Source organism: Abramis brama (assembly GCF_963993115.1).
Source record: "Abramis brama genome assembly, chromosome: 1".
NCBI lineage: Eukaryota > Metazoa > Chordata > Actinopteri > Cypriniformes > Leuciscidae > Abramis > Abramis brama.
In genome coordinates, this window is record NC_139963.1 from 12,816,924 (window position 1) to 12,889,012 (window position 72,089).

General features: G+C 38.6%; 3 protein-coding genes across 9 annotated transcripts in view; 2 read left to right on the plus strand and 1 right to left on the minus strand.

Moving 5' to 3' along the window:
* Positions 1 to 16,105: 16,105 nt before the first annotated feature.
* LOC311086025 (platelet endothelial cell adhesion molecule-like) lies at positions 16,106 to 46,635 on the plus strand. 4 transcript variants are annotated; one of them, XM_084118665.1, is made up of 15 exons: positions 16,106 to 16,230; positions 16,325 to 16,348; positions 21,918 to 22,211; positions 22,583 to 22,864; positions 27,315 to 27,575; positions 28,203 to 28,472; positions 28,890 to 29,174; positions 30,884 to 31,177; positions 31,549 to 31,830; positions 36,281 to 36,541; positions 37,136 to 37,405; positions 37,823 to 38,107; positions 39,809 to 40,102; positions 42,051 to 42,332; positions 46,097 to 46,635. In XM_084118665.1, exons 1-15 carry the CDS (start codon positions 16,191 to 16,193, stop codon positions 46,402 to 46,404), a joined length of 3,732 nt encoding a protein of 1,243 aa, XP_083974791.1. In that variant the 5' UTR covers positions 16,106 to 16,190; the 3' UTR covers positions 46,405 to 46,635. The 4 variants fall into 4 exon arrangements, with proteins under 4 accessions (XP_083974791.1, XP_083974794.1, XP_083974793.1 ...); XM_084118668.1 differs by lacking the exon at positions 46,097 to 46,635 and adding an exon at positions 40,613 to 40,691 and having other exon boundaries at positions 42,051 to 42,229; XM_084118667.1 differs by lacking the exon at positions 36,281 to 36,541.
* A 153-nt stretch (positions 46,636 to 46,788) lies between these two features.
* On the minus strand, positions 46,789 to 52,197 carry LOC311080931 (tripartite motif-containing protein 16-like; the record flags this gene model as incomplete). Its single annotated transcript, XM_084111178.1, has 4 exons — positions 46,789 to 50,026; positions 50,274 to 50,321; positions 50,771 to 50,930; positions 52,183 to 52,197. The coding sequence occupies 4 exons, from the start codon at positions 52,195 to 52,197 to the stop codon at positions 49,503 to 49,505; spliced, it is 747 nt and encodes a 248-aa protein (XP_083967304.1). The 3' UTR covers positions 46,789 to 49,502.
* Positions 52,198 to 67,896: 15,699 nt separating this feature from the next.
* LOC311086080 (platelet endothelial cell adhesion molecule-like) overlaps positions 67,897 to 72,089 on the plus strand; it is a 25,057-nt gene continuing 20,864 nt past the window's right edge. For all 4 annotated transcript variants that reach the window (XM_084118768.1, XM_084118769.1, XM_084118766.1 and 1 more), the window contains exons 1-2: positions 67,897 to 68,171; positions 68,258 to 68,281. In XM_084118768.1, coding sequence (XP_083974894.1) covers positions 67,952 to 68,171; positions 68,258 to 68,281 — 244 coding nt within the window. In that variant the 5' untranslated portion in view covers positions 67,897 to 67,951. The remainder of the gene's footprint in view (positions 68,172 to 68,257; positions 68,282 to 72,089) is intronic.

The window sequence follows — 72,089 nt, forward strand, 5'->3', positions numbered from 1 at the left end:
TTCTTTGATGAACAGAAAGTTCAAAAGAACAGCATTTATTTAAAATAGAATATTTTCTAACATTATAAATGTCTTTACTGTAACTTTTGTCAGTAAGAATTTTTATTTTATTTTTGGGGGAAATAAATAAAATAAATCAATACTTTTATTCATCAAGGATGAGTTACCTTGATGAATAAAAGTATTGATTTATTTTATTTATTTCCCCTAAAAATAAAATAAAAATTCTTACTGACCCCAAACTTTTGAACGATAGTGTTTAATGTTACAAAAGCTTTAGATTTCAGATAAATGCTGTTCTTTTCAACTTTCTATTCATCATAGCATCATGAAATAAAAATCTAAAAAACTGTTTTCAACATTGATAATAATCATAAATGTTTCTTGAGCATCAAATCATCATATTAGAGTGATTTCTGAAGGATCATGTGACACTGAACACTGGAGTAATGATGCTGAAAATTCAGCTTTGATCACAGGAATAAATTACACTTAACTATATATTCACATAGAAAACAGCTGTTTTAAATTGTAATAATATTTCACAATATGACTGTTTTTGTTTGTATTTTAATCAAATAAATGCAGCCTTGGTGAGCAGAAGAGACTTATTTTAAAAACATTAAAAATCTTACCGATCTAAAACTTTTGACCGGTAGTGTACATTGATCTCATAAATTGCCTCTGTGAAGTTTGAACACAGAAAACATTTTATCACTGGATAGGTTTTGTTTGTTTATTTAAAGTGTGGTGTATGTCAGCTGAATGTGCGGAAAACTTTTCAGAGAAGATAAGGCAACGTTATTTTAGTACAATTCACACCCAGCGGTAACTCAGGAAAAAAAATCTCTGAATGCTTCACGTGAAACTCTGGTCTTCCGACCTATTACCATCGTATCAATTCTCTACTTATTTTGATGGTAATATCAATTTTGATTAACGTTAATATTTGTGTGTCATCCCAGCTCAATAAAATAACAAGGCCTATCACTCGTATGCACTGTGAAACCTGTGTTAGGCTGGTTATGGTTCCAACCTATGGTTCCATGAACCTTTAACATCCATGGAATCTTTCCATTTTACAAAAGGTTTTTCAGATTATTAAAATGATCTTCTCACTAAAGGTGATGATACACAGGGCAACTTTTTGAGCAATGTTGCCAAGCGATGTTGATGTTGTAAATAAGACTTTGTCTGGTCGTTAATGTGCTTGGAACACCCAATTACAACATTTACGTCTCCATTTGAAGGGATTGAGACTTGTGCTGCCATCAGCCAATCCATCAGTGCTGTTCTTATGTAAAATGTGGTAGCATTTACAGCTCTCGTTTTGGCCCCAAAATGAATGAGCACCCATGAGCAAATATGGCAGAAATGTCATACTTTCAGGGGGTTCTGCACCCACTGATGAAGTGCTATGGAGTTCATGTGAATGCTAAGGGATAGCATCCAGGTATTATATAAACTTAGTTGGATGACTCAACCCATCCGAGGTGTCTGCCACTTGTGTACACACGTTTCCGTTGAGTTGGCTGTGCAAACACTGACTCAACATATTGTGTCAGTTCTCCCCAGCAACTGGCGGAGTAAAAGAAGCGACCATCTAAAAACTGTTCATGTCATGTATTATTGATGGACCACAGAAGGGAAGAGAGACAGAGAGAGAAAAAGAGGAAGATAAGATGCACATTCAGGCATTTCACTCTGCACTTAACTTTGGGTTTGTTTTATCAAGCCTGGGTAGTGGAACATTTCGCACTTGTAATTTAGAAGGAAGGTTAGCACCGCTTTTTATCTGCGGTTATAAAACCCTGCTCCAGAGTTTAGCAGTGTGATACGATGTAGTTTTAAAATGTTTTGGCTAGATGTCTAGCAACAGATATTCACTCAGATATTGAAAGCACGTGCCTCATATCGCAAGCTTTGTACAGTCACACAAGCCAAACAGCCAAGGAGGATTTACGCAGCACTAATGTGAAAGTGCAAGACAAGTCAGTTTAAACCGACAGCGCACTTTTGTTGCAAAGTGAAATCTATGCTTCCTTACTCTTTCATGAGAGTGTCTGAGAACAGCAGTTCACTCCAGCTCCCCCAAGCCAAGCACACAAACACACCATTTTGATTAAAACACGACACAATACATGAGTCCAAGAAAATTAGATATCACTTTCTTCTCTGAGCTGAACATCTCTATTGTGTTTCTGTTGTCGTAAACAACAACTGTGAGTTCTCTGGTTCACATCTGTGGCTCTGTCCCAAATGGATTCTTCTGAGTCCACACTTCCCTGGTGTAATGCCACTTTGACTGTTGGATAGAAGTCTGCTGCACCCTTCCCAGCCAGCACAGCCATGTGGGCTACATTCACCTGGGCTATCTAACTGGGACCCAGCCAGTTTTGTCCTCAGTTTCCATGTAGGTTTGCCCCACATGGGTTTGCCCAGATGAAATGAACACTGCTTAGTGTGCAAACTACAGGCTGTTTAATGTAACACTGAATCAGTGTAGGAGTTAATGAGATAATTAAGTGATTAAATAATTATTGTGCATTATTGATGAACACCTGTTGTTAACAAGCATAATCACTGAAGGAAAGAGAAACACAAGAACTACTTCCAGCCACAGCCTTGGGTGAAATCAACTGAAGATAAAATACATTAAATCTCTCAAGATCTGATTAAACAACTCCACAAACAGCATTACCAGCTTAACTTATTACTAACCAGACTGACATTATTTCTGTCAGACGTCTTCAGAAATTCTTATTAAGAATTACAGAGGTTAAGATGTTGATTATTTATTTGAAAGTAATAGTTTGGTTTTGATGGTACCATTATGGCGATCCGTGTGTGCTTTAGTCGGGCTCTTGAGTTTTTAACATTAGTTTTTCTCTGGCAGCTGTGTCTGTTTGTTATGGCGAGAACAGCAAGAGAAAATGTAGTCAGATGCTTTAAGCTGATTGATGATAAGAATATAATCATCATCATGTAGTGACTTAACTCACTGATATAATGTGTGAGGTTTATACAGGTAGTATGTTATTCACTTTGTTTTATTGTTGTGATTCTGCAGCAAGAGATCCAGCACAATTTAATCAGAACAGTTCAATCTGAACATCAAATGATTTTTAAAACACCATTTACTTATTTTGGGCTCCTCCAAATCTTACTCACACACAGACATCAAGAATCAGCATATGAATCTCAACAATGGTGACATGCTTCATGCTGCAATGCATTCTGGGAGCCATGGATAAGTTTCGTATGATGCACTCAGAATGCATTGCAGCATGAAGCATGTCACCATTGTTGAGATTCATATGCTGATTCTTGATGTCTGTGTGCAAGTAGAACTTGCTGGAGTCCAACATGTGTAAATGGTGTTTTAAAAAATTATTTGATGTTCTGATTAAACTGTGCTGGATCTCTTGCTGTAGAATCACACCAATAAAACAAAATGACTAACATATCACCTGTATAAACCTCACACATAATATCAGTGAGTTAAGCCACTACATGATGATGATTATATGCTTATCATCAATCAGCTTACAACATCTGATTACATTTTCTCTTGCTGTTCTCGCCATAACAAACAGATACAGCTGCCAGAGAAAAACTAATGTTAAAAAGTCAACTAAAGCACACACGGATCGCCATAATGGTACCATCAAATCAAACTATTACTTTCAAATAAATAATCAACATCTTAACCTCTGTTAAGATGTTGATTATTTATTTGAATAATTTGAATAAATAGAATTTCTGAAGACATCTGACAGAAATAAAGTCAGCCTGGTTACTAATAAGTGAAGCTGTTTGTGGAGTTGTTTAATCAGATCTTGAGAGATTTAATGTATTTTATCTTCAGTTGATTTCATCCAAGGCTATGTCTGGAAGTAGTTCTTATGTTTCTCTTTCCTTCAGTGATTATGCTTGTTAACAACAGGTGTTCATCAATAATGCACAATCATTATTCAATCACTTAATTATCTCATTACCTCCAACACTGATTAAGTGTTACATTAAACAGCCTGTAGTGTGCACACTAAGCAGTGTTCATTTCATCTGGGCAAATCCATGTGGGGCCAACATGGAAACTGAGGACAAAACTGGCTGGGCCCCAGTTAGATAGCCCAGGTGAAACCCATTGGGGCCCCACATGGCTGTGCTGGCTGGGTTCTGAAACCTAAAATGTCTAATGGGACACCCTACAGTCTTGACTTAATGGACACATGCACAATATTAAGGACATACACTCTACAAAACGACCAGAAAAATACAGCCCAATGTACCATGTTAATATGAAGGAATTTTCTGTATTGACTTTTCACAGGTGTTTTACATTTATTTTGCATTATGCATTGCATTGTGTTGTTTTAGGGTTGAAGGAATTGTCTGGAAACCCAGAACTTAACGGAAAACAACCTGGTACATTTCAAAATATCGGTCCAACAATGCTGTCCACTTAAATAAGATTGATATAATAATAAGAAAAAATAGTTTTTAGACAATATTTTAGAAATATTTTAACAGTTTGCTTTAACCCTTAAACGCATACCTCTGGTCTTACTACCCTCCTCCTCATTCATTTTTTAAAGTTAAACATCATCCTTCTCAGTATTCCTCAATCAAGTCATTATAAACAATATAACAAGAAGAAGAAGAAAGAAAAAAAAAATGCCTGTTTTCCCATTCATTTTTGTAAAAAGGACCCAATGCCTCAAGGTGTGTACAGTGTTTTTTTCTTTTTTTTTCTGCATAACAATAATTTAATCTGTGATGACTGAATAAGTGCAATTCACCTTTATTCATCAAGGTGGCAATGTCTGGTACACAATAATGAAGTGAAGTTTCAATCATAGTTATCGCAGGCAGAAAACAAAAGAATACACAAGTATCGTCTGCAAAACTTGAAATGACTCAGTGATTTACTGCAGAGCAAGTACTGAACACAATCAAATATTGGTGTCACTGCTACTTGATGGTGAGTCTGGTGAAGAAGCTGTCAACAATCAAAATATTGATTTTGAAGATGTTGAAAATGATATTTTTGAGAAGATGTTTGAGATGGTGAATATGAGCCAGATGATGAATGTACTGGGAAATGAGCTCTGACGAAGACAGTGATGATGGTATAAAACATCTGCTCAAACTGAACCCTTCCAAGCTCCAAAAGGTAACAAAATATGCTTTATTTGCTATGTGCTAATATCAGGAGAGTTTTATATTATTGCGACAGGTAGAGATCCAGGTCGCTAAAGATGAACGAATGCCACACGAAACACAGGCACCCGCCATTTTTAAAAAGCAGTGTTAACACACAGTTTGTATACTTAATCCACAAACTAACTCCACAAACAGCGATAGATGGACCGACGCCAAAGTTCAGGCACTTCTCAACCTTTTCCTTTATCACAAAACCCATGACACACAGCAAAAACACAGCTCCGATCATGCCGTCCTCCATCCTCCAGCTGTTGATGTTGTTAAATAACGCCGTTTTCAGCCGGTTTCAGTCGGGTTTTCAGCTGGGTTTTTGATAAACCATCTTTTGATATTTCATATTTGCATTTTTTCGCACTGATTGAAAAAAAAAAAAGATCAATCACAATACTATAGACTGTTACAAATCCAGTTTCTATCAACATCAGCAAAAGCCATCTTTACACTGCAAATGTGGAAGAGAAGTTGCATCTGACATGCCATTTATGCTTATTAATATTTACACAGACTATTAATGTTGTTCATGTACACAAAACTGCATAATACAAATAAAAACAACTAATTAGAGCTATGTTGTCACAAAATCATTATTGTTGATTATTGCTCCTGATATTGTAATAGTGATTATTACTGTCGATTAATAGATTGCATCTGTGGAATAAACTGCACGTCATATTCTGGCTACAGACGAAGCAATAAGCACCGTTTATGAATTTATTTGAAAATGAAGACTTCACATTGGTTAGTTCAGTAGCTGGTGTCCTGCAGAGTCTAGCTCCAACCAGCTCCAGAACACCTGCCTGGAAGTTTATAGTAATCCTGGAGACTTCGATTAGCTGATTCAGGTGTGTTTAATTAGGGTTGGAGCTGATTATTGCTTCATTATATATAAACATTACTTCAATATTATATGTGTAGAATGGTTAATTAAACCACGGTAGAAAGAAGTTCTTCTGGTCTTCTGGCAAGTAGCACAAAAAGCCCACCAGGTGTCGTCACTAGATATTGCAGCTAGCATCTAGAGAAACTCGAATAGCAGAAATAATGTTAAAGTTCCCTTAACCACTTTAAGCTTGTTTTCATTATATGAATTAATCATTAATTTACAAATTTAGTTAGTTACGAAAAAAAGATCAATGTGGGAAAACAAGGAAAAATATGAATAGGAATTCAAATAAAATAAAATAAAAAATATACTAATAAATAACATGACATTGACAGGGAAAATATATTATGTTTAAGTGTAAGGGTCACAGCTACATACAATTTACAACATTGTAAAAGAAGACCGACCCCCAACACTAAACCTAAACTGGCCGGGTCTGGCCATACACAAAATCAGACCAGCCTACAAAAATGCATCGTCACTGTAGTCCTCTGTTGATTTGCATAAAAAATACAGTTATAATCCATGGTGCTGAGTTGCAAATTAAGTTTTATAGTTCATGTGAGGTCACTCATAAAGTGCATTAAAACAGTTAAAATGATTTTAAATGACCTGATGAATGTACAGAAAATGAGAGCAGTCACTCCTGAATCAAATTAAACATCCTATAAGGGCTTGTATAAAATCCTATGGGTTTTGATGCAGAGTCAATATAAAGGATTCTCTCTAAATCGCTATAATTTTAATGTATCTGTCCCTTTCCCCGTGGGATGAATTTAGATTGGATTTATCACTTTAATATAAGGTGACTGATAATATTGTGAGATCAGCTAGTGTGCTAGATGAAATCATAGTTGTGTCTGACACAGATAGCTATAAAAGCATGTCTTTAATCGTTTTTACCTAGTCACATGCGAGGACATTTGCACAGCAACTGCAGAATGACCTAGATTTTACCGATTAAGAGAATGTAAGTGGCCGCCTTTAGTATAGACACGTGTCTGCGGGAAAAAGCAAAGACCTGTCACGTCTGGTGCATGTCGCTGTCTTCATTGTCTCTTTGTCAAAAACAAAATGCACCTGTCACCCTCATTCGATTTAGGCAAATATTACATCTCATGGCCGTCAGTGTCTTGGCAAAACATTGTCAATTCAATTTTCGCCTCATGCCTCCAAAGGGAAGTGGCAGCTGTGTCTTCCTAGCTGAATTGTAAACTTTGAATTCATAACAAATGTGCAATAACAAATCAAGGAATTAATAGCTGCTCATGCTATAAGTGAGAAAATAGCTGAAATAATAACGCATAGCATAATGGCAAATTCAAGTACCATGTGTGAGTTATCGGCTGCCATTTAATCTTATTTAACTTGCTCGGTAATGCTGGTGTTAAACATTTATCCTCACTCCAGTTTGTTTTCCCACATGCAGCTTGTTACCTTGGCACTCTTTGCCTTCATGACAGGCATTATTAAGACCCTGAGTGATTTTTATGACTCCGCTCTGTGCTCGAAAAGAGCCACTCTTTCTTATACGGTTCAGCCCAGCGCAGGCACTGCAGCTTCAGGTAGAACCATTAATCAGGACCCTCAATGCATGACCCCTCCATCAAGACAGCTCTGCCAGGACCTAAAATAAATCAAGCTTGCACTTTAATGCGGGTTGTTACAATACTAAATGTGTTGCACAGCTCCTTCAAAGCAGTCTGCAAAATCATTACTTCCCCATTGCTGATATAGCCAGATCATTATATGTGAGGAAGCCAAATGTAAAACAAAGGCTCTGTTCCAAAACCTAGTGGCAATATTTTAAGACATCGTAAGTGCGTCTCCGGTGGAAAGCCTGTTCCCAAAAAGAAGAAGAAGAAAAAAAAAAAGGTACAGATAACATTAAAATGCTGCCTTCTAAAATATTTTTAATCATTTTTATGGAAAAAAGCAATCCTACACTCTTGGAGGAACTGTAGAAAATATGTCACTAGGTTGGTACCCTTTCAAAAAGTAGGCTACTAAAATAATGTACATTTATATAAAAAATATATATATATATATATATAATGTAGGTACTAATTGCTACACTAATTGGTAACATTTCAGGTACTGATGTGAATAAATAAGGTGCAAAGAAGGGTACCACGGTATGGTTGATCTGTGTTCTGTTTATGATTGGGTGAGTTTTTGTTTTAATTACACTGCTGCGAAGATCAAGGTTTCATCAACTTTATTTGCAACCTGGTGGTGACAGAAGAAAAAATGGATCTAGCAGAGGATAGTATCCTCCTCTAGCAGGGGAACCAGTCACAGATGAAGCACACATAGGCGTGTTTGATTTTTACAGGCCAGCTTTATGTGGAGTGGGTACTCTTCCACAGTATTTCCCCTTCACCATCTGCGAGAGTGAGGAAACATCCCAGTGACCGACGAGCCTGAGCCCACCACGATACCAGTGCCAGCAAGGAGAGAGACAGAGACCGAGCCTGAAGAAATGTCAAGTGTGTGAGCCGGCCGGACAGGCGTCCGTCCCTGAGGGAATTCTGGTGGAGTTTGAGGGGATGAATTGATGTCCTAGTCCCTCAACTGCGGCGGAGGAAGTTTCGCTCATTGGTTAGGAGTGAGCTTGTTGTCACCCTGCACTGAACCTGTTAACTGAGTTACTGATGTCTGTGTTTCCTGAGAGATATGCTTTTCCTGTGTCAACCTAGAAATTTATCTGTGTAATCCCTGTATGCTCTGCCCTGTACTTCAGCCCTGTCTGCACTGTCTCAGACATTCAGCTACTCCCACACTGGCTCCATATTAGTGCTTCGACTCACCTCAAGCTTAGTATTTGTCAGTACATTCCTGGAGTTTCGACTCTCTAGCTCAGCCCAGAACTTTCTGTGCCTGTCACTTTACCTCGGCCTGTTGACTCCACTGTGGCTCCTCGCCCCCTTGACTCCACCTGGGACCATCATCCCTATGGCTTCACTATGCTTTCTCGTCCCCTTGGCTCTGCCTTGGTCAGTTGTCGCTCTGCCTGCACCATGGACTTCCGGCCTTCAGCTGTTCTTCGTCCCTCCAGACCTTCGGCTCTGTCAGGCTTCTCCTTCCGTCGAGCTTCACCTTGGTCCTCGGTTGCTCCGCCTTCGCCTCAGTCCTCCAGCACGCCGGATTCACCTCGGTTGCTCTTTGTTGTGGCTCCGCTCTGCCCTCCAGGATCTATGGTATCGCCCCGTTTCTTCAGTTATTCGTCTCCGCCTGGGTCTCCACCGTCTGCAGCTCCATCTTGGTCGGTTGTCCCCCTGTTTCAGCAGGTCAAGTCTCCACCATGGCTCCTCCCTCCCTCGACTCCACCATGGGCTTTCATCCTGGTTCTCGTGCTGGGGATTCCACTCAGGCTTCTCCCGCCATCTTCTCTGCCATGGTTCATGCCGCCTTCCGCTCATCCCTGGCCCCTATGTTTATCTATGGTTTCTGTCCTGTGTCGCCCTCATGAGCCCCCTCTTGCCCTGTTCTGTTTTCGCCCTCCTCATGAGCCCCCTCATGCCCTCCTCCTGAGCCCCCTCCTGCCCTCCTCTGTTTTAGCCCTCCTCCTGAGCCCCCTCATGCTCTCCTCTGTTTTCGCCCTCCTCCGTTTTCGCCCTCCTCCTGAGCCCCCTCATGCCCTCTTCTGTTTTCGCCATCCTCATGAGCCCCCCCATGCCCTCCTCCTGAGCCCCCTCCTGCCCTCCTCTGTTTTAGCCCTCCTCCTGAGCCCCCTCATGCCCTCTTCTGTTTTCGCCATCCTCATGAGCCCCCCATGCCCTCCTCCTGAGCCCCCCCCATGCCCCCCTCCTGAGCCCCCCCCATGCCCCCCTCCTGAGCCCCCTCCTGCCCTCTTCTGTTTTAGCCCTCCTCCTGAGCCCCCTCATGCCCTCCTCTGTTTTCGCCCTCCTCCTGAGCCCACTCCTGCCCTCCTCTGTTTTCGCCCTCCTCCTGAGCCCACTCCTGCCCGCCTTTGTTGTTTCATCTTGTATTTCAGTTCTGTGTCCCAGTTTTCTGTGTTCTAGTTAGTTTATATGATTTGATTAATTTGCACACCTGTTGTCTATTTGGTTAATTAGTTTGGTCTTTATATTTGTCTTTTTTCATTTGTTGGTATTCTGAGTATATTGAGTTCTGTTAAATAAATACACTGCTGTGAATAGATCAACTTTATTTTCAACCTGACAGTGACAACCGCCCCAGTGGCAGCTTTTGTAAAAAAAAAGAAAAAGAAAAAGAAATTCTGAATTTTTGGACCTTTTTCCATGTGTCTGATTACATGTTTACTGGTGCAAGGGTAGGACAACCTGTCACTCACATAAGATTGACTAATAGCAATCCACAACAATTCCCCATGCACAAAATAATATCCCACCCTATATTTTTCTATTCAAAGAATCTTGAAAAAAAATGTATACGGTTTCAAAAATATTAAGCAGCACAACTTTATTTCAGCATTAATAATATTAAGAAATGTTTCTTAAGCATCAAATCATCATATTATAATGATTTATAAAGAACAATGATGCTGAAAATGCAGCTTTGATCACAGGAATAAATTAATTGCATTTTAAAATATATTAAAATAGAAATTTAATATTTATAACATTTTGTTTATACTGTGTTTCTGAACAAATAAATGCAGCCTTGGTGAGCATAATGTTAATGTTTTTAAAATGAACACCCCTTACCAACCCCAAGCTTTTAGAGTGTGTGTGTGTGTGTGTGTGTGTGTGCATGCGTGCGAGTGTGTGTGTGTGTGTGTGTATTTTTATGTATTTACTGTGCTAAGGTTGCTAAGGTGTTGTGGTAGTTATTAGGTAGTGTGGTTGTATGCTAAGATGTTATGGATGGTGCTTGAGTGCTGTTAAAATAAAGCTATTGAGATATGCTGTTTTTTTGCTGAGCACTTTTGTTTTAGACAGACTATTAACAGTCTCTGCTGTGTTCATGAGGCAACACATAGTTCATGTGTGTTGTGGCCATGAGCCCCTTTTCCAAGCGATAAAAGGCATTACATTGTGTAACACGATAACAAAGTCATCTAAATCTAAATTTCCATGTGCTGCAGCTCTGATTTTGTGATCATGACATCTTTTTTCATGTGGGCAGCAGGACATCCTGTGTTTGGGATGGTGTGCTAAACCAGAGCTAATTCACTGAAAAAGACTAAACTGGTGTGCTGATGTGTGCTGGCGTGGCAAGGTAGACGCCCAATTATGCTCAAACATACAGCATGAATCATTTAGCACTGTTAATTCAGGAGTTCCCTCAGGCAAGTGAGGAAATAAACTGCCATGAACAGAGGCTTTCGCTCAAAAGCGTCACACAAATGTGGTGAATGTGACAGCTTCAATTAATTATCTCATCCAAGGCATCACAGCTTGTTTTGACAAGTAATTTAGAAGTGTAGAGAAAGAAATACATTTTTACTCAGTTCTTGTCTCTGATAATGTAGAGATGAAGCATTATACTAATTTAACATCAACACAAACCTCTGCCTCTTTATAGACTGTACACAGTCTCACTGCACCCAATATCCTCACTGCAAACTTAGAGCAACATCTAGTGGTCAAACTCACATACTGCAACCTAACAGCAGTGCTCAGTGGCCAGTGAGACAGATACTCTTATCTGATATTTAGAATCAGAACCTTGAAATCTAGAGGCACGTATTGATATTTGGTTTTAACTCATTCTCTTTGAACGAGTTTAATCTCAGACTTTCTGTCATGTGCCCAACATGGCTTGTGGTGTCAGGGTCACTGTTGCAGAGGCTATTCTTTCTATAGATCTGACAAAAGATGAGTAAGACTTTTTGCGATATTCTTGTCTTTCCTATTGTAACGTATATCCGGGTGAAACAGCTTCTCATAGATGAAAAAATATAGGGTGGGGCTTGATTTTGTCCATGGGGAATTAATTTGGATGGTTGTGGTTTGCTGGTGGATCTCATGTGAGTGACAGGTTGCCCGGCCCTCGTGCCAGTAAACATGGTACACCCAATAAAAAAATAAAAAAAGAAAAAGTTGTGCACGGATAATTCATTTATAATAAATAATGCAATATACCATAAAAAATAAGAATGGACCATTTTGATTTCATGCTGACTTTATCATTTTAAGTCTAATTCGCTTACAAAAGAGTACTGTAAAGTAAAGTGATTGTACCAGTCCTTATTATGATACATGACATACTTATAAAATACCATAGAACATGCCCACAAATACATGGTATTGTCATCGTACCATGTTCAAGAGACATAATACCATGATGGATGTCAAAACAAAAATACATGGTTTTTGGATAATTTCTACCATGGTACAACACAGTAATAGCATGTTACATGACTAGAAATACATAATTTTACTATGGTGCAATATCCAGAAAATAAATTTACATTTACATTTAGTCATTTAGCAGATGCTTTTGTCCAAAGCGACTTACAAATTAGGACTAAATTAAGCAAGTCATCGTGAAGAGGCAAGAAACAACGCAAGAAGTGCTCAAAATATGAAGTTTAGGCATTGTTCAGAGTAGCATAAGCCTGATAAGCGAGGATTTAAAGGAAGAAGGAAAAAGGATATATATATATTTTTTTTATATATTTATATATTTTTTTTAATTTTTTTTTTTATGAGGTTAAGTGTTCACGGAAGAGATGGGTTTTCAGCTGTCTTTTGAAAGTTGTCCGGGATTCTGCATTCCGGATGAGGGTGGGGAGATCATTCCACCTAGCCTCGTACTTCCGCTCAATTTCATTTCGCTTCTGTACTCAGTCTGAGACCGCGTCAGAGCTTTCCGTTTTTCTTCGGCCTGAAAACAGCCGGCCAATCAACGAACAGAGGGCGGGCTGAGAGCCGTGACGTAGACGCTGATTGTACCCTGGATGCGTAGATTTACTTCACATAATCTGCAAAAGTCGTTCACAGCCATGTTCACTCCGGTATTTCGCTCGATGGTTTTGTTTTCGCATCATACATGTGTTTACAGTGGAAGTTAGATGCGGCTGAGCATGCGCATAACACACGCCATAACCAAACGTTATGTGATTGGCTTACGGGTAACCAATGATTTTAAGCTTCAGACTAGCGCCCCCAGGCGGTAAAGAAAACGTTTTTCTATTACGGAACTCCAGACTCTCTCTACGAAGCAAAGCGAAGTAGCAGAGTCTGGTATTACCAGGCTACATTCCACCAGCATGGAACTGTGAATGAGAATGTTCTGGAAAATGATTTTGTGGCTTTGATAGGGAGCTGAGCCTGTGATAGATCTGTAAGCAAGCGTCAATGCCTTAAACTTGATGCGAGCATTGAGAGGTAGCCAGTGCAGAGAGATGAACAGAGGAGTGACGTGGGCCCTCTTGGGCTCTTTGAAGACAAGACGAGCTGCAGCATTCTGGATCATTTGTAGAGGTTTAGTTGCACATGATGGAAGCCCCGCCAGAAGAGCATTGCAGTAGTCAAGCCTAGAGATGACCAGGGCCAGGACGAGAAGTTGTGTTGCATGCTCAGTTAGGAAAGGCCTGGTCTTCCTGATGTTGTGCAGTGCAAACCTGCATGATCGAGCTGTCTTTGAAATGTGGTCTGTGAAGGTCAGCTGGTCATCCAATATTACTCCGAGATTTCTGACCGACCTTGATGGGGTGATTGATGATGAATCTAGCTGGATAGTGAAGTCGTGCTGTAGAGATGGATTGGCAGGAAGGACGAGAAGCTCAGTCTTTGCCAGGTTGAGCTGCAGGTGATGTTCCTTCATCCATGTCGAGATGTCCGCCAGACAGCTTGAGATCCGTGCAGCTACTGTGGGATCATCTGGTTGAAATGAGTGTAAGAGCTGTGTGTCATCAGCATAGCAGTGGTAGGAGAAACCATGTGCCTGTATGATGTGTCCCAGTGATGTGGTGTAGATGGAGAAGAGGAGGGGACCAAGAACTGAACCCTGAGGAACCCCTGTGGTCAGTTGATGTGCTTTGGATATCTCGCCTCTCCATGCGACCCTGAAGGACCTACCTGTGAGATAGGACTTGAACCAGTGGAGTGAAGTTCCTGTGATGTCCAGTGATGAAAGGGTGGATATAAGGATCTGATGATTCACAGTGTCAAAGGCAGCAGACAGATCCAGGAGAATGAGAACTGAAGATTTGGAAGCAGCTTTTGCTGGGCTGTAGGGCTTCTGTGACCGACAGTAATGCAGTCTCAGTTGAATGCCCTTTCTTAAAGCCAGATTGGTTGTCGTCCAACTGGTTGTTCAGAGACAAGAAGGATGTTACTTGGTTGAAAACAGCTCTTTCAAGTGTCTTCGCAATGAATGGTAGGTGAGAGATAGGTCTGTAATTCTTTGCAAAAGATGTGTTTAGTGTTGGTTTTTTAAGCAGTGGAGTTACCCGAGCCTGCTTGAATGCAGTAGGGAAAATGCCAGTATGTAGGGATGAGTTGATGATGTGTGTGAGTGCTGGAAGAAGTGTGGGAGAGATGGCTTGTAGAAGGTGTGAGGGGATGGGGTTATTTATAGTAATATTTATATATTTATAAAAATTACTATAAATATATGTCCAAAAATGCATAGTAATACATAGAACATGCATCAATGGTATTGTAATGGAAACATTTGTAGCACTTTATTTTACAGGCCTGTTTTGCATGTACATACTATTGTAATAATTACAATAACTGGGTAATAAGTAGGTACTAACCCTGAACCTACCCCTAAACTTAACCTTAACCCATGCAGTTACCTTCAGTACTTTCTTGATAAGTACACTGTAAGTACACTGAAAGTGCACATACTGTAAAATAAAGTGCAACAAAAAAATGCCTAAAAACATGGCAATATCATCGGCAGTGTTGTTATTGTAAACTAAAACTATTAACTGTTAATTGAAATAAAGCTAAAATTAAAATTAAAAACTAGATGGCAAAAACTTAAACTTATTAAAAAAAAGAAAAGTAGAACCATTGCCTTGGCGACTAACTGAAATAAAACAAGTTTTAAGCTTAAGTACTAAAACTAGCCAACTACAACTAAATAAATTCAAGCTAAATAGAATATGACGAAATTACATACATAAATACATAAACGAAATTACTAAAACTAAAATTAAAATGAAAACTGAAAGTTTCAGTACTATAAAGCAACACTAAATAACTTTTTTTTTTTTTTTTTTTACCTTAAAATAATGTTTCCAAAATCGTTTCAGTGGTTCATCAAGTCGTAACAGGGTGAACGACACTTCTGCATTGGCTTTGCGGCCCTATATCTACTATAACCACACTATGCAAGTTTGCCAGATGGGGTCGCGTTACTGTAGTTCGAATGAGACATAAGAAACTACAAATTTGACTTGCTTTACGGCAACAATCATTATTTAGTTTTTCTTCGTTTCTGATGTCGCAATACATCATACTTTAATAAAATGCAACATAATCTACCTTGTCTGTGGATATCGTTCATTCTAAAGCCGGGTAATTCCACTTACAACCTGTAGGGTGACAGAAGAGGAAAACCCTGTTGCTAAACATAACTCCACCCAATAGGTTCAGAGAGGTGGAGCTGGATTAGGTTAAGCTCCACCCATTATGTCCAGTGAGGGGGAGATAGACGTCATTTGGCTCTGCAGTGAGCAGCACAGTAAAAATTTGTGTGTTTTTCTATGGTAAAAACCATAGTAATATCTAAAAACGTCTAATGAATACACGGTTTAACCATAGTTACCATCTCAAGAAATGTGATATCATGTTACCATGGCCAAAAAAAACAAAAAACAAGGAGTGCTACCATGGTACTTTTGGTGTTTGTGCTAGACGGATGCCACACCGTTGATCATCTTCTTAATCTTATATATCACTGTGATGTCTTCAGCACAGCACTGAAACAGGAGGCCTTTGAAGCTGTAAACAGAATGGCAATGTTTTCAAGGGCCTGGACGAACCAAGCATTCAAATACACACATCCTGAGGAAGGAACACGTTTCCTGATCCACGTTAAACAAAGAAAGGCGGTTCCATGTGATAAGTGCGAGCATTCCACCCTTCTCTCCATCCTCAACATCCTTCACATTCATGAACACTCACCTGTGAAGATGAGCGTGTGTCTTCTCTGGCTCGGCCTGAGCGCTCTGTGTAAGGACACTCCGGACAGATTCAGACCATCATCATCTCATCCTCTTTTTATTCATTTGTCTCACCTCTTTCTCACTTTTGCTCTCATCCACAGGGCAAGCGGCCGACACACAGGCAGGTAAGTCCTCAGTTTACGTTTTATGTGCATGTGAGGGAAACGGTTTTGGTCACGACGACAGTTTTGGGGCTGTTGAGTTATTTTTACCTCTCTCAGATTCACCTGATCGCTTGATTTATATAGTTGGGCAAAGGGAGCAGTGAAATATCATGACAGTTCTGTGCTTTTCTGGGACTTCTTGGATGTATTTTTAGTCAGAGCAGATCTGTGATTCGCTTGGATGCTTTGATCCTTCAGAGATATTTTGTCACGGACTGTTTAGCCGCTCACAGGAAGTTTGTGCTTCGTATAATAGCAAGATGTTTAGTCTGCGTTTAATTAGAGGCTCAAACTAGATCAGAGATGCAGAATCCAACCCACAAACACTATCGCTTTCTAATCAACCCAACCACCATTAACTTTGGGTTCGGATTATCCTTGTTTAATCAGATTTTAGTGGTGTTTACTGGGCTTGACGTGTAGCGGAGAACTCTGGTTGTGTTTGTTGGCAAGGCTGAGATTTGTGCGCCAGAAATGCAGGCTCTGTGCTCCTCAGGGAATAATGTTTTGTGTTTGTTTATGTGCTTTCCTTCCTTCCTCTTCTTTCTGTTGGGAACGCCACTGCTCTCCACACTGTCAGTGTGGCCTTCTTTAAGACTTCAGGAAAAGAGCTGAGTGTGTTCTGCTCAAAGTAAACATACCGAGAGGATGACTCGTTAGAAGTTTTCATCGCTTTACCCTTCACTGAGAAGACAATCACAGAATTCACCCCTTGTGTTAAATAAGTGCACTTAATAGATTGTAGTGTACTTCAAATCTTAAATCTGTACTTGCATATAATATAATATTACTGAAATAAAACGCCACTTAAGTGTACTTTAAGAGAGACACTTTCATTACTGTTTCTTAACACACTTAAATAGGCCTTTAAAACATGCACTTTGTAATAATGTCAAATTAAAAGTTTTACTTTAAAGTACATTTTAAATCATTATGTTTCAATAATATTTTGTTGTGCTTTAAAGAAGTATACTTATTTTGATGTGTTGACTAACATACTAAAGCACATGTAAAGTACTTGATTATGATTTTAACTTTAGTGTGTTATTCAATTTTACATTTAAAGTTAATATATTTTAAATACTTCACCATGTAACAATGTGTGATTACAAATGTATTTAAATATATTACATACAAGTTTCAATATAAATTACAAAACATTATATTTTACTGATTAAATATATTTTATATGATTACCTTAAAGACACTTTATACGTGTGACAGGAAATTTGCAGAATTCACAGCAGATTTAACAAAAATTAGCTAAAATTATCTCAGACCCAACACTGTTTTTGAGAGTGCGATAAATTTGCATAATCTCTTCAAACAGAAAGGTTTAAAAGCTTTTATGATTACTTTTAAATAGCCATCTATTGTGTAACACTGCAGACGGCGGTTTTTCTACAGTTTTATGCCGTAATTTAATTTACAGTTGATTACTGTTAAAATACACTTTACTTTTAATTTATACTTAATTGAAATTTAAGGATGGCAATTTATCTTCACATTTAACCCTTTTAACCCCACTGCAAAATATTTTAAATTAACACTTGTGTGTTCACACTACAGAGTGTTGGAGTAACACTGAAGCAGTGATGAAGTTAATGATATAATTCAGTGATTAATTAACCGATGATTGAGCATTGGTGATGAACACCTGGGGCCCTATTTTAACGATCTGAAACGCAAGTGTCAAAGCGCAAAGCGCAAGTAACTTTGTGGGCGGGTCTCGGCGCTGTTGCTATTTTCCCGGCGGGATAAATGGCTCTTGCGCCTGGCGCAAATCTAAAAGGGGTTGGTCTGAAGTAGCTTCATTATTCATAGGTGTGGTTTGGGCGTAACGTGAAATAAACCAATCAGAGCATCATCTCACATTCCCTTTAAGAGCAGACGCGCTATTTCCTTGGCGTATATTGCTATTATAACGGCGGATTTGCCAGGCGCGCGCCAGGAGCGGTTCACAGCCGAGGAGAGCAACGCTCTCGTCACGGCCGTAAAAGAGAGAGAAGTGACATTGGGGATGGAGAAACACACCCAAATTAGCTTCGGTTAAACAGGTATATAATAATGTGGGTAAATGTGTAAGATAAGATGTAGATGTATGTGATAGATGTATGCTTTTATAATAAATTATCTATCTATCTATCTATCTATCTATCTATCTATCTATCTATCTATCTATCTATCTATCTATCATTTGTAATAATATGATTTGCAAAAATGAAAATGCTGCTTCTGTGTAGATGAGAGAATCAAAGTGTATGCGCGTTGTGCACGCAATACATTATGATCAAGCATGCTCCCTTAAAATAGCATAATGAACAACGCGCAACGCGCCACTGACTTTAAACTAGGTTTTTTTTCTGGCCAGTGGCGCAATTGTTTTATGGAACAGTAAAATAGCACCAGGGATTGTTTGCGCCGGAACACGCCTCCTTTTTTGCGCTGAACCGCCCAGGGAGCGCAAGTTCATTCCCTAGTTTAGCGACGTGCTTCTGTGGAGGGAAAAGCGCGCTTTGCGCGGGTGCAAAATAGGAATGAAACATGCGTCGGTGTACAAAGTCAATTGCGCTGGGTGCAAGATAGGGCCCATGATGTTAATAAGCAGAATCACTGAAGGACAGAGAAACAACAAGAAGATAAAAAAGCGAAACACAAGAACTACAACTGACTTCAGCCACAGAAGACATTACATCTCTCAAGATCTCAGCAGAGGAGGATTAAACAACTCCCAAAAACAGCATTACCAACTTCACTATTTACTGACCAGACTGGCTTTATAAATTTTTTCATACGTCTACAGAAACATTAACAGAGGTTTATATGTTGTTTTGTTTCATTTGATGATCACCGTTATGGTGATCAGTGTTTGCTTTAGTTAGGCTCTTGACCCTTGACTTTAACATTAGCTTTTCTTTGGTTGCTGTAACTGTGTGTTTTTAAGACACATTTGTTGTGGAAAAAACAAAGCCAGCCAAAATGGGATCAGGTGTTGCTGATTATGATGTCATTACATAATGTTTGGATCACTGATCTAAGCCTGTGTCCAATCCCTTATCAAAAATGTGTAGATCATATTACTATACTGTGAAACTACAACAAAAGATCAAGCAGTGCTGCAAAATCAGTTATGAAGGATTTTTAAACTCATCATTCACTAAAAATGTTGAACTATGGCTTCAGTCAGACACACACAGACATCAAGAATCAGCCAATGAATCTCAACAATGGTGACAATCAACAAAAAAGATCTGAACATCACAAAATACGCTACTAAAAGTCAACACAAAACCAACAGCAAAAGTACAAATTAAAGAAAATAACCAGACAATTCAGCTGCATAATTTATTCTTTTTTTTTTTGTACTATGCTGGTACCCAACATGCATTGCAGCATAAAACGTATGATTGTCATACGTTGTTCAAAATGTTCTGAGTATAAACTTTTTTAAATCCTTCATATTTTCTGAATGTCATATCACTGATAGATCTCGGTCTGTAAAATCACAATGACACCAACATCAAAAATACAAAACATCACCCATATAAAAGCATTAGACAATAAATGAGATCAGTGAATTTGACCACTAGATGATGATTGTGACCATTAACAAACAGCCAATGTCATCTGATTATTTTTTTCTCCATAGCAAATCTATTTTAAAGACACAGCTACAGCAGCCAAATAAAAAAAAAACTAATGTTCAAATGTCAAGTGTCAAGAGCCCAAACTAAAGCAAACACTAAAGCAAACACTGATCACCGTCATGGTAACATCAAATGAAAATAAAATGACATCTTAATCTCTGCCACCTTTTAATAATAACTTCTGTAGACGTCTGACAGAAATAAAGTCAAACTGGTTAGTAATAAGTGAAGATGGTAATGCTGTTTGTGGAGTTGTTTAATCCTCCTCTGCTGAGATCTTTTGCTAAGATTTAATGTATTTTATCTTGATTTCATCTTTTTTTCCTGTTCTTCTAGTTCCTCTTTCCTTCAGTGATTTGGATTGTTAACAGCAGGTGTTCATCAGTGTCTCAATTAACTTAATTAAATTCAATTAAATTAACTGAATTAACTATGATTTGCTCAATCGCGTGGATTATATTAGTGAACTAATGTATAGAGAATAGTGAATGAGGGTATCTTCTTATCAACTCTTAAGGAAGATTATTCTTCTTATCAACTCTTAAGGAAGATTATTCTTCTGATCATGAATTACTATAAAGTACTCAACAATATAAAAGCTTGAAGCTTAAGATCACACATTTAAGAGACTTTGTTAGGTGAGCATCAGACAGAGACAATCAAGCGTATAATTGGTTTTAATATGAATACATACGACTATACTTAAACAAATAATACATTTAAACAGAATAAACAAAAAGTAAAGAAAGAGAGAGAGAGTAGACCACAGAATGGCAAATATCACAAACAGTTAACTTTTGAGAGCCAGCAAAGAATCAAATCACCTTAAGGCAGGGGCAAACAATCTTAAACTCATCTAAATCTCGATAGAAATAATACTTGGATGGATCTTTGGTGCTGAGCAAGAATTAGTGTGTGTGTGTGTAGTTCCTCGGTTAATTCGTGAGTTTGAAGCGTTCTTCTGGTTCTTCCAGAGAGCGCGTCGTTAGCGGGAAGTTTAAAAGGTTTACTTGAAAGCAAAGTTGCCAGAAGATCAGGGTAAGTCTGTTTCACCCAGAGATAAAAATGAATGAGCACAAGATTAAAACAAGGCAAGAAGCCGGAGATATGTCCAAGACAAAAAGCTATGAACAAGACACATAGCACAAGAATAAGACTAAGATAGCCATGAGCCATCGTCATCAACTTTAAGGAGAACTTAGTCCACACCTATTTTGGGTGAGATGACCAATAGTTGTTGTCCAACTTTTAGCGGGAGAGAGTTTCTTTGTCTCCTTCTGACAGCCTAATTTGCATGTTTTATGATGGTGTCAGAACTGGTCATTTTTACTCCAAAGGATGGCAAACATAGTTTAAAACATTTTATCGTAACCTACTATATATATTTAGCTAAGGCAAACCGAGAGCTTTAATTCGGTATCAAGAAAGGGAGTGTGAGTTGAGTTGATTACGATCTTTTTGAAGCTCACGAAGGAGTTTGGAGGTGTTTCTGTTTAGCCTCTGCCATGCCGCTAAAGTGACAATGGGGCAATTTGATCCAGACTCATTTGAGTTAGGCCTGTGATTTACATGAATGAGTCCAATAGGTTAAAAGCTTTCTGAAGCTTAGAAAGAATAAGTCATCATGATTTCGTCCAGACACTACAAAGGCTTATAAAGTGGCCAAAACGTGTTTTGTTTTAAATCTAGTGTTTTGTTTCTATGATGGGTGTAGGTTTAGTGGTAGATATTTTGACATAAAATCAATTGAAGTCTATGCAATGTCCTCTCTAATATAGTGAAACAAATGTGTGTGTGTGTGTGTGTGTGTGTGTGTGTGTGTGTGTGTGTGTGTGTGCGTGTGTGTGTGTGTGTGTGTTTTATCTCTGGGTCTTTCTGAGCAGCATTCACCATTGATCAGGTGACGTTGACTGTGCTTCCTGGTAATAATGTGGCGAGTGGCACTAACCTAACCTTGCATTGTGAGGCCAAATTCAGTCCCAGCCTCTCCCAGCCGCTGACATACACCTTCAGCTTCCTGCAGGACGATCAGGTCATGTACTCCAAAAATACCAGCGCCTCAGTGGTGGAGCGCAGTTTATCTCTAGCCAGAGTGTTCAACTCGGGTCGCTACCAGTGCGCTGTCCGCATCTACGACAAGATCAAGACAAGCACCAGTCAGAAACTCAGAGTCACAGGTTAGTCACATAACTGATGCTCATCAAAGCATAATTCTACTAATTCTATTTTAGCAGCTGTTGCTGTCCACTTACAGTGGATATAAAAGTCTACACACCCCTGTTAAAACAGCTGGTTTTTGTGATGTAAAAAAGGGAAATAAATCTTATCACAACTATTGCATGTTTATTGTAACAGTTGCAACCTCTACAATGTCACTGAAAACAGCTGTTTTATTTTATTTATTTTTAGATTCGCACCAATAATGTTTGAGATCTTTTTGGATTTGGAAAGTATTGCATGGTTTTTGTTGTTGCCACTAAATTTTGCAGTTGAAGTGACTGACTATGGTGAGTTCAGGGGTTAATAAAGAGTTTTTAAACTCATCCAGGCCTTCAAGTCCCCACGCTGAAGGTGAAGTCTGATATCATTTCTGAGGGGGAAGACATCACTGCCACATGCAGCGCACCAGAGGAGACGGGCAGTCTGAACTTCTATTTCTACGAGGACGATCAGGAGGTCAAGCGAGTCTCTAGTATGAGCAACTCTGTGACGACCACTCTCACCTTGCAGAAGCCCAAAGACGTCTACCTGCACTGTGTCTATGTGGTTATCATGCATCCTGACGCGGGCTTCTCCAACAAAAGCAACACGGTGAAAGTGATTATAGAAGGTAACATCATGTACATTTTGCTTGGTCAAAAAAAGTTGGTCTAAAGACCAATGCATGAAATCAAAATTGTTGTTTTGTGGCTTTTAGTCCACATCTGTTGGCTACACTCAAAATTATTTTAGTCTGTTTTTAAGGGTTAGTTCACCAATAAATGAAAAATTCTGTCATTCAATTCTCACCCTCATGTCGTTCCAAACCCGTAAGACCTTCGTCCATCTTCGGGACACAAATGAAGATATTTTTAATGAAATCTGAGAGCTTTCTAAACCAGCCATAGGCAGCAACGTCACTGCAACTTTCAAGGCCCAGAAAGGTAGTGAAGACATAGTTAAAATAGTCCATGTGACTACAGGGGTTCAACCTTAATATTATGAAGCGACAAGAATACTTTTTGTGCGCAAAAATCCTCCAAAATAACGACATTATTCAACAATCTCTTCTTTTCCATGTCATTCTTCTACGCTGTTGTTGACGTAGTGTAAACAGTGCAGCGCTTCCTGGTTCTATGTCAAAACGCAAGCTCACTATTGGCCAGCTCCTATATCAGCATCACATGCACGTGTCGTGTAGGGTGACCACCTGCTAATAAGCCCAAGGGGAGACAAGGGGTATGTTTCTGAGGGACAATGTGGGACACTGCCTGGTGCGGCGGTGCCCCCACCCCACGGGCAGACTCACTGATGGTTTACCCATTTCTAGCACATACCACCTTACATGGTATATTAATAATGCCCTATTCCCCTAAACATGAGTAATTGCTGATGTATGCTCATGAATAGGCCAACCAATGTGTATTTTTTTTCTAAATAAAGATTCATAATATTTTGAACATTCAATGAATTAACAGATGTACTTCCACTTAAGATTTACTATTTCATTTTATTTATTTTTCATTACAATTTATTCACTTTAAATAAATTATAATATAAAATTATAGGATTAACAGGAATTGTAGTTGCTCAACACCACAGGAACAGTAAAAAAAAAAGTATTTAAAAAAAAAAAATACGATTGACATCGTATTCCCCTCCATGTCCGATTGAGAAGGACGTTTTGCAAAGGTCACAAAAAGCCCTCTCGGTATCCCCCTCAACACCTTTCAGCCACAAATATTCATTTTCCCAGTCTTTCTTGTACCCACACCTTCTCTTTTTAATTGATGATGGCGGTGCCTCTCAGACTCATAGCCTGGCTGCGCCCTCCTACGCACTTCCGCTCAATTTCATTTTCCTTCAGTACTACGTCTGGGACTGCTGTATATTCTTAGGTTTCCAGAAACCAATTTTTTGTAGGACCAATCAGCGAACAGAGGGAGTGGCTGAGAACGATGACGTTGATGTGATCACACACATGACTAGCGTCGGCCAATAGTGAGCCTACATGTGACGTACAACACAGACGCGCTGCTCTATCAAGACTCGAGGAACAGAGAGAAGGAAATGAATAGTGGAATAAAGTCGTTATTTTTGTTTGTTTTTGCGCACAAAAAGTATTCTTGTCGCTTTATAAACTTTATAAAAGACAGACATCTTATTCTAAACATAATCCTCTGATCATTCGGACGACCACACGTTAGCGATTGGCTATGGCAGATCCTGAGTGACTCTGGGCAGATCCAATAGTTTTGAACTTTAACAGAGAACCCGCCTTCAAGGAAGTAAAAATGAGTACAAATGAAATGTACGAGAGTCTGGTAGAACCAGGCTATCAGACTCAGTCTCTTTCTCGAATTTTTCGAATTGGAAAGCGCGCATCTAAAAGTTCCTTCCCAGAGTGTCTGGTATGCGCGTGCGTGCGCTGTCATGACAACAACGAAAAAGTTGACAACAACCTAGTCAGCAGTTCAACTGAGGGGTGGGTGTGGCAACAATAGCGTGCTGAAATGTCAAGTAATGTTCGTTTGTCTGCTTGGGGCTCGAGGATATAGAGCGACTTTTTTTTGAGCAAGCATAGATTATGCGTGACACGGTCTCAATTTGGGGGACACATGAATTGGGCTTCAAACGCTGTGCGCACACGCGCTACGCGGGACGGGTGGTCACCCTAGTGTCGTGTGATCACATCACCAGCGTCGGCCAATAATTAGCCAGCATTCTGGTGTATAACTCGTAAGTGCTGTACTTTGTTTACTACGCAAATAGTGTAGGAGATCTGACACAGAAGAGAAGAAATTGTTGAATACATTTTTTTTTAGCACAAAAAGTATTCTCGTCGCTTCATAACATTAAGGTTGAACCACTGTAGTCACATGACCTATTTTAATTATGTCTTTACTATCTTTCTGGGCCTTGAAAGTTGCAGTGAGGTTGCTGTCTATGGAGGAATCAGAAAGCTCTCGGATTTCATCAAAAATATCTTAATTTCTATTCTGAAGATGAACGAAAGTCTTACGGGTTTAGAACGACATGAGGGTGAGTAATTAATAACAGAAATTTCATTTTTGGGTGAACTAACTTTTAAGAATTATGCATTGAATTGTATGACTGATTGATTGATCAAATAAATGTAGCCTTGGTGAGCACAAGAAGCTTCTTTAAGAAACATTAAGAATCTTACAGAGCCCAAACTTTTGAATGGCAGTGTAAATGCTGGTCATTAACATCAAAATTATTTAATCATCTTTCACTCTTGGATTATGTACATTTTAGTCCAGTTAAACGTAAAGTTATAATGCCCCTAAAGTTATAATGCCTCTCAACCCCATATGATATGGCAAGAAGTATTGCAACACAAGAAAATACAGCTAACCAAGTCATTTCATGGGGTCTTTATTGAGCATATTCACAGCTGACTATAGTGAGGAAAATAAGTATTTGAACACCCTGCTATTTTGCAAGTTCTCCCACTTGGAAATCATGGAGGGGTCTGAAATTGTCATCGTAGGTGCATGTCCACTGTGAGAGACATAATCTAAAAAAAAAAATCCAGAAATCACAATGTATGATTTTTTAACTATTTATTTGTATGATACAGCTGCAAATAAGTATTTGAACACCTGTCTATCAGCTAGAATTCTGACCCTCAAAGACCTGTTAGTCTGCCTTTAAAATGTCCACCTCCACTCCATTTATTATCCTAAATTAGATGCACCTGTTTGAGGTCGTTAGCTGCATAAAGACACCTGTCCACCCCATACAATCAGTAAGAATCCAACTACAGTACTAACATGGCCAAGACCAAAGAGCTGTCCAAAGACACTAGAGACAAAATTGTACACCTCCACAAGGCTGGAAAGGGCTACGGGGAAATTGCCAAGCAGCTTGGTGAAAAAAGGTCCACTGTTGGAGCAATCATTAGAAAATGGAAGAAGCTAAACATGACTGTCAATCTCCCTCGGACTGGGGCTCCATGCAAGATCTCACCTCGTGGGGTCTCAATGATCCTAAGAAAGGTGAGAAATCAGCCCAGAACTACACGGGAGGAGCTGGTCAATGACCTGAAAAGAGCTGGGACCACCGTTTCCAAGGTTACTGTTGGTAATACACTAAGACGTCATGGTTTGAAATCATGCATGGCACGGAAGGTTCCCCTGCTTAAACCAGCACATGTCAAGGCCCGTCTTAAGTTTGCCAATGACCATTTGGATGATCCAGAGGAGTCATGGGAGAAAGTCATGTGGACAGATGAGACCAAAATAGAACTTTTTGGTCATAATTCCACTAAACGTGTTTGGAGGAAGAAGAATGATGAGTACCATCCCAAGAACACCATCCCTACTGTGAAGCATGGGGGTGGTAGCATCATGCTTTGGGGGTGTTTTTCTGCACATGGGACAGGGCGACTGCACTGTATTAAGGAGAGGATGACCGGGGCCATGTATTGCGAGATTTTGGGGAACAACCTCCTTCCCTCAGTTAGAGCATTGAAGATGGGTCGAGGCTGGGTCTTCCAACATGACAATGACCCGAAGCACACAGCCAGGATAACAAAGGAGTGGCTCTGTAAGAAGCATATCAAGGTTCTGGCGTGGCCTAGCCAGTCTCCAGACCTAAACCCAATAGAGAATCTTTGGAGGGAGCTCAAACTCCGTGTTTCTCAGCGACAGCCCAGAAACCTGACTGATCTAGAGAAGATCTGTGTGGAGGAGTGGGCCAAAATCCCTCCTGCAGTGTGTGCAAACCTGGTGAAAAACTACAGGAAACGTTTGACCTCTGTAATTGCAAACAAAGGCTACTGTACCAAATATTAACATTGATTTTCTCAGGTGTTCAAATACTTATTTGCAGCTGTATCATACAAATAAATAGTTAAAAAATCATACATTGTGATTTCTGGATTTTTTTTTTTTAGATTATGTCTCTCACAGTGGACATGCACCTACGATGACAATTTCAGACCCCTCCATGATTTCTAAGTGGGAGAACTTGCAAAATAGCAGGGTGTTCAAATACTTATTTTCCTCACTGTATCTTGCATCGACAGTGAGATTGATATTTTTTTCTTTTTACAGATCTTGATGCGATCAGGCCGCAAATAAGCATCTCCCCCAACGTGAATGTTGTTGAGGGTGACAGGGTGCAAATCACATGTCAGGTGCAATATCCCTCAATTCTCGACTTGTTCCTTACCAAAGGCAACACCGTACTTCGTCAATATCACACAACATTCACATACAGCTTCACCGTAAGAGCTGAGGATTCAGGGGACTATGTGTGTAAAGCAGAGAAAGGCAGCGTGCAAAAGATGGCCGTCTATAGGCTAAATGTTACAGGTAACTAACCACAACCATACACATTTTGACTAATCTTAGAATGCTTTCAGCTATCAAGAGTCCACTTTCATCTCCATGTGATATTGTTGGATTAAAGGGTTTATTTGCTTTTTGTTATTATTATTGCATTATAAGTTTGCCTGTTTATTTCAATAATGTAATTTATGCATTGAAGCGAAAATTGGAATATCACGTTGAAATGGAAAATGGAATGTTAAACATTTTCAACATTAAAAAATATTTTACACACATTTTGCACATAATTCTATACAGTGTATAGAGTTCTGCGCATGCAGATTTTGCTTTGATTTGTTTATCAGAACAAAATGTATTAATTTATTAATGAACAAATAATAATAATAATAAAAATTGTATTTAGCCAAGAGTGTAATGATGTATATTATAATACACAACATGTAAAATAAATTACATTTATATATATATATATATATATATATATATATATATATATATATATATATATATATATATATATATATATATATATATACATTTTTTTAGTTAAAGTTTATTTTATTTCAAGTAATTAACTATTTTAAGAACTATAATAACCCTCCACTGCATGATAATAAACTAAATTTGTCTGACTCCTTGTTCACTCTTTAGAACTGTTCTCGAAGCCGATTTTGAGAATGAGCACAGATCAGGTTTTTGAAGGGGAACGCTTCACTCTGACCTGCCACAGTGCTGTAAGCTCCTCGGAGAAGATCAAAAAAGCGGACATAAAGTATACTTTGCTGAAAGAAGATCGGCACATTTATTCAGGGGCCGAATACTCTGCCACTGCGAGCCTGGCCACCAATGGGAAATACTCCTGTATGGCAGTGGCTAAAGGAGTTAACAAGACCAGCCAACCACTTGATTTAAAAGCTAAAGGTGAAGAGTTCATGCTTTTATCAAAGCTCCGGCATTAGAGGACATGCATATATTATCCACATTATCAATAGATTGTTATAACAAAGCATTTTCCATTATTACTATATTATAACATGTTATAACTTAGTAATAACAAAAGATGTTTGATGAACTAGTAATACAGTCACGCACCTTACAGGGAATCTAAAGAACTCTGTGGAATGGAAAGTTTCCATGGATGTTAAAGGTTCTTCATGGACCCATCAATGCATGATTTTTTAGTTTATTTTTTAGAAGTGAGGAGCTGACTGCTTGGAATATGAAGCAGACATATTAATTTCAATTGATATGGTGCATTGCAAGAACACACTTTCTTTAGTGAATAGGCACCCTAATGCTTTTTCCATGCTTCTCATTTTCCTCCCCTCTATTTTCCAGTGCCTGTTTCTACCCCAGTCATTCGTGTTGTTGATAAGGTGATTGTTGGTTGGCCATTCAAGGTTTTGTGTGAGTCTGAGAATGGAACGCTTCCAATAACATACACCTTACTGAAGGCCCGCGTGTCAGTGGCTGTGAGGAGAGTGGTTGAGGCAACTGACAAGGCACTCTTCAGCATTGACTACATCAGTTCTCCAGAAGAGATCCACAGCTTCACATGTCAGGCTCAAAACCAAGGGACATCAGTCAGTAACGCTAGTTATCCCCTTAAAGCAGAAGACATAGGTAAGAGGACCAAACCCTGACATCTTCATGCTCAATGATTTGTGTGCCTATTCCATAATCACTGATAGACTTTTGTGTCTGGTACCATTTTTGATGACTGTTATATTCATTGTATTCCTGTTCTGCACAGACAAAAGCTTTTCAAGACAACATTCAAAGTTTGTCTTGACGATTTTTTTGCAGCAGAAGTTAATTGGAAAAACAAGCCTCTATCTACTTTTTTTTTTTTTTTTACTCTGAAAAGATACTTATGCATATAATTCAGTGCAGTTTCCAGCTGAAATAAACAAGAGCGGCAGTAAAACACCAACAACATCAATTCCTTTTCGAATTATGATAACAGTTAATTAGCATTAATTCATTAATAATAATACATTAGCAACAATGTCCTCCTCACTAGCATGTTTGTGTTTTCCATAGCACTAGCTAGCTATTTTATCAAAAATGTTCCCCCAGATCATGTTCCCCACAGCGGGTGGACCTCGTCAAAAACTAAGTGATAACTAGCCCCACCCATTCAGAGGAACAATATGATTGGTCAATGTTCCTGTCATTTGATATTCTTCTTTTGACCTCAAAACACTTTTACCATAGTGCATAAAGAACCTTTATTTTTAAGGAGAACTTAGTCCACACCTATTTTGGGTGAGATGACCAATAGTTGTTGTCTAACTTTTAGCGGGAGAGAGTTTCTTTGTCTCCTTCTGACAGCCTAATTTGCATGTTTTATGATGGTGTCAGAACTCGTTTTTTTACTCCAAAGGATGGCAAACATAGTTTAAAACATTTTATCACAACCTACTATATATATTTAGCTAAGGCAAACCGAGAGGTTTAATTCGGTACCAAGAAAGGAAGTGTGAGTTGAGTTGAGTTGATTACAATCTTTTTGAAGCTCACGGCGGAGTTTGGAGGTGTTTCTGTTTAGCCTCTGCCATGCCGCTAAAGTGACAATGGGGCAATTTGATCCAGACTCATTTGAGCTAGGCCTGTGATTTACATGAATGAGTCCAATAGGTTAAAAGCTTTCTGAAGCTTAGAAAGAATAAGTCATTGTGATTTCATCCAGACACTACAAAGGCTTATAAAGTGGCCAAAACGTGTTTTGTTTTAATGTAGTGTTTTGTTTCTATGATGGGTGTAGGTTTAGTGGTAGATATTTTTACATATAGTGGAATATAGTATGGAAGAAGCATTTATGACTAAGATTATTAAATATCAACCACTCCTAAACATCATTTCAGAGTTAGGTTATCAGAGCCGACTACTTGTGTTCATATTTGGCAGCTTAGGACACACACACAGGCTGGTTGTAAGAGGGCTTCAACAACTAGGGATGCCCAAAAAGAGGGCTAAACGGCTAGCGAAGTACTGTGCTCTGTCTGCTATTATAGGTAGCCGTCAGATCTGGCGGAGACGGTGTTACTTGTATCCATAACAACTGAGTGATGTTAAATATTGTGAAGATCTGCTGTATGCCACTGGTCCATGATTATGTACATGCATTTGACTGCATCTATAGTATTTATGTCCCTGTAAATCATGTCTTTTAAGTGGACTTAAATAAATATTTAAAATGTGTGTGTGTGTGTGTGTGTGTGTGTGTGGGTGTGTGTGTGTGTGTGTGTGTGTGTGTGTGTGTGTGTGTGTGTGTGTGTGTGTGTGTGTGTGTGTGTGTGTGTGTTTTATCTCTGGGTCTTTCTGAGCAGCATTCACCATTGATCAGGTGACGTTGACTGTGCTTCCTGGTAATAATGTGGCGAGTGGCACTAACCTAACCTTGCATTGTGAGGCCAAATTCAGTCCCAGCCTCTCCCAGCCGCTGACATACACCTTCAGCTTCCTGCAGGACGATCAGGTCATGTACTCCAAAAATACCAGCGCCTCAGTGGTGGAGCGCAGTTTATCTCTAGCCAGAGTGTTCAACTCGGGTCGCTACCAGTGCGCTGTCCGCATCTACGACAAGATCAAGACAAGCACCAGTCAGAAACTCAGAGTCACAGGTTAGTCACATAACTGATGCTCATCAAAGCATAATTCTACTAATTCTATTTTAGCAGCTGTTGCTGTCCACTTACAGTGGATATAAAAGTCTACACACCCCTGTTAAAACAGCTGGTTTTTGTGATGTAAAAAAGGGAAATAAATCTTATCACAACTATTGCATGTTTATTGTAACAGTTGCAACCTCTACAATGTCACTGAAAACAGCTGTTTTATTTTATTTATTTTTAGATTCGCACCAATAATGTTTGAGATCTTTTTGGATTTGGAAAGTATTGCATGGTTTTTGTTGTTGCCACTAAATTTTGCAGTTGAAGTGACTGACTATGGTGAGTTCAGGGGTTAATAAAGAGTTTTTAAACTCATCCAGGCCTTCAAGTCCCCACGCTGAAGGTGAAGTCTGATATCATTTCTGAGGGGGAAGACATCACTGCCACATGCAGCGCACCAGAGGAGACGGGCAGTCTGAACTTCTATTTCTACGAGGACGATCAGGAGGTCAAGCGAGTCTCTAGTATGAGCAACTCTGTGACGACCACTCTCACCTTGCAGAAGCCCAAAGACGTCTACCTGCACTGTGTCTATGTGGTTATCATGCATCCTGACGCGGGCTTCTCCAACAAAAGCAACACGGTGAAAGTGATTATAGAAGGTAACATCATGTACATTTTGCTTGGTCAAAAAAAGTTGGTCTAAAGACCAATGCATGAAATCAAAATTGTTGTTTTGTGGCTTTTAGTCCACATCTGTTGGCTACACTCAAAATTATTTTAGTCTGTTTTTAAGGGTTAGTTCACCAATAAATGAAAAATTCTGTCATTCAATTCTCACCCTCATGTCGTTCCAAACCCGTAAGACCTTCGTCCATCTTCGGGACACAAATGAAGATATTTTTAATGAAATCTGAGAGCTTTCTAAACCAGCCATAGGCAGCAACGTCACTGCAACTTTCAAGGCCCAGAAAGGTAGTGAAGACATAGTTAAAATAGTCCATGTGACTACAGGGGTTCAACCTTAATATTATGAAGCGACAAGAATACTTTTTGTGCGCAAAAATCCTCCAAAATAACGACATTATTCAACAATCTCTTCTTTTCCATGTCATTCTTCTACGCTGTTGTTGACGTAGTGTAAACAGTGCAGCGCTTCCTGGTTCTATGTCAAAACGCAAGCTCACTATTGGCCAGCTCCTATATCAGCATCACATGCACGTGTCGTGTAGGGTGACCACCTGCTAATAAGCCCAAGGGGAGACAAGGGGTATGTTTCTGAGGGACAATGTGGGACACTGCCTGGTGCGGCGGTGCCCCCACCCCACGGGCAGACTCACTGATGGTTTACCCATTTCTAGCACATACCACCTTACATGGTATATTAATAATGCCCTATTCCCCTAAACATGAGTAATTGCTGATGTATGCTCATGAATAGGCCAACCAATGTGTATTTTTTTTCTAAATAAAGATTCATAATATTTTGAACATTCAATGAATTAACAGATGTACTTCCACTTAAGATTTACTATTTCATTTTATTTATTTTTCATTACAATTTATTCACTTTAAATAAATTATAATATAAAATTATAGGATTAACAGGAATTGTAGTTGCTCAACACCACAGGAACAGTAAAAAAAAAAGTATTTAAAAAAAAAAAATACGATTGACATCGTATTCCCCTCCATGTCCGATTGAGAAGGACGTTTTGCAAAGGTCACAAAAAGCCCTCTCGGTATCCCCCTCAACACCTTTCAGCCACAAATATTCATTTTCCCAGTCTTTCTTGTACCCACACCTTCTCTTTTTAATTGATGATGGCGGTGCCTCTCAGACTCATAGCCTGGCTGCGCCCTCCTACGCACTTCCGCTCAATTTCATTTTCCTTCAGTACTACGTCTGGGACTGCTGTATATTCTTAGGTTTCCAGAAACCAATTTTTTGTAGGACCAATCAGCGAACAGAGGGAGTGGCTGAGAACGATGACGTTGATGTGATCACACACATGACTAGCGTCGGCCAATAGTGAGCCTACATGTGACGTACAACACAGACGCGCTGCTCTATCAAGACTCGAGGAACAGAGAGAAGGAAATGAATAGTGGAATAAAGTCGTTATTTTTGTTTGTTTTTGCGCACAAAAAGTATTCTTGTCGCTTTATAAACTTTATAAAAGACAGACATCTTATTCTAAACATAATCCTCTGATCATTCGGACGACCACACGTTAGCGATTGGCTATGGCAGATCCTGAGTGACTCTGGGCAGATCCAATAGTTTTGAACTTTAACAGAGAACCCGCCTTCAAGGAAGTAAAAATGAGTACAAATGAAATGTACGAGAGTCTGGTAGAACCAGGCTATCAGACTCAGTCTCTTTCTCGAATTTTTCGAATTGGAAAGCGCGCATCTAAAAGTTCCTTCCCAGAGTGTCTGGTATGCGCGTGCGTGCGCTGTCATGACAACAACGAAAAAGTTGACAACAACCTAGTCAGCAGTTCAACTGAGGGGTGGGTGTGGCAACAATAGCGTGCTGAAATGTCAAGTAATGTTCGTTTGTCTGCTTGGGGCTCGAGGATATAGAGCGACTTTTTTTTGAGCAAGCATAGATTATGCGTGACACGGTCTCAATTTGGGGGACACATGAATTGGGCTTCAAACGCTGTGCGCACACGCGCTACGCGGGACGGGTGGTCACCCTAGTGTCGTGTGATCACATCACCAGCGTCGGCCAATAATTAGCCAGCATTCTGGTGTATAACTCGTAAGTGCTGTACTTTGTTTACTACGCAAATAGTGTAGGAGATCTGACACAGAAGAGAAGAAATTGTTGAATACATTTTTTTTTAGCACAAAAAGTATTCTCGTCGCTTCATAACATTAAGGTTGAACCACTGTAGTCACATGACCTATTTTAATTATGTCTTTACTATCTTTCTGGGCCTTGAAAGTTGCAGTGAGGTTGCTGTCTATGGAGGAATCAGAAAGCTCTCGGATTTCATCAAAAATATCTTAATTTCTATTCTGAAGATGAACGAAAGTCTTACGGGTTTAGAACGACATGAGGGTGAGTAATTAATAACAGAAATTTCATTTTTGGGTGAACTAACTTTTAAGAATTATGCATTGAATTGTATGACTGATTGATTGATCAAATAAATGTAGCCTTGGTGAGCACAAGAAGCTTCTTTAAGAAACATTAAGAATCTTACAGAGCCCAAACTTTTGAATGGCAGTGTAAATGCTGGTCATTAACATCAAAATTATTTAATCATCTTTCACTCTTGGATTATGTACATTTTAGTCCAGTTAAACGTAAAGTTATAATGCCCCTAAAGTTATAATGCCTCTCAACCCCATATGATATGGCAAGAAGTATTGCAACACAAGAAAATACAGCTAACCAAGTCATTTCATGGGGTCTTTATTGAGCATATTCACAGCTGACTATAGTGAGGAAAATAAGTATTTGAACACCCTGCTATTTTGCAAGTTCTCCCACTTGGAAATCATGGAGGGGTCTGAAATTGTCATCGTAGGTGCATGTCCACTGTGAGAGACATAATCTAAAAAAAAAAATCCAGAAATCACAATGTATGATTTTTTAACTATTTATTTGTATGATACAGCTGCAAATAAGTATTTGAACACCTGTCTATCAGCTAGAATTCTGACCCTCAAAGACCTGTTAGTCTGCCTTTAAAATGTCCACCTCCACTCCATTTATTATCCTAAATTAGATGCACCTGTTTGAGGTCGTTAGCTGCATAAAGACACCTGTCCACCCCATACAATCAGTAAGAATCCAACTACAGTACTAACATGGCCAAGACCAAAGAGCTGTCCAAAGACACTAGAGACAAAATTGTACACCTCCACAAGGCTGGAAAGGGCTACGGGGAAATTGCCAAGCAGCTTGGTGAAAAAAGGTCCACTGTTGGAGCAATCATTAGAAAATGGAAGAAGCTAAACATGACTGTCAATCTCCCTCGGACTGGGGCTCCATGCAAGATCTCACCTCGTGGGGTCTCAATGATCCTAAGAAAGGTGAGAAATCAGCCCAGAACTACACGGGAGGAGCTGGTCAATGACCTGAAAAGAGCTGGGACCACCGTTTCCAAGGTTACTGTTGGTAATACACTAAGACGTCATGGTTTGAAATCATGCATGGCACGGAAGGTTCCCCTGCTTAAACCAGCACATGTCAAGGCCCGTCTTAAGTTTGCCAATGACCATTTGGATGATCCAGAGGAGTCATGGGAGAAAGTCATGTGGACAGATGAGACCAAAATAGAACTTTTTGGTCATAATTCCACTAAACGTGTTTGGAGGAAGAAGAATGATGAGTACCATCCCAAGAACACCATCCCTACTGTGAAGCATGGGGGTGGTAGCATCATGCTTTGGGGGTGTTTTTCTGCACATGGGACAGGGCGACTGCACTGTATTAAGGAGAGGATGACCGGGGCCATGTATTGCGAGATTTTGGGGAACAACCTCCTTCCCTCAGTTAGAGCATTGAAGATGGGTCGAGGCTGGGTCTTCCAACATGACAATGACCCGAAGCACACAGCCAGGATAACAAAGGAGTGGCTCTGTAAGAAGCATATCAAGGTTCTGGCGTGGCCTAGCCAGTCTCCAGACCTAAACCCAATAGAGAATCTTTGGAGGGAGCTCAAACTCCGTGTTTCTCAGCGACAGCCCAGAAACCTGACTGATCTAGAGAAGATCTGTGTGGAGGAGTGGGCCAAAATCCCTCCTGCAGTGTGTGCAAACCTGGTGAAAAACTACAGGAAACGTTTGACCTCTGTAATTGCAAACAAAGGCTACTGTACCAAATATTAACATTGATTTTCTCAGGTGTTCAAATACTTATTTGCAGCTGTATCATACAAATAAATAGTTAAAAAATCATACATTGTGATTTCTGGATTTTTTTTTTTTAGATTATGTCTCTCACAGTGGACATGCACCTACGATGACAATTTCAGACCCCTCCATGATTTCTAAGTGGGAGAACTTGCAAAATAGCAGGGTGTTCAAATACTTATTTTCCTCACTGTATCTTGCATCGACAGTGAGATTGATATTTTTTTCTTTTTACAGATCTTGATGCGATCAGGCCGCAAATAAGCATCTCCCCCAACGTGAATGTTGTTGAGGGTGACAGGGTGCAAATCACATGTCAGGTGCAATATCCCTCAATTCTCGACTTGTTCCTTACCAAAGGCAACACCGTACTTCGTCAATATCACACAACATTCACATACAGCTTCACCGTAAGAGCTGAGGATTCAGGGGACTATGTGTGTAAAGCAGAGAAAGGCAGCGTGCAAAAGATGGCCGTCTATAGGCTAAATGTTACAGGTAACTAACCACAACCATACACATTTTGACTAATCTTAGAATGCTTTCAGCTATCAAGAGTCCACTTTCATCTCCATGTGATATTGTTGGATTAAAGGGTTTATTTGCTTTTTGTTATTATTATTGCATTATAAGTTTGCCTGTTTATTTCAATAATGTAATTTATGCATTGAAGCGAAAATTGGAATATCACGTTGAAATGGAAAATGGAATGTTAAACATTTTCAACATTAAAAAATATTTTACACACATTTTGCACATAATTCTATACAGTGTATAGAGTTCTGCGCATGCAGATTTTGCTTTGATTTGTTTATCAGAACAAAATGTATTAATTTATTAATGAACAAATAATAATAATAATAAAAATTGTATTTAGCCAAGAGTGTAATGATGTATATTATAATACACAACATGTAAAATAAATTACATTTTATATATATATATATATATATATATATATATATATATATATATACATTTTTTTAGTTAAAGTTTATTTTATTTCAAGTAATTAACTATTTTAAGAACTATAATAACCCTCCACTGCATGATAATAAACTAAATTTGTCTGACTCCTTGTTCACTCTTTAGAACTGTTCTCGAAGCCGATTTTGAGAATGAGCACAGATCAGGTTTTTGAAGGGGAACGCTTCACTCTGACCTGCCACAGTGCTGTAAGCTCCTCGGAGAAGATCAAAAAAGCGGACATAAAGTATACTTTGCTGAAAGAAGATCGGCACATTTATTCAGGGGCCGAATACTCTGCCACTGCGAGCCTGGCCACCAATGGGAAATACTCCTGTATGGCAGTGGCTAAAGGAGTTAACAAGACCAGCCAACCACTTGATTTAAAAGCTAAAGGTGAAGAGTTCATGCTTTTATCAAAGCTCCGGCATTAGAGGACATGCATATATTATCCACATTATCAATAGATTGTTATAACAAAGCATTTTCCATTATTACTATATTATAACATGTTATAACTTAGTAATAACAAAAGATGTTTGATGAACTAGTAATACAGTCACGCACCTTACAGGGAATCTAAAGAACTCTGTGGAATGGAAAGTTTCCATGGATGTTAAAGGTTCTTCATGGACCCATCAATGCATGATTTTTTAGTTTATTTTTTAGAAGTGAGGAGCTGACTGCTTGGAATATGAAGCAGACATATTAATTTCAATTGATATGGTGCATTGCAAGAACACACTTTCTTTAGTGAATAGGCACCCTAATGCTTTTTCCATGCTTCTCATTTTCCTCCCCTCTATTTTCCAGTGCCTGTTTCTACCCCAGTCATTCGTGTTGTTGATAAGGTGATTGTTGGTTGGCCATTCAAGGTTTTGTGTGAGTCTGAGAATGGAACGCTTCCAATAACATACACCTTACTGAAGGCCCGCGTGTCAGTGGCTGTGAGGAGAGTGGTTGAGGCAACTGACAAGGCACTCTTCAGCATTGACTACATCAGTTCTCCAGAAGAGATCCACAGCTTCACATGTCAGGCTCAAAACCAAGGGACATCAGTCAGTAACGCTAGTTATCCCCTTAAAGCAGAAGACATAGGTAAGAGGACCAAACCCTGACATCTTCATGCTCAATGATTTGTGTGCCTATTCCATAATCACTGATAGACTTTTGTGTCTGGTACCATTTTTGATGACTGTTATATTCATTGTATTCCTGTTCTGCACAGACAAAAGCTTTTCAAGACAACATTCAAAGTTTGTCTTGACGATTTTTTTGCAGCAGAAGTTAATTGGAAAAACAAGCCTCTATCTACTTTTTTTTTTTTTTTTACTCTGAAAAGATACTTATGCATATAATTCAGTGCAGTTTCCAGCTGAAATAAACAAGAGCGGCAGTAAAACACCAACAACATCAATTCCTTTTCGAATTATGATAACAGTTAATTAGCATTAATTCATTAATAATAATACATTAGCAACAATGTCCTCCTCACTAGCATGTTTGTGTTTTCCATAGCACTAGCTAGCTATTTTATCAAAAATGTTCCCCCAGATCATGTTCCCCACAGCGGGTGGACCTCGTCAAAAACTAAGTGATAACAAGCCCCACCCATTCAGAGGAACAATATGATTGGTCAATGTTCCTGTCATTTGATATTCTTCTTTTGACCTCAAAACACTTTTACCATAGTGCATAAAGAACCTTTATTTTTAAGGAGAACTTAGTCCACACCTATTTTGGGTGAGATGACCAATAGTTGTTGTCTAACTTTTAGCGGGAGAGAGTTTCTTTGTCTCCTTCTGACAGCCTAATTTGCATGTTTTATGATGGTGTCAGAACTCGTTTTTTTACTCCAAAGGATGGCAAACATAGTTTAAAACATTTTATCACAACCTACTATATATATTTAGCTAAGGCAAACCGAGAGGTTTAATTCGGTACCAAGAAAGGAAGTGTGAGTTGAGTTGAGTTGATTACAATCTTTTTGAAGCTCACGGCGGAGTTTGGAGGTGTTTCTGTTTAGCCTCTGCCATGCCGCTAAAGTGACAATGGGGCAATTTGATCCAGACTCATTTGAGCTAGGCCTGTGATTTACATGAATGAGTCCAATAGGTTAAAAGCTTTCTGAAGCTTAGAAAGAATAAGTCATTGTGATTTCATCCAGACACTACAAAGGCTTATAAAGTGGCCAAAACGTGTTTTGTTTTAATGTAGTGTTTTGTTTCTATGATGGGTGTAGGTTTAGTGGTAGATATTTTTACATATAGTGGAATATAGTATGGAAGAAGCATTTATGACTAAGATTATTAAATATCAACCACTCCTAAACATCATTTCAGAGTTAGGTTATCAGAGCCGACTACTTGTGTTCATATTTGGCAGCTTAGGACACACACACAGGCTGGTTGTAAGAGGGCTTCAACAACTAGGGATGCCCAAAAAGAGGGCTAAACGGCTAGCGAAGTACTGTGCTCTGTCTGCTATTATAGGTAGCCGTCAGATCTGGCGGAGACGGTGTTACTTGTATCCATAACAACTGAGTGATGTTAAATATTGTGAAGATCTGCTGTATGCCACTGGTCCATGATTATGTACATGCATTTGACTGCATCTATAGTATTTATGTCCCTGTAAATCATGTCTTTTAAGTGGACTTAAATAAATATTTAAAATGTGTGTGTGTGTGTGTGTGTGTGTGTGTGGGTGTGTGTGTGTGTGTGTGTGTGTGTGTGTGTGTGTGTGTGTGTGTGTGTGTGTGTGTGTGTGTGTGTTTTATCTCTGGGTCTTTCTGAGCAGCATTCACCATTGATCAGGTGACGTTGACTGTGCTTCCTGGTAATAATGTGGCGAGTGGCACTAACCTAACCTTGCATTGTGAGGCCAAAGTCAGTCACAGCCTTTCCCAGCCACTGACATACACCTTCAGCTTCCTGCAGGACGATCAGGTCATGTACTCCAAAAATACCAGCGCCTCAGTGGTGGAGCGCAGTTTATCTCCAGCCAGAGTGTTCAACTTGGGTCGCTACCAGTGCGCTGTCCGCATCTATGACAAGATCAAGACAAGCACCAGTCAGAAACTCAGAGTCACAGGTTAGTTACATAACTGATGCTCATCAAAGCATAATTCTACTAATTCTATTTTAGCAGCTGTTGCTGTCCACTTATAGTGGATATAAAAGTCTACACACCCCTGTTAAAACAGCTGGTTTTTGTGATGTAAAAAAGGGAAATAAATCATATCAGAACTATTGCATGTTTATTGTAACAGTTGCAACCTCTACAATGTCACTGAAAACAGCTGTTTTAAAAGGTATGTTGCCGCCTGCATTTATTTGTGTGTGTATATATATATATATATATATATATATATATATATATATATATATATATATATATATATATATATATATATATATATATATATATATTTAATAGGGGTGTAATGACCCAGACAGCAACATAGTGTCGGCCCAGATCCGGGCCACATCTGGTACATGTGGATTTAACGCGTACCAGATGTAGGCCGGTAGCCTGACGTCCTCATACTCAGATTCTAGTCAGAATGTGAGTCTGATACTGCTCCATTGGGCTGTGATTAAGGGGCGTGTTTCAACCGAACCAGGAAAGAAAATGCCTCTGCACTCAGCTGGATAGACCTACAACCAATCAGAGCAACGGAGTAAGTGACGTATGTTCTTCATTCATCTTTCCGATCGACAAATGCCTTGATCGCGGTTCTCTGTTCCTCTTTTTTAAAATTAATGCAATGTCGATATCTTCTATAACAGACGCGATGGCGGAATCTACACATCTCAATTCTCCAGCGGCAGCCATCTTTGTTGTAAACAAATTCAACACAAGCGCTCTTTGGTGACGTGGATGATTACGTTACTGTTGATCATCTGTCCATCATTGTATAAAGCCCACCCTGACAATTTGATTGGTCCGAACAGCTCTGGTTCGAGCATAGTTGCTCCACAACGGATCAAGTCCAGACCGAAATTCCCGACCTCAGATGTTGGGGCTAAGTTTGGCTGGTATCCAGGCTAGCGGGCCGGATCTGGGCAGACACTATGTTGCTGTCTGGGGATACACGTATTGGTATTGAACCGGTACGCATTACAAACCGAACGGTTCGTTGGACCATTTTTCCTGCCAAACAAAATTTTGTTATTTCAAATGTAGGCGCGTAGCAAGTGCGCTCATAATGTAATGCCGCGACCACAACATTGCCCAACATCAAATGACAAACGTAATGAAAGCGGAACGGAACTACGCTACTTGTTATTTTGTGCTTCACAGACCGTTTATCAGTTTGGACCAATGCAGCGCGAGCCGATCTTGATCAAGCGACACTGTTACTACACAGCGCTAAGAGATCCAGTAAAGAAAGCATTTGAATTTGCCACTTAAGTAATAAGATCGCTCCGAGATCTAGTGAGAATTACTAACGGATCAAATAGCGCTGACGTGGAAACCAGGAAGAAACATTGTGCTTTCAAGTAACGTTACGTTGGTTTTATTTCGACATTATGAATAAAATTGCTGCCCTCAAATAGTAATCTGAAATAAAATAAACCTTTGTTTATTACTACTACAATATTACATTGCATTTTTTTATAAGGAGCTGTTTTTGTTTTATATGCTCATAAGAAGACTCAAGTATAGCTCATTGCTCAGAGTAAAAAATGACCATACTTTATGATGTTAGTTTTTAATTAAATTTTTTTAAATCAAGGACATTTCTCTGTCATTTCTTTCTTTTTGCTTTAGGCTATCAAAAACGTTCCGAACCGTGACACCATTGTATCGTAACGAACCGAACAGTGAATTTTGTGAACCGTTACACCCCTAATATTTAACCACACATGTTTGCAACTATTTTTTATTTATTTTTAAATTCGCACCAATAATGTTTGAGATCTGTTTGGATTTGGAAAGTATTGCATGTTTTTTGTTGTTACCACTAAATTTTGTAGTTGATGTGACTGACTATGGTGAGTTCAGGGGTTAATAAAGAGTTTTTAAACTCATGCAGGTCTTCAAGTCCCCACGCTGAAGGTGAAGTCTGATATCATTTCTGAGGGGGAAGACATCACTGCCACATGCAGCGCACCAGAGGAGACGGGCAGTCTGAACTTCTATTTCTACGAGGACGATCAGGAGGTCAAGCGAGTCTCTAGTATGAGCAACTCTGTGACGACCACTCTCACCATGCAGAAGCTCAAAGACGTCTACCTGCACTGTGTCTATGTGGTTATCATGCATCCTGACGCGGGCTTCTCCAACAAAAGCAACACGGTGAAAGTGATTATAGAAGGTAACATCATGTACATTTTGCTTGGTCAAAGAAACTTCGGTAACACTTTAGAATACTGTTCCTTCATTAATGAATAACTACACAGGAACAAATGAGTAATGCACTATTAACATTGTAGTAACTACTATTAACTAACAAGAAACTCTGATTAACAAATTAGTAAGTCATAGCGTTCAGTCGAATGTGGTAGTTCACTATTAGCTAATCAATAACTACTATTTTTCATACCTCACTGAAGACTACTAAGAACTACTATATACAGGTTCATAATTAATATTAATAATGCATAATATAATCTCAAAAGCTTACAATGACTTCAGTCAATATTAGGTATTTATCATGTTTTTCACTTTAGAATACTGATCCAAATAATTAGTAGTTCCTTTTGAATGATGTAGTAATACTTGAGTCATTACTAGTGGGTTACCATTACCTTTTATTATAAATTATGCATTATTCATGTTAATTATGAACCTCTAGATAGTAATTCTCTGGGAGGTATGAAAAAAATAGTAGTTATTGATTAGCTAATAATGAACTACTACATTCATCTGAGCGCGATTACTTACTAATTTGTTAATCAGAGTTTCTTGTTAGTTAATAGTAGTTACTAGAATGTTAATAATGCATTACTCATTTGTTCCTGTGTAATTATTCATTAATGAAGGAACAGTATTCTAAAGTGTTACCGAAACTTCTTCTAAAGACCCATGCATGAAATCAAAAATGTTGTTTTGTGGCTTTTAGTCCACATCTGTTGGCTACACTCAAAATTATTTTAATCTGTTTTTAAGGGTTAGTTCACCCAAAAATGAAAAATTCTGTTATTCAATTCTCACCCTCATGTCGTTCCAAACCCGTAAGACCTTCGTCCTTCTTCGGGACACAAATGAAGATATTTTTTATGAAATTTGAGAGCTTTCTAAACCAGCCATAGGCAGCAACGTCACTGCAACTTTCAAGGCCCAGAAAAATAGTAAAGACATAGTAAAGACAAGGGGTTCAACCTTAATATTATGAAGCGACGAGAATACTTTTTGTGTGCAAAAATCCTCCAAAATAACGACATTATTCAACAATCTCTTCTCTTCCACGTCATTGTTTAAAAAAATATTTTCCTGACGCTTCATAACATTAAGGTTGAACCACTGTAGTCACATTAACTATTTTAATGATGTCTTTACTATCTTTCTGGGCCTTGAAAGTTGCAGTGACGTTGCTGTCTATGGAGGAATCAGAAAGCTCTCGGATTTCATCAAAAATATCTTAATTTCTGTTCCAAAGATGAACGAAGGTCTTACGGGTTTAGAACGACATGAGGGAGAGTAATCATAGACAGAAGTTTCATTTTTGGGTGAACTAACTTTTAAGAATTATGCATTCAATTGTATGACTGATGGATTGATCAAATAAATGCAGCCTTGGTGAGCACAAGAAGCTTCTTTAAGAAACATTAACAATCTTACAGAGCCCAAACTTTTGAATGGCAGTGTAAATGCTGGTCATTAATATCAAAATTATTTAATCATCTTTCACTCATGGATTATTAGGGGCCAAGCCCCGAAGGGGCTGAGGCACCTATTGTATCTGTTAGTTTTCTTATTATTATTATTATTCCGCAAATGGGAGTCTATGGCAGCCCTATGAACCGTACATAGGAAAATGATGAAATTTGGCACACTTGTAGAGATGGCCATGAATAGTAATTGGACCAAATTTGGTGTCTCTAGGACCAACTCTATAGCGCCACCAGCAGTTCAAAAATTCAACATTGAAATGGTTATAACTTTTGAACCCTTTGATCTAGAAAAATGAAACTTAGTACACCTGATTCATCTCATCATGCTGATCAGAAACAATATCTTACATTAAGACTCCACCCATTACAGTAGTGGCCATTTTGAAAAGTACAGTATGCAGTTTTTTTGCTACTCCTCCTTCAAAATTGGTCTAATTTTGTCCAAACATGTGCTCAAATGATCTTCGGACTGAGCCGCATAAAAGTACTGTCCCCGATTTTTTTGCTATACTGGAAAAAAAAAAGTTATGATGTCGCAAACTTAACGAGGTCGACCCAAAATTGGTTCAGAAGCTATAGTTCGGCCAAACTTTGATCAATCGAAACAAAAATTGGTACACTTCATCGGAAGCATGATCTGAGGTTCCATGCCAAAGTTGGGAACAGCGCCACCTACGGGTCATGAGATATGGAAAATGCATATTTTGGCCAATAACTTGTGAACGGTTTGTCAGAAAATTATAAACTTGGTGTCTATCGATTCCTTGGGTCATGACGAATCCGTGAATATCGATTTTGCCATTATGGGATGTACCACGTGTCCGCCATTTTGAATTATGTCATAATTTGCAATATCTTTTAAACTATTTGAAATTTCTAGACCAAATTTGGTATGGATCATCATTAGCATGGCTCGAAAGTACCTGATAAGTTTGATCACAGCGCCACCTAGTGTTCCAGAGATATCATTGTTTTTTGAAAAAACGCTTATAACTTTTGCTAACATTGCTTGAAATTTGATTTCTTTATGTCAATATATTCCTTGGCTTATGCTGATTTCAACGATATCTCATATGTTATTTTTCAACAATGTGACTGGCCGCCATATTTGAGCGAATGTAAAACAGTTACTCCTCCTTCAAAATTGGTCTAATTTTGTCCAAACATGTACTCAAATGATCTTCGGACTGAGCCGCATAAAAGTACTGTCCCCGATTTTTTTGCTATACTGGAAAAAAAAAAGTTATGATGTCGCAAACTTAATGAGGTCGACCCATAATTGGTTCAGAGGCTGTAACTTGTGAACAGTTTGTCACAAAATCATAAAATTGGTGTCTATCGATTCCTTGCATCATGTCGAATCTGAGGATATCTATTTTGCCAGGATTGGATGTACCACATCATAAGCTACATTAGCATTAAGTTAGCTTAGCATGCTAATCTGGTTAACTTGCTTTTGTGTGCTCATTCTTACACTGAAGCCTCTCCTCTGCAGTCTGTGATTGTACATCCTCTGAGTGGCGCAATGTGCTAAACCAAGTGTCATGAATCCTTAACCAATATGGTTGTGGGTTCGAGTCCTGTGTGGGACAACTTTAAAATTTTGTATAAAGTTGTCATTTCAATTCCTTCTGGCTCTGCACTGCTGTTGGTGCTTAAATGCTCGCTGCACTGCTGTGCTTGGTGTACATTTACATGTATATTCAATTTCTGCTCTTTTTGTTCTTCTGGCTCCGCACTGCTGTTGTTGCTTAAATGCTTGCTGCGCTGCTGTGCTTACAGTACTTGTAGATTGCTGTATTTTGTCTGCTTGCTGTGCCTTGCAGGGCTTGGCCCCGTATTGCTGCTTGCAGCTATATTGTTATTATTATATTTATTAATGAACAAATAATACACTTTATTTAGCCAAGAGAGTAATGATGCATCTTATAATACATAACATGTAAAATAAATTACACTGCATCAGTGTTATTATACTATCATTGAGATTTTATTCATATTTTAAATGTTTTCATTTTAATCATAGTTAGTTTTAGTAATTTTGTTGTGTGTTTTATATATTATAGACCATAGTTTTTGGTCATTTTTATTTCAGTTTTAGTTTTTGTAATTTTAGTTTTAGTTTTTTTTTTTTTTTTTTTTTAATGTTAAAGTTTATTTTATTTCAAGTAATGAACTATTTTATGAACTATAATAACCCTCCACTGCATGATAATAAACTAAATTTTTCTGACTCACTCTTTAGAACTGTTCTCGAAGCCGATTTTGAGACTGAGCACAGATCAGGTTTTTGAAGGGGAACGCTTCACTCTGACCTGCCACAGTGCTGTAAGCTCCTTGGAGAAGATCAAAAAAGCGGACATAAAGTATACTTTGCTGAAAGAAGATCGGCACATTTATTCAGGGGCCGAATACTCTGCCACTGCGAGCCTGGCCACCAATGGGAAATACTCCTGTATGGCAGTGGCTAAAGGAGTTAACAAGACCAGCCAACCACTTGATTTAAAAGCTAAAGGTGAAGAGTTCATGCTTTTGCCAAATCTCCGGCATTAGAGGACATGCATATATTATCCACATTATCAATAGATTGTTATAACAAAGCATTTTCCATTATTACTATGTTATAATATTTTATAACTTAGTAATAACAAAAGATGTTTGATGAACTAGTAATACAGTCACGCACCTTACAGGGAATCTAAAGAACTCTGTGGAATGGAAAGTTTCTATGGATGTTAAAGGTTCTTCATGGACCCAATGCAAATAAAGAACCTTTATTTTTAATTTTATTAATGGCCTATATGTTTATGTATATGTTTATGTATAGTGTGCCTTTAGACAATGAAAGCTCTGATTCAGTAATTATTTTGCAGCATCACTCAACACTGAGCACTGAACGCATTTATTAGGGTGTTTTACTAAAATAAATGTTGATAAATTTAGCCTAGGCCACTGATGTTTATTACTGTGTCCTGTTGTATGGGTGCGTATTATAGGTTTCCTCAATTTCTAACACTCTATAAATGATTCAGTTGGCACAATTTCCCAAACCATTCATTCAGTTCTTAAAACAAAGACACATTTCTCAAAACACAAATGTATTTCACCTGTTTTCACACACATTACACATTTTCTTCATGATTTCTGCAAAACTCTACACAAAAATGTCCTGATTTTACAAGAGTTTAATCCAGCCCGCTCTCATCCCAAGGCGTCATATACTGACGCTTTTGACATTTCATCTACATCCAACGCACATGGCACCCTTTAGCATCAATATGAGACGCAGATAGATATGGGCCAGAAGACACCTCCTAGCGGTCTAACCCTACCCCAGACCTAAACCTACCCATAACCGAACAAAGCTCTGTGCGTCTCATATTGACACTAAAGGGTGCCATGTGTGTTTGATGTAGACGAAATGTCAAAAGCGTCAGTATATGACGCCCTAGGATGAGAATGCGTTGGTTTAATCATGTTCTCATGATGATCAGACTCTCCACACACTCATAGTTAAGAACCCTCTGATGCTCTTTATTTATGTCTACACTCGTGTTTTTTGGGGTCTCCAGAGACCCCAGACAATAACATTTAATTTTGTAACAAGATAATAGTTTTTTTTTTTACAAATGTAATTTTATTCTGTTTGTTAATGTTTTTACTCAACATTTGTGCAGTTTTTGGAGAATTTATGATATCTTTTAAATTTCTATAAATAAATAAATAAATATTTATTTAAATAAGCTTTTTACAAAAAAACAGCATTTGATGTAAAATTCACTTTATAAAAGACCCAGATTTCTAACTTTCATTCATGGGGATAACATGGATCATTTTAAATGGTTTAATGTAACATTTTTGGAAAATGCAGTAAAAAAAAAAAAAAAAATCACTTTAACCACTAGTTGGCCATAGAGCTCCACTATATGCTATTTGCTATTTGACTACCTGAAAGATATCTTTTCACAAGTTGGATTCAGTTGGATTCATATCTAAATATTATAAAATCACAATTATAACAAAAATAAAATATTTTTGTCAAAGTTTAGCATTTTTTTGTACTGAACCCTCACCCCCCCCCCCCCCCCCATAATTTTGACAAATTATAGCCCTACAAATGTTCCTGTGTGTGTGTGTGCATGTGTGTGTGTGTGTGTGCGTGTGTGTGTGAGTGTGCACATTTTCAATGTGTCAGTGTCACCAATTTATTTTTGTGGTGGTACTGCATTTTGGATGATTTTATTTGACAAATGATAAGAGAACAGTTTTTATAGTCTCAAAAATGTATTCCTCTATATGTGTGTGTGTGTGTGTGTGTGTGTACGCGTGTTGTGAGCAAAATAATTTAGCATTGTGGATGTTTTTTGCATTGGTGGAAGTGTGCCACTTTATTTGTGCCATTTCTGTCGATGTGTTCTGCGTTGTTTCTGATTTTGATGATGAATTTTGTCTATTTTGATTGCGGGGTCTCCAGAGACCCCGAAGACCACGAGTGTCACAATTTTTGTCACGCTAACATAAAAACAGATATCATTCCAATTTAATTTTTTTTTTGTAGATCTAGAAAGTGTGAAGAGCCGTAGAAGGTTTCATACCATTTGGACAAAGGGAACATTTTTTTTAATTTGAGCAAAAGTCATTTGGGGTCAAAAAGACCCCGTAAACCACCTGAGGGTTAAGAAGAAGAAGACAGACAGAAAAGAAAAAGCACAGAGTAAATATTTTCATATTTTACTTTTCCTTAATTTCATAAGCATCCTTTATAAGAATTATTTCATCAACAACTTTATCAAACGTTGTGAAAGTCATTTATTTCTTGTAAAGAGTTCATGATTTCCATCCCTTGTGACCCAATATCTGAAATCTCAGAAATTGCTTCTTCATCCCTCATCTTCTGCATCACAATTTTCCTCACATTTTGAACTGTGATTGTTTTCCAGCACTATTTTCTCCACTACTAATGTCATTTTCCACATCTTCACTCCTTACATTGTTCACAACCGTTATTTCATTTTTTAAAACCACACTATCCTCAATCTTTTCACGAGTTCACACTTACATAAAATTAGAGGGGGTAAAGTTTAATGCGTATTTTGCGTGCTGTTCGGCCCGAACGCAGAGTACTCCCCCCATATGTAAGTGTTTAGGACTAGAAGCGTGGAGAAGGGGTGGTGGAGGGATGCTGCTAAACTGTCAATGGATTGAGGTGAGACTGCTGAGCATATATATACCTCTTACCATTAATTGCTGAGTGCTCTCCACTTGTGTTCTGTGGAACACAATCTGAACGTGCTCCTCCCGAACTTTGTTAATAAAACATGATTTAATTTTGTAATGAGCCTTCTGTTTTAATATTTTAACTGAAAGATACTTTTGATAATAAAAATGATTTATTATGTCACTACAAAAAAAAAAAAAAAATGAATGAGATTTTCATCAAAACAGAGTTTGAGAAAAACACACACACACTCACACACACTGTCCTTACTGTCTCAATGAGGATTTGATACATTTATTATGTTATTTCAGTGAAGTTCATCAGTATTAATGTAATGAAGAGGAAATAAGAGTCTCTGTATCTCACTGTTACTGATTTATCATGCAGCTCAAAGTATTATGGGTAAAATCTCTCTACAATCTGTTCTGAAACATCAACACAGTTTCACTGATGATCCAGAACAAACCCAAAACCCAGGATAGAGCGTCTGAGTGAATGTGGTCTGGACTGTGTGGATGAGGCTCATTGTGTCAGAGACGCTGTAGAAGGACAAAGTTCCTGCACTGTGATCCACATACACTCCTATTCTTCTGCTGATGGACTTTACAGGGAGAGAAGTGAGTTTCTTATTGTGTATGAATGTGTAATTGGAGGAAGAGCCGAACAAACTCCAGGACTCATCATTACCTCCAAACCAACGCTCATGACCCGATCCCTTCCTGCTGATGCTCTTATATGACACTGATATACACACACCACCATCTCCAGTCCACTCAATCTCCCAGTAACAGCGTCCACACACACTCTCTCTACACAACACCTGAGAATAATAATCAAATCTGTCTGGATGATCAGGATACGGCTGCTCTGTGTCAGTGTTAGTAATCACTCTGTTCCTCTCAGACAGACTGAGGAGTTTATTCACTGTGTTCAGATCCAGAGTGAGCTGATGGGAATCTGATGGAGAGAAAACACATCAGAAACAGGAATTATGAATCTGTCTGATCTTTTAATGTATCTGAACTCTTCATGAATCAATGTTCAATGTATCATCAGTGTCTCAGTACAGCTGACCAAATATCCTGTGCAAATCATCATTTACATGATCAATTATAAAACTCTTCTATCATGATTTATTTCTCCTTCTACAGGAAGAACATGAACACATTCAGTGAGTTTTTCTGCTTGTTTTCTAGAGACTCACATTGTAGGAAGTCGTTCCTGGTCTTGGGATTCATGTTGGTGAAAGTGACTGTGGAAATAAACACACATGAACAGTGTGAAGAGAAATGACAAGATAAAATACATCCATTTCTGAGACATTTCTAATATGATGCTCTATAATATTAGATGATGGACTCATTTCTGAGAGCAGATTAATAATCTCCAGGGGCTTCATTTATAAAACACACACATCGGATTGATCCTAAATTGTACTGTGTATATAAACGCTTGTACACGATGATGAGTCCGTATTTCTGAATCATCAAGAGATATTTGTGGCCGTTCTGTAGGAGGATTTGATGGACTTGAATTTAATTTATTAATAACTGTGATTTAAAACTGGAATTGATTGCATTTAAGGACATTTTTCTGCAAAATGGACATTTTATAAATCGTAGGAACATTTCGGAAACGATTCTACGTTCAGATTTGGGATCTTTCTCCACACGTCTGTATAAACGAGGCGCAGGACTTTACCTCCGTCTGAGATCTTCTTGATCTCCTCTTTGCAGAAATCCTCCAGTTTGTCTCTCAGCTGACGGACAGATTCTCTCACGCCATCAAAAGAGGAGAGAGAACTGAAGGAAACGTCGGGTTCGTCTGTAGATTCAGGAGGTGCTGAGAGAGACTGGAAACTCTACAGAAAACAGAAATCAAAACTCATCATCTCCACACTCCACGCCAATAACCTGCACTATATCAGATCTGGGGTGCGTTTCCCGAAAGCATCTGTAGCAGATTGGGTATTTCCCTTTGTTCCTCCCCCTGGCGGAGAACTGATTTATTTGCCCAGTAGAGTTAGTGGTGTCAGGTAACCGGCTGGTGACTAATTACCATGATTACGCTCTAAATAAAAATGCAGCCTTCATATGGCTGGGGATGTTACTTTTTGCATCCTGGTTGCCTGTTCCTAGTGGAGTCGTGTGGTTTGGGGCATTTATTCTGCTCATTGTTAGATCAGGTATGTGGATGAGTGGAATATGGAATGTGATTTTATAATATTAGTGTGTAATTTAAAGCTTGTGTCCTGCAGTCACTACACAATTTGAGTGCAGCGAGAACCTGTACAGTCGTGTTAGAATCATTGTGAACGCAGTGAGTATGATCTCTTTCTAGTGGATCGTTTCATGTTTATAAAAAAAAGTAAATTTCACTGCTGTGTGTGCGTACAGGTCAGAAGGAACGTGCATGACAGGCTTGCTTCCAGCTCTGAGCGGTGTAAGCTTCTCTTTAATGGCAAGACGCACGGCCCCGGATTACGCTGCTGTTTTGTTTCCATTTTGTTTTTATTTTGAATGTTTTATTTTCATTAATGTTCTTGTTTTGTGGTATTTTCTGTTATTTGTAATTAATGTAAGCGCTTGGGTCTCCTGTGGCCAATGGTAAAAAAAGGGTACTTTGCCCGCCTCTTTTTTTTGGGGTGTAGTGTTTAACACTTGAGTGTGAGTTTCTCATTCCCTTTCTAGTGTGCAACACCAGTGTGAGTGGTTTGTTGTAGCGAGTGATTACTGTTTGAGGCGGGGCAGGATTCTCTTTCCCTGTTAGTGTCTTTTGACGACCCAAGTGCTGCCCGTAGTGTTTAAATCTTTATTTTTCTTTAAGTACCTTTTTTTTCTCTTGTATGTGCCGGTATGTAAAAGGTAAATGTATTGAAGGTACTTATTAGTGACTGTCATGTGCATTATATTTTAATAAAATAAAAATTGTTTTAATTGGCAGAATTGTCTCAGTCCTCTCTGGAAGGAACGAACCTGGGGTTTAGATTTTCTGAGTACTAGTATATCCTGGGGTGAAAGTCCCTAGGTGGCGTAGTTGGCTACAGTTAAGACTTTGAGTATCTTCACGTGAGCTTTTGCTTATCTTGGTTACCATCTTGCTCTCCGCCTCACCTTCGTGCCACACATCGTTAGCCAACTATGGTCGCAAGTTCCGTCGTTATCAGCATAGTTCAACGATTTGGTGTTTCCCGAAACCATCGTTCCAACGAACGTTCGCAAACAGCATCACAAACTTGGGTGGTTGGAACGACAGCTCTCGAGCTGTGGTTAGAAGCATAGTTTCTAGTTTACATGAGATGTAGAATTAATAAATCCTTATCTTTAGCAAAAATAAGCAAGCTGACATTCAGTACAACCCGTGTTATTTATTTAGAATACATACAAATGTAATTTGCGTCTTTTAGTTTGTCAAGAGATTTAAAGCACCGTTTTTGAAGACTGCGAATGTGCGAACGTGCTCTACTATGTAAGAACGAGCCAAATATTGAGTCTGGTAATAAAGCAAAATAACTGAGAAAAATTAGAAATGGTCTTCAGATGCCATGTCTGTAATCTAGCGTTAAAGGGATAGTTCACCTAAAAATGAAAATTCTGTCATTCCCACATAGCAAACAGACTTGGCCCAAATATGGCCTCATCATGGCACTGCTGGCCTGTTGCCGGCACTGGCATGCATCATGTCAGCCAACTGTGGGCCATGTGTGGCAATGATGGCACTGCATGCATGACGGCAGACAACATTTGGGCCGATTGTGGATGGGAGGTGTGTGGCCCAGATCATGTCAGCCAACTGTGGGCCAAGTGTGGCAATGATGGCACTGCATGACGGCAGACAACATTTGGGCCGATTGTGCATGGGAGGTGTGTGGCCCAGATCAGTTTAGCGATTATGGGCCATACTTTGTGTACGGGACAATTATAAGTATTTAGGCCGCTACTATTATATTCAAGGATTGTCTCCCCCACCACCACAATTTTTCACGGGAGAAATAAAACAGTTTAAAGTGTTGTCCATGGATAGCGCAGTTATCAAAACTACGAAAGAGATGAAATTATTTTAATAATTAATAACAATAATAATATGAATTGACTTATGAGTCAGTGAAAAAAGCTATGTCCAGAAAAAATTATAAATAATTATAAATATAGCATTTAGTTTTCAGAAGTGTTCACAAAATTCAATAATCATTTAAAAATTCCCAAATCCATTTAACCTGAACAAAATATACATTTTCCTAACATGACAACTGAGTTACATGTTTTTAAATTATTTATTTTAATTTGTTTTTATGAATTTCTAATAAAAAAACTTAATTCACATACAAACTAGTCTAAAGTTTTCCATACTCTTTAGTTTAAGAACCACAAAATCATGTTAAAAACTTACTATATATATATATATATACAGTATGTGTATATATATATATATATATATATATATATATATATATATATATACAGTGGTTAAAGTGGGATTTGGCAGCTGGGGGAACCCTAAAATTTTGTGTAGGTGCAACAGGGAAAAATGACTCACGTGGGACAACATACTGAGTATTGTGGTATAGCAATACTTTTTGGGACAAGAGTGTCACTGTGGCACAATACTTATTTAATACTCATTTTAATGTTTTTATTTTGGTCCATCTACATCTACACTGATAAGATGACGACATTATGTTAAAATTGCTGAACACCACGATATGGAACACAACCTTGTTTTTCACAATGTAAATTTAAAATAAAAATGGGAAGTCAAAACTGACTGAAATGTGAGGTAGGTAGGGGGGTTCGGGGGCATGCTCCCCCTAGAAAATTTTGATTTCTCTGACTTACAAATGTGAAATTTAGAGCTTTTGAAGGCAAAAAAAATAAAAAAAAAGAAAGAAAAGAAAAGAAAAAGATAAGAAATAGCTTTAAAACTTTGTCATTAGATATTCAACAACCTGCTCTCATCTTCATCTTTCTTTTTCTCTCAGTCTTCTTATCCTGCCCTATTTCTTCCACTCCTAAAGCTGAACTTTGACATATAGTCTTTTCATTTTCGTCTGTGTGAGTGAAGAAAGTAAACATAGGCTCAACTTATATTTTTATGAATCATTTTTTGAGACAAGTTAATTGACTCAAGGCTACCAGGAAAGCTGTAGCCTAAGTCAATATTGCCAATATGAACCTTCTACAAGCTTTGGGATTTGAAAACGTCTGTTTTTAAATGTTAAAAGTAATTTTAAATAATACAAATTATAGTCTACGTTTAACGCAGTTGGTGTAATTGGCAGACGTTCCCTTAGGCATCAAGCACTGTGGAAACGCGTCAAAGCATTCTCATGTATAAATATATATATATATATATATATATATCAGAGCCGGACAGTAACTGAGTACATTTACTTGAGTACAGTACTTAAGTACAATTTTGAGGGATCTGTACTTTACTCAAGTACATTTGAGAGGCAAATATTGTACTCTTTACTCCACTACATTTCTATCCATAGCTGTGAGTACCCGTTACTTCTTCTAAAAAAAAAAAAAAAAAAGGAAAAAAGAAACATCTCGGAAACCCTCTCAAATGTGATTGGATTGTGCAGGCGCCACTGATTGGGACAGCCTATCAGCAATCACCTTCAGCTTTCCATGGACGAAACAATGGATGAAGATGCAGCAGGTCCATCCCGGGAGCAATATTTTTTTTTCCCAGGATGGTAGGGGAAGACTCATGAATATTCATTAGGGAAGTCATCCCTGATTGGTCTTAACCCCAGTGACGGGTAGGTTTAGGGGCGGGGTTATGGAGGTCATAAGACCCCCAGTGACGGGTAGGTTTAGGGGTGGGGTTAGGGATAGGTCATCAGACCAATCAGGGATGACTTCCCTAATGAATATTCATGAGTCTTCCCCTACCATCCTGAGAAAAAAAATATGGCATCCCGGGAATGTGCCAAGCCGTGGCCCCACCTCGCCAGACTATTTAAATTTTCTGAACAAGTTAATGATAGTTTTCGCTTCAAGTATTTGCTGTGTTTACCAATGTAAGCACTGTGGCAGTAGTAATGCAATATTTAGAAAATGTACTCTTGTACTCTTGATACTCAAGTACTTTTAAAAACAAGTACTTTAGTACTTTTACTTAAGTAGACATCTGACTGTAGTACTTTTACTTGTACTTGAGTAAAATTTAGCAAGGGGTATCTGTACTTTTACTCAAGTAATGTAGCTGTGTACTCTGTCCGCCTCTGATATATATATATATATATATATATACTATAAAAATAAATAATAAAATATATTATAAGGGAAAACAAATGTCCAGCGAATATCGAACCTAAAACTAACTGTAGTGCGCTCAACCACCGTGAGTGCATTTCACGCATTAGTAATCGCTGGCGTTCAGCGGGGAGGGGAGACGTGAACCGGTGTAGATGCACTTAAATCAGACAAGAGAACTGTAACTGAGAACGTAACGTCGGGAAGCGTGTTTGTGAAGGCGGGCCAGGGGGTGGTATTCAGTTTTGATTTGATGAATGATGAGAATCATTGAATTTGATAAGAATAATTTGATTTGATTGGAATCTATTCATTTATTAATTTATCTGAGGTGCCGGAACGCAGTTCCGGACCGTTCCGGCCCACTTTAACCACTGTATATATATATATATATATATATACACAGTTGCATAAATATGTACAGTTAACTGTGCAGTGAACTATTGTTTATTTTGTGCGATCTCCATGGTAACAGCAGCTTTCTGGTTGGTGGATGAGGTTCACGTGATGCGTCGTTTGAAATTTCTCCCACTGAAGGGTGAAGAAGACGTCTGACAAACCGAACCGCTGTAGGTAAGTGAAGCTATTTTGTGCACGACCCTATTTTTTTACAGTCTATATATTGTGTACGACCTAACATTAAATGCAATACATACAGCAGATATGCAACCACATGGGTTCTCTTTTGCACTCATGCCGCAACAGATCAAGCCTGCGATGTGTTTATAGCTCTCTTATTTTTTTTTGTATTTTTATTTAACCTTAACCTCGATTAAAAATCGACCGTGGCGGGTACGAAGGTTATTTTGGCAGGTTATGTAATGGCAATCTTTAAAGGGGTCATATAATGGTACATGCACTTTTACAAGTTGATTGTACTGAAATGTGTGTTGGCAGTGCCTGTACACAACCATCATAAAATGATAAAAATCCATCCAGTGTTTTTTTTTAATCTTCTTATATGTTTCCTCCTGTCTCAAATCAAGCTGTTCGATATTGTGACGTCACAATATCGACGCCCCTCCCACGATGGTTGATTGACAGCAGCGTTTCAAACACAGACCCGCCCTCGCGCCCTCGTGAACGAGCTGTCAATCATAGCACGCGCCGACGCGCATTCATTGTTGATAGCTGGAGTGCTGAGTAGAATGGCTCTAACGATTCTGGTGTTCTGTTCTTGGGTGTAATAACGAACACAGCAGTCATATTGATGATGTTTCTAAATCCGTACAGCTGAAGACGCAGTGGCTGAGTTTGTTTTCGAAGGGAATATTCCCCACGATCAACGTCAATGCTGTCATGTTTGCGCGAATCATTTCACCAGACTGCTTTACAAACGAGGGTCAGTATAAAGCTGGATTTGCTAAGAAGCTGCTCCTGAAAAAAGGATCAGTACCAACTATTCGTGTTCCTGCTTCACCTCCAGAAGAACAAGTGAGTGTAACGTTTTATTGACCTTTATATTAATCTTTAATCTTTGCAAATAGCTTGCACGCTTCACGATGATTGTGGCTATTTTTACACTCAGGGTACATTATGGCATGTTTTCTATGTACGACGTTTTCAATATAATTCATAATCCCACGTTTATAATGAACGAAGCTTATTGTGTTACAAATGGTGTATGCACAGAACAGAGGGGCGGGGTGAGCAAAGCTCATTATCATTTAAAGACACATGCACTGAAACGGCGTGCTGAAAACAGAGCTGTTTTTGACCAGGTAAAATGAGTGTTTTCTTACAATACTAATGAGAATTTTTAATTAAAGTATATTACAAACTTTTAATTTAGACCCTAAAGAATCATATTAGCTTGTACAAAAATGACATTATGACCCCTTTAAAAAATAGAAGAACATCTCTTTTTTGGAGATTTTTTAAATACCTGAATTTTTTGCCTATGAACTTTTACCTATGGTAGCTGATTCACTGCCCTGAACTTGAGAATGCGAGTACAGACTGACGCGACCGGGGTGCTTTTGACCGGCCTGCGGGTCATTCAATAGTGCCACATTATAAGCAATCATTTCCTGTATAAAATGTAACCGAAGCAACCTTATTTTAATTTGTTACCTACATTTATTTACAGTTGGTGGATGAATATTTGTATATGTATTTATTAATTTAGTATTTTGTCTTTTAGCTGCTGTGAGGAAAAAATCGTCTGACACATGCCACTGATCAGGAGAAAGAAGCAACAATACAAAGATGGCTTCAGCTCCTGAAACAGCAGCATAGTTTCAGCCGTTTAGGTTTCAGCCCAGATCTGGCCCAAATCTGGTTCATGTGGATTTCACACGGTCCAGATGTGGGCCGGATCTGGGCCGACACAGAAAAGAGGGGCTGCAGAGCTGTACTTCACTTCCTGAGGATAGCATCACTCTCTCCCTCACACATACAAACATTCTTATGTGCAAATTTGTTTTAAGTATTTTTTTTTTTATTTATTTGCTTTATGTTTGTTGAGAGTAAAATTACATTATAATATGTTTAAATTTCAGTGCAAGATTCATTGATAGATTAATTTAGTTAGAATTGAAAAATGTTTTTTTTTTTTTTTTTTTTTTGGCTTGTGCATTACTACAATAAGTAAACTACTGTTTAAGACAGACCAGAACATTTTGAAATTAAATGCACTGTGAGGTGGTAATAAGATGTTAAGCTTTGAATGTTCTAAAAAAAAAATAGAAAATAATAATAATTTATTATTATTGGCTTGTGCCTATTGTTAAATAAACTATTTTTGAGAATTGAATTTTCTTGTGCCTTATTTGTTCACATGGTTTGGGTAAGATTAGGCTGGGTTATGGCTCAGTTTTGGGGTTTCTGGTTAAAGGGTGGCGTTGATATGGTTAACTTATGGCTGAGAATTGGTACCAATAATAAAACCTGTTTTGGCCCAGTTCAGGGCCAGTTAAGGGTGACTAACTGGCTGAGATTCGGGCCAGTTATGGCCCATGTGTGACCCTTGTCTTTAATCCAGTTCTGGGCCACTTCAGGGCCGTCATTCTTTGAGGTACATGGGCTGAGGGAAATGTGATAGTGTGGCCCGGAGCTGGGCCAGAAAAAAATTGCTATGTGGGTTGTTTACTCACCCTCAAGTTGTTCCAAACCTGTATGAGTTTCTTTGTTCTGCTGAACACAAAGGAAGATATTTGGAAGAATAACCAAACAGATCTCGGTCCCCATTGACTTCCATAGTAGGAAAAAATATATACTATGGTAGTCAATGGGGGCCGAGATCTGTTTGGTTACAAACATTCTTCCAAATATCTTCCTTTGTGTTCAGCAGAACAAAGAAACTCATACAGGTTTGGAACAACTTGAGGGTGAGTAAACGATGATAGAATTTTCATTTTTGGGTGAACTATCCCTTTAATTCGATCTCAAACAGATTAATTAAAATAAGTTATTAGTCCACCACGTGCGAGACATCATAAACCAACGTGGTTGAACGATACTTTGCGACATACGGTTTCGGTAAACAGTTGTGACTAACTAGTTGATTTCTCCAACGATGCATCGTACTATGGTAGTTAAGCAGCGAGCTATATAGTTGTACGGGAAACGCACCCCTGAGTGTATATATATATAAAGAAATGTTTCTTAAGCATCAAATCATCATATTAGAATGATTTATAAAGAGCAATGATGCTGAAAATGCAGCTTTGATCACAGGAATAAATTAATTGCATTTTAAAATATATTAAAATAGAAATTTAATATTTATAACATAAATATTGTTTATACTGTTGTTTATATATATATATATATATATATATATATAGTCAAGCCCGTAATTATTCATACCCCTGGCAAATTCTGATTTAAAGTTACTTTTATTTAACCAGCTAGTTTTTTTCTAGATTAGAAATGACACGGGCGTCTCCCAGAAGATAATAAGACGATGTACAAGAGGCATCATTGTGGAAAAAATATTACTCATCTTTTATTTACATTTGAACAAAAAGTGGCATGTCCAAAATTATTCCCTTTGCAAACTGTCACAGTCTATGGGAAAATCCAAAGATCTATACCATTCCAAATAGTCCAAGCTGTTCTAAAGCATCCTAATTACCCTGATTCATTGGGGACAGCTGTTTTAATCAACTCAACAGGTGAAAAACAGAAGCTCTCTGCTGTTGGTTTGTGGACAGTCATGGCTAAGACAAAGGAGCTCACTGAGGACCTGTGGCTGCGCATTGTGGCTGCTCACAAGTCAGGAAAGGGCTATAAGTCCATATCTAAATGTTTTGAAGTTCCAGTGGCTACAGTGCAAAGTATTATTAAAAAATACAATACGTTCCACACTGTGAAAAATCTCAGAGGATGTGGTCGGAAACCAAAAGTGACACCTGTGCTGGCCAGGAGGATAGTGAGAGAGGTAAAAAAAAATATCCAAGGATCACCACCAAGGCCATCCTGATGAATCTGGGCTCTGCTGGTGGCAACATCTCAAGGCAGACAGTCCAGCGGACACTGCACACCGCTGGGTTCAATGGACGCAGACCAAGGAGGACACCACTTCTCCAGATAAGGCACACAAAAGCCCACTTGGCATTTGCAAATGCTTATCTGGACAAAGAAGAAGACTTCTGGTCTTCTGTTTTATGGTCAGATGAAACAAAAATTTAAAGGGACACTCCACCCATTTGCATTAAGCTTTGCATTGTTAGAAACCCAGTCATACTATTGAATGGTCGTGCAACACTCTCTCATTTTCCCCTGAGACGGGAGAAATCCGTTATTTACCTCTTACACTTCCTCCTACAATGACGCAAAAATCGTCATTTTGCGTCATTGTAGGAGGAAGTGTAAGAGGGGGAGATTTCTGTTGAGACTACAGACACTCATTCCTCATCTTTCCCAGGGGGCGGGAACCGCTCACGCTACAGACCTATTACAGATCAGTGGGTGGGACTTTACTCTCTGAAACTGAAAGCAATATCCTCCATCTTGTTTGAAGCTAAGCTAACAGGCGCTGTGGAGACAGATATAAAGTTATGACAATAGCGGAGGAGAGTGCTCAATATGATATAGAAGAAGAGGATTTCGGAAGTCTGATGCTTGAATCAGGTGTTTGTGGCTACATTTACAAGCCGCATTATAGCGAAGAGCAGCCGAGGCAGAAGACCTGCCTGCCGCGGACGAGGAGCCCGGACTGGCTCGAGTTAGGGCGGACTGGTGGCGCCGGTGATCTCACTATGCAACTCGAAACCGTTACGAACACAGAGATAGAGTCCGTCTGCGGCAAAGAATTTCAACGATGACAATTTCTCCTGGACGAAATCTCTGAATCAGACGAGGACACGGACGTTTGTGTTGTGAACTATCCTTGTTTCGCACCGCATATGTTCTGACTGAACATCCAGGTACCATGGAATAATTCACCTTTTCGAAAGAAGTACAAACGAGGAGTAATGCACTAATGAGTTTGCCAACTAACTAGACATTTTGTGTGAAATGAATTTCAAGCTCTGGTGGTAGCTAGCCTTGTAGACGGAAGAGTGATTTCTCTTATAGGCAGATATGCGCTTTCTGGATTAGTGGGAGTGGCTTGCGGAGCTGTGCAATGTGGTGCATTGTGGGAGTTGTTGTCTTTCATACAAATGCGTCCTGAAGTTATTTTTTGTCTTTCATCGGTCACGAAGGCACCAAATTCAAAATTTATTTTACATTTCGACTACATATATGACCCACTTTAAATAAAAAACAATGTTCAAATGGGTGGAATGCCCCTTTAATTGTTTGGCCACAATGATGTAGCCTTCATTTGGTGTAAAAAAAGGAGAAGCCTTCAACCCTTAGAACACCATCCGTACTGTCAAACATGGTGGTGGGAACCTAATGTTTTGGGGTTGTTTTTCAGCCGGTGGACCAGGGAAACTAATCACAGTAAACGACACCATGAAAAAGGAGCAATACATCAAAATTCTCAACAACAACATCAGGCAGTCTGCAGAGAAACTTGGCCTTGGGGACCAGTGGACATTTCAGCATGACAACCACCAAAAACACACAGCAAAAGTGGTGAAGAAATGGTTAGCAGACAAAAACATTAAAGTTTTACAGTGGCCCAGCCAGAGTCCTGACTTAAATACCATTTGGAATCTGTGGAGGGAGCTAAAGATCAGGGTGATGGCAAGGAGACCCTCCAACCTGAAAGACTTTGATTGCTGTAATTGCCAATGAAGGCTTTTCAATTGATTATTGAGACAGGTATGAATAATTTTGGACATGCCACTTTTTGTTCAAATGTAAATAAAAGATGAGTAATATTTTTTTTCCACAATGATGCCTCTTGTACATTGTCTTATTATCTTCTGGGAGACGCCTGTGTCATTTCTAATCAAGAAAAAACTTGCTGGTTGAATAAAAGTAACTTTAAGTCAGAATTTGCCAGGGGTATGATGATGAATTCTGGGCTTGACAGTAATGTGTGTATATATATATATATATATATAATGTATTTACTGTGCTAAGGTTGCTAAGGTGTTGTGAGTAGTTATTAGGTAGTGTGGTTGTATGCTAAGATGTTATGATGGTGCTTGAGTGCTGTTAAAATAAAGCTATTGAGATATGCTGTTTTTTTGCTGAGCACTTTTGTTTTAGACAGACTATTAACAGTCTCTGCTGTGTTCATGAGGCAACACATAGTTCATGTGTGTTGTGGCCGTGAGCCCCTTTTCCAAGCGATAAAAGGCATTACATTGTGTAACACGATAACAAACTCATCTAAATCTAAATTTCCATGTGCTGCAGAAGAGCCGTGCTACTAAAATAGAGTTTAACAGGCAGCTAAAGCAGAAAGACAATAGAGTATTAGTTTTGGTCACTGATTCTTCATTGTGCTGAATGTGCTCTGATTTTGTGATCATGACATCTTTTTCATGTGGGCAGCAGGACATCTTGTGTTTGGGATGGTGTGCTAAACCAGAGCTAATTCACTGAAAAAGACTAAACTGGTGTGCTGATGTGTGCTGGTGTGGCAAGGTAGACGCCCAATTATGCTCAAACATACAGCATGAATCATTTAGCACTGTTAATTCAGGAGTTCCCTCAGGCAAGTGAGGAAATAAACTGCCATGAGCAGAGGCTTTCGCTCAAAAGCGTCACACAAATGTGGTGAATGTGACAGCTTTAATTAATTATCTCATCCAAGGCATCACAGCTTGTTTTGACAAGTAATTTAGGAGTGTAGAGAAAGAAATACATTTTTACTCAGTTCTTGTCTCTGATAATGTAGAGATGAAGCATTATACTAATTTAACATCAACACAAACCTCTGCCTCTTTATAGACTGTACAGTCTCACTGCACCCAATATCCTCACTGCAAACTTAGAGCAACATCTAGTGGTCAAACTCGCATACTGCAACCTAACAGCAGTGCTCAGTGGCCAGTGAGACAGATACTCTTATCTGATATTCAGAATCAGAACCTTGAAATCTAGAGGCACGTATTGACATTTGGCTTTAACTCATTCTCTTTGAACGAGTAATAGCATGTTACATGACTAGAAATACATCATTTTACTATGGTGCAATATCCAAAAAATAAATTTACATTTATATTTAGTCATTTAGCAGACACTTTTGTCCAAAGCGACTTGCAAATTAGGACTAAATTAAGCAAGTCATCGTGAAGAGGCAAGAAACAACGCAAGAAGTGCTCAAAATATGAAGTTTAGGCATTGTTCAGAGTAGCATAAGCCCGATAAGCGAGGATTCACTGTAAAACCCAACAAGTTAAGCTAACTCATTTCATTTGAGGAAACCGATTGCCTCAATTCAATTACATTTATAAAACAATAGTTATGAGTACTTTGAACTTATTTTAATTGAGATTCCTAAAACAATAATACAAAGTCAAATTCAATAAGTTAAGCTAACTTATTACATTTGAGGACACTGATTGCCTTAATTCACTGTAAAACCCAACAAGTTAAGCTAACTCATTTAATTTGAGGAAACTGATTGCCTCAATACAATTAAGCTTATAAAAACAATAGTTATGAGTACTCTGAACTTATTTCAGTTGAGTTTACTAAAAGTAGATATGCATTGCAGTCAATAAATTAAGTGATTAATTAAGTGATTATTGAGCATTAGTGATTAACACCTGCTGTTAACGAGAAGAATCAATGAAGGAAAGAGAAACAAAAGAACTACAACTGATTCCAACCACAGCCTTAGATAAAATCAACTCAAGATAAAAGACGTTTAAATCTCTAAAGATCTCAGCAGAGGAGGATTAAACCACTACACAAACAGCATTACCAGCTTCACTTATTACTAAACACTTTGACTTGTCATGCGTCTACAGAAGTTGTTATTGAGAATGAACAGAGGGTTAGATGATAATGATTTATTGAGTTTCATTTAAAGACACCATGATAGTGATCCGTGTTTACTTTAGTTGGGCTCTTGACCCTTGACTTTATAACACCAGTTTTTCCTCTGGCTGCTATAACTGAGTGTTTATAAAACATATTTGTTATGGCACATATGCCAAAACAAAATCTGAGCATGTGGTTGTGTTTAGATAATAAAAATCATCATTTAGTTTCTCTGATCTTTTCCAGAGCCTATCTCTGATTAGACAGTTGATGTATTACTTGTGTTATTCATTATAATAGAACTGATTCTGCTGTAAGGCCCATTGTTGTGACAATCAGATTTTAAAAACCTCTATGGTATCATGCTGACTTACACAGTAATCAAGAATCAGCATATGAAGCTCAACAATGGGGACCATTAAAAAATGATTTATGTCGCAATGCATGCTGGGAGCCATGGATAAGTTTTGTATTATGCTAGTACCCAGCATGCATCATTTTTTTAATGGTCACCATTGTTGAGATTCATATGCTGATTCTTGATGTCTGTGTGAGTCTTAGTAAAGCAAACTTAGTACCTTTTTTGTGAAACTTTTTGTGCACAACTATTTGTAAAATCCTTAATTTTATCTGATGGTCAGAACATGGCTAGCTCTTATGCTGTAGAATCACAGTTTTGAGTGAAACTAATATGTTGCCCTTTGAATCAGATATCAGACTCTGAATGAAATCATTGAATCAAGTCACTAAAAGATGGTTGTCATCATCAATCCTTCACCAGTCAATGCCTTGAACTTGATGCGAGCAGCGAGAGGTAGCCAGTGCAGTGAGATGAACAGAGGAGTGACGTGGGCCCTCTTGGGCTCGTTGAAGACAAGACGATAGAGGTCCGCGGGACCCGACCAGATATTTTGCGCCGCGGGATTAAATTTCCGACTAAAAAACGGTAGCGGTCAGTAACTCTGGTGTAATTTGAACGGGAGCGGTCGGTCATTCAATATCACGTTCCCGACGCCGACGTTCTTTCAGAACAGCATATCTTCGCTTTACCTAATCTTAATCTTATCGACCACCCGGTATAGGCTACAGTCTGCCCTACATATTGTTCGGTTAAGGCCTACATATTTTGCTTAATGACATGTCATATTTTCTTTCTTTCTCTGACACTTTTCCTGTGTTGACAGCAAAATGTTACGAATTTTGATAATACGAATAAAAATAATAGCCTACACTTCTTTTCTTTTTTTCGCTGCGACATTTTTTCCCCTACTGTCTGCAGCAAAATGTTAAATTTTGTATATTGACAAGGCGAATAAAATAATAATAAAAAAATGTTTGTGCAGACTACATTTTTATTTTCTCTGTGAAAATGTACATGTGAAATTCTGGGAGATATATATTAAGCGGGATGGTCGGGTCGGGAAGAAAATTATTCTAAGCAGACAGCGGGTGAACAAATAGTGTATATATAGCGGGAACGGGTGGGTGCGGGATATAACCCCAGCGGGAGCGGGCGGGAGCGGGACCTAAAAAACAGTCCCGCGCAGACCTCTACAAGACGAGCTGCAGCATTCTGGATCATCTGTAGAGGTTTAGTTGCACATGATGGAAGTCCCGCCAGAAGAGCATTGCAGTAGTCAAGCCTAGAGATGACTAGAGCTTGGACGAGAAGTTGTGTTGCATGCTCAGTTAGGAAAGACCTGATCTTCCTGATGTTGTGCAGTGCAAACCTGCATGATCGAGCTGTCTTTGAAATGTGATCTGTGAATGCCAGCTGGTCATCCAATATTACTCCGAGATTTCTGACCGACCTTGATGGGGTGATTGATGATGAATCTAGCTGGATAGTGAAGTCGTGCTGTAGAGATGGATTGGCAGGGAGGACGAGAAGCTCAGTCTTTGCCAGGTTGAGCTGCAGGTGATGTTCCTTCATCCATGTCGAGATGTCCGCCAGACAGCTTGAGATCCGTGCAGCTACTGTGGGATCATCTGGTTGAAATGAGTGGAAGAGCTGTATGTCATCAGCATAGCAGTGGTAGGAGAAACCATGTGCCTGTATGATGTATCCCAGTGATGTGGTGTAGATGGAGAAGAGGAGGGGTCCAATAACTGAACCCTGAGGAACCCCTGTGGTCAGTTGATGTGCTTTGGATATCTCGCCACTCCATGCGACCCTGAAGGACCTACCTGTGAGATAGGACTTGAACCAGTGGAGGGAAGTTCCTGTGATGCCCAGTGATGAAAGGGTGGATATAAGGATCTGATGATTCACAGTGTCAAAGGCAGCAGACAGATCCAGGAGAATGAGAACTGAAGATTTGGAAGCAGCTTTTGCGATCCGTAGGGCTTCTGTGACCGACAGTAATGCAGTCTCAGTTGAATGCCCTTTCTTAAAGCCAGATTGGTTGACATCCAGCTGGTTGTTCAGAGACAAGAAGGATGTTACTTGGTTGAAAACAGCTCTTTCAAGTGTCTTCGCAATGAATGGTAGGTGAGAGATAGGTCTGTATTCTCTGCAATAGATGTGTTTAGTGTTGTTTTTTAAGCAGTGGAGTTACCCGAGCCTGCTTGAGATGAGTTGATGATGTGTGTGAGTGCTGGAAGAAGTGTGGGAGAGATGGCTTGTAGAAGGTGTGAGGGGATGGGGTTATTTATAGTAATATTTATATATTTATAAATATTACTATAAATATATGCCCAAAAATGCATAGTAATAGAACATGCATCAATGGTATTGTAATGGAAACATGGGTAGCAATTTATTTTACAGGCCTGTTTTGCATGTACATACTATTGTAATAATTGCAATAACTGGGTAATAAGTAGGTACTAACCCTGAACCTACCCCTAAACTTAACCTTAACCCATGCAGTTACCTTATATTATTCAGTACGTTCTAGGTAAGTACACTGTAAGTACACTGAAAGTGCACGTACTGTAAAATAAAGTGCAACCAAAACATGCCTAAAAACATGGTACACACCGCCACAAACAGTGTTGTTATTGTAAACTAAAACTATTAACTGTTAATTGAAATAAAGCTAAAATTAAAATTAAAAACTAGATGGCAAAAACTTAAACTTATAAAAAAAAAGAAAAGTAGAACCATTGCCTTGGCGACTAACTGAAATAAAACAAGTTTTAAGCTTAAGTACTAAAACTAGCCAACTACAACTAAAACTAAAATAAATTCAAGCTAAATAGAATATGACAAAATTACATACATAAATGCATAAACGAAATTACTAAAACTAAAATTAAAATGAAATCTGAAAGTGTAAAAATAAAAACTATTAGTTTCAGTACTATAAAGCAACACTAAATAACTTTTTTTTTTACCTTAAAATAATGTTTTCAAAATCGTTTCAGTGGTTCATCAAGTCGTAAAGGTTGAACGACACTTCTGCATTGGCTTTGCGGCCCTATATCTGCTATAACCACACTATGCAAGTTTGCCAGATGGGGTCGCGTTACTGTAGTTCGAATGAGACATAAGAAACTACAAATTTGACTTGCTTTACGGCAAGCGTTAAAATAGTCATTATTTAGTTTTTCTTCGTTTCTGATGTCGCAATACATCATACTTTAATAAAATGCAACATACTCTACCTTGTCTGTGGACATCGTTCATTCTAAAGTCGGGAAATTCCACTTACAACCTGTAGGGTGCCCGAAGAGGAAAAGTTCTTTAGTGTTGCTTTAATATGCATAATAGTAAAATAACACAGGCCAAAAACATGGAATTACCATGACCAAAAATATGGAATTAATTTCCATGGTGTATGTCAAAAAATAGAGAGGCTGTTCACAGCAGAACAAAATGGTAGAGCTTGACAGTTCAACCACACTCTAACCGTACCCATAATAACCCTATTGCTAAACATAACTCCACCCAATAGGTTCAGAGAGGTGGAGCTGGACTAAGTTAAGCTCCACCCATTATGTCCACAGAGGGGGAGATAGACGTCATTTGGCTCTGCAGTGAGTAGCACAGTAAAAATGGTACATGGTAAAAATGTGCGGTTGTTCTATGGTATGTGTTCAAAACCATAGTAATATCTAAAAATTGTCCAATGAATACACGTTATAACCATAGCTACCATGTCAAGAAATTTGATATCATGGTACCATGGCCAAAAAAAAAACAAGGAGTGCTACCATGGTACTTTTGGTGTTTGTGCTGGACGGATGCCACACCGTTGATCATCTTCTTAATCTTATATATCACTGTGATGTCTTCAGCACAGCACTGAAACAGGAGGCCTTTGAAGCCGTAAACAGAATGGCAATGTTTTCAAGGGCCTGGACGAACCAAGCATTCAAATACACACATCCTGAGGAAGGAACACGTTTCCTGATCCACGTTAAACAAAGAAAGGCGGTTCCATGTGATAAGTGCGAGCATTCCACCCTTCTCTCCATCCTCAACGTCCTTCACATTCATGAACACTCACCTGTGAAGATGAGCGTGTGTCTTCTCTGGCTCGGCCTGAGCGCTCTGTGTAAGGACACTCCGGACCGATTCAGACCATCATCATCTCATCCTCTTTTTATTCATTTGTCTCACCTCTTTTGCTCTCATCCACAGGGCAAGCGGCCGACACACAGGCAGGTAAGTCCTCAGTTTACGTTTTATGTGCATGTGAGGGAAACGGTTTTGGTCACGACGACAGTTTTGGGGCTGTTGAGTTATTTTTACCTCTCTCAGATTCACCTGATCACTTGATTTATATAGTTGGGCAAAGGGAGCAGTGAAATATCATGACAGTTCTGTGCTTTTCTGGGACTTCTTGGATGTATTTTTAGTCAGAGCAGATCTTTGATTCGCTTGGATGCTTTGATCCTTCAGAGATATTTTGTCACGGACTGTTTAGCCGCTCACAGGAAGTTTGCGCTTCGTATAATAGCAAGATGTTTAGTCTGCGTTTAATTAGAGGCTCAAACAAGATCAGTGATGCAGAACCCACAAACACTGTCACTTTCTAATCAACCCACCACCATTAACTTTGGGTTCGGATTATCCTTGTTTAATCAGATTTTAGTGGTGTTTACTGGGCTTGACGTGTAGCGGAGAACTCTGGTTGTGTTTGTTGGCCAGGCTGAGATTTGTGCGCCAGAAATGCAGGCTCTGTGCTCCTCAGGGAATAATGTTTTGTATTTGTTTATGTGCTTTCCTTCCTTCCTCTTCTTTCTGTTGGGAACGCCACTGCTCTTCTTTAAGACTTCAGGAAAAGAGCTGAGTGTGTTCTGCTCAAAGTAAACATACCGAGAGGATGACTCGTTAGAAGTTTTCATCGCTTTACCCTTCACTGAGAAGACAATCCCAGAATTCACCCCTTGTGTTAAATACATGCACTTAATAGATTGTAGTGTACTTCAAATCTTAAAATAATAGTTTAAAACATGTACTTGCATATAATATAATATTACTGAAATAAAAGTGTACTTAAAGAGAGACACTTTCATGACTGTTTCTTAACTCACTTAAATAGGCCTTTAAAACATGCACTTAGTAATAATGTCAAATTAAAAGTACATTTTAAATCATTGTTTCAATAATATTTTGTCGTGCTTTAAAGAAGTACACTTATTTTGATGTGTTGACTAACATACTAAAGCACACGTAAATGTACTTGATTATGATTTTAACTTTAGTGTGTTATTCAATATGACATTTAAAGTTAATATATTTTAAATACTTCACCATGTAACAATGTAACAATGTGTGATTACAAATTTATTTTCAATATAAATTACAATAAATTAGCTAAAATGATCTCAGACCCAACATGTGTTTTTAAGAGTGCGATAAATTTGCATAATCTCATAAAGGTAACATAAAGGTTTAAAAGATTTTATGATTACTTTTAAATAGCCATCTATTGTGTAACACTGCAGACGGCGGTTTTTCTACAGTTTTATGCCGTAAATTAATTTACAGTTGATTACTGTTAAAATACACTTCACTTTTATTTTATTTTACACATTTAACCCTTTTAACCCCACTGCAAAATCTTTTAAATGAACACTTGTGTGTCCACACTACAGAGTGTTGGAGTAACACTGAAGCAGTGTTGAAGTTAATGATATAATTCAGTGATTAATTAACCGATGATTGAGCATTGGTGATGAACACCTGGGGCCCTATTTTAACGATCTGAAATGCAAGTATCAAGTAACTTTGTGGGCGGGTCTTGGGCGCTGTTGCTATTATACTGGTGGGATAAATGACTCTTGCACCCAACGCAAATCTAAAATGGGTTGGTCTGAAGTATCTATCTATCTATCTATCTATCTATCTATCTATCTATCTATCTATCTATCTATCTATCTATCTATCTATCTATCTATCTATCTATCGTAATAATGTATGATTTGCAAAAATGATAACTGCTGCGTCTGTGTGTAGATGAGAGAATCAAAGTGTATGCTTGTGACACTTAAAGCACACGCTACATTGATTAAGGCCAAGCATGCGCCCTTAAAATAGCATATGAATAACATGCGCAACACGCCACTGACTTTAAACGTTTGTGCCGGAACATGCCTCCTCTTTGCGCTGGACCGCCCCGGGGAGCGCAAGTGTATTTCTTAGTTAACCGACGTGCGTCTGTGGAGGGAAAAGTCCGCTTTGCGCGGGTGCAAAATAGGAATGATACATGCGCCGGTGTACAAAGTCAATTGCGCTGGGTGCAAGATAGGGCCCCTGATGTTAATAAGCAGAATCACTGAAAGACAGAGGAACAACAAGAAGATAAAAAAGCGAAACACAAGAACTACAACTGACTTCAGCCACAGAAGACATTAAATCTCTCAAGATCTCAGCAGAGGAGGATTAACCCTCTGGGGTCTGAGCTGTTTTCTGGGCCCTGGAGGTGTTCTGACATGCTCTGACATTTGTGCTTATTTCTGTTACTTGTGACATTTTCATGGCTAAAGTCTGATTACACTGTATTCAGCACAAACTCTGCTACAATAATATATCAGCAGCATGTATGTAAAAGTTTGTAGTTTTGAGATAATGACATTTATGCGTGGTTTGTGAAAAAAAAAAAAAAAAAAATCTCACTGAAATAAGGCCATGAAACCCATACTGATTATTTCTTCACAAGACTTTTGAAAATTGTATCACGTAGCCTAGAATATTTGCTCCAAAACTATGTGAAAATCGCCCTGACTGCTCATTCAGATAAGGCAATATATTGATTTAAAATTTGTACAACGTGTTTTGTGTGAGAAAGCTTTATGTGGGAGGTGTGATCACATCATTAATATGTAATTTTCACACCTGAGAAAGACAAAGACCCTCCCCTAACTGCCCTATTAGGAGCTATCAGGCCCTATAATTCTGAGCAACCTTGCACAAAGAATGAGGAGATTTAAAAAAGAATGGCTTTTTGATTGTTTGGATTTATTTACAACACAACATAATCCAAAGATACAAAACAAATGACAAAAAAACACTTATTGAAAACAATGATCCAAAGACAGAGACCTTTGTGCCATTCCTAAAAACATTGTACATACCTTTCATTTCCAAGGTGTTTGATTTTCACTTTACCATGTTCATATACAGAGACTCATGTGAATGTTGAAGTCAGCAGGACTCAGTGGCATCTGGGCCCTGAAAGAAAAAAAAAAGTGAACATACTGATATCAAGAGAAAGGCCTGCACGATTTTGGGAATACATTTTAGATTTTTCTGGTTAAAATTACTTTTTAAAATTCACAGAATACACACACACAAATGTTTTCAACAATATATAATATAATGAACACCAGGTTTGTTGTGCCTTGTAGGCATAGGCTATGCGCAGTGCTGCATAAAATAATAATAACAATAACCTATAGCAGCCTGTAAATCTTCCAAAAGATTTCAGTAACAACTAAGCTAGAGAAAAATATATTGATTATCATATGTTACTTCAAATGTTTCCATTCGTTATGATGATATGAAATGAGATAATAGTAAAAACATGAAGCCGTTTGGTGCGTTTTGCTTTTCAAACGCGATCGCGTTCCAAAATATGATACATTCAAACACGATCGCGATCCAAAATATGAAACATTATGGTTACCATATACATATCTACGTTTGAGCAGATATCCACAAACACAGTAACAGTAAACACGGGTCTAAATATTATAATATTCACCATATATCTAGCAACAGTTCAACTGCAATGTGAAATTTATGCAACAATAACAAACTAATATGTAAGAATTTCTTACCTTACATCTTTCTTGTCTTCAAATCGCGTTCTTCTTCTTCTGAGGTAAATCCAATGTAAGCTCACGGCGCGTCTTTCAAACTCGACGAAAAGCAGAGACTTGTGAAGTTTTTTCGTGCTTTGTTTTTGAGGTAACGAGCGAGTTCGCGTTCCATGTGGAGATTTGCATGTGAATCTCTTTTGTGCGTG

Coding starts and splice junctions, on each gene's coding strand:
- LOC311086025 (XM_084118665.1), top strand. CDS start 16,191: ATGAGCGTGTGTCTTCTCTGGCTCGGCCTGAGCGCTCTGT. Junction 28,473..28,889: donor ACTTGATTTAAAAGCTAAAG/GTGAAGAGTTCA, acceptor TCTATTTTCCAG/TGCCTGTTTCTACCCCAGTC. Junction 31,178..31,548: donor TCAGAAACTCAGAGTCACAG/GTTAGTCACATA, acceptor AAACTCATCCAG/GCCTTCAAGTCCCCACGCTG.